The 72,089-nt window shown below is 42.7% G+C and overlaps 2 protein-coding genes and 1 pseudogene across 3 annotated transcripts; all 3 read right to left on the reverse strand.

Moving 5' to 3' along the window:
* Positions 1-1,811: 1,811 nt before the first annotated feature.
* LOC311608067 (protein SET-like) lies at positions 1,812-3,198 on the reverse strand (the record flags this gene model as incomplete). Its single annotated transcript, XM_084800347.1, has 1 exon — positions 1,812-3,198. A coding segment is annotated over one exon (945 nt), but the record flags the coding sequence as incomplete, so codon positions are not given.
* Positions 3,199-9,899: 6,701 nt separating this feature from the next.
* Positions 9,900-26,075, reverse strand: LOC311608311 (E3 ubiquitin-protein ligase pellino homolog 2-like; annotated as a pseudogene). Its single transcript has 4 exons — positions 25,769-26,075; positions 15,858-16,045; positions 10,520-11,025; positions 9,900-9,949 (listed from the first exon to the last, which is right to left on the reverse strand). The product of its transcript is annotated as an E3 ubiquitin-protein ligase pellino homolog 2-like (transcript).
* A 17,005-nt stretch (positions 26,076-43,080) lies between these two features.
* Positions 43,081-59,135, reverse strand: LOC311608254 (uncharacterized protein). Its single transcript, XM_084800631.1, has 6 exons — positions 58,987-59,135; positions 55,193-55,270; positions 47,170-47,200; positions 46,515-46,569; positions 45,816-45,911; positions 43,081-44,803 (listed from the first exon to the last, which is right to left on the reverse strand). Exons 2-6 carry the CDS (start codon positions 55,199-55,201, stop codon positions 44,509-44,511), a joined length of 486 nt encoding a protein of 161 aa, XP_084656757.1. The 5' UTR covers positions 55,202-55,270; positions 58,987-59,135; the 3' UTR covers positions 43,081-44,508.
* Positions 59,136-72,089: the final 12,954 nt, after the last annotated feature.

Below are 72,089 nucleotides of genomic sequence, written 5' to 3' on the forward strand. Positions count from 1 at the left end.
CACAAAACCCTTTATGTTCCCTTAGACTAGTTCAGAAATTGAGCTTTTTAAGTTTCCAAGTGACAGAGCCATAACTCTTACACAGAGAAGTTTAAAAATATTAAAGATCAAGTCAGGCGCGATGGCACACACCTGTAATCCCAGCACTCGGGAAGCAGAGGCAGGTGGATCTCTGTGAGTTTGAGGCCAGCCTGGTCTACAAAGAGTCCAGGACAGGCAAGGCTACACATAGAAATCCTGTCTCAAAACAAACAAATAAACAAACAAACCAAAAAAGCAGCAAACTAACTGAGGCCCATGGGATTATAAGTCAGTGAGCTGAGACTTGAACCTAGGCAGTCTGGCCTGAGTCTGTGCTGTAGTGACTGAGCCAACAACAACAACCATGAAGCAACACAGTGGTGTACAGTGATGGAGGAGAACAAGCCATAACGTCCCCTCTCTTCCCATCTTTGGCCATCCCTAGGTACTGTTTTAGCTTTCCAAGATGACAAAGAGGCCTGGTTCCCCTGGAGATTTTGAGTACCACTGTCCTCTAGACCTAGGGCAGAACACTTTGGAAGAAATGTGACAACCCCCCCCCCCCAGATCCAGCATAAATTCCCACAATTCCCTGGACTTGCCGATCTTTTCCCGAGTCCAGTGAATGATGTTATTTAACCTGTGATGAATCCAACCAAATCCCAGGGTAAATTGCGGTATATGGTATACAATACATTTATCGAGGAAAGCCAGATGTTATGAGAACAAGCACTCCCCCTGCTCAGAGCCTGCCTAAAGTGGAAAGCAGGATGACCTGCCATGCTTCATGGGACAAAGTCACTGGGTTTGCATATCCCATGGATAGCTCCCAAAGATTCTCCCTGAAGCTCCAGTTCTCTCTGCCCTCTGTCTAGTATCCCTAGAATTGCCAAATCCTGAATTTGCACTTAGTTTCTTGATTACCCGCAGAAGCCCTGAAGCAGCTACAGCTGCTGCTGTTTTAGGCCCTGTGCATGTCCCTTGCACTTGCCTGAGCTATGGCTTTTGAAATGAGCAGCGACATGGGGACAACAGTTGCCAGGCACGAGGATGGCAGAACAAAGAAGTAATTCTGAGACTAGAAGGGCAGCAACAGAGGAAGCCTGGCATGCATGATATGCGCGTCTTCCTGAGGATGCCAACTATTTTAAGAAGACAGTTTTGCCTCCTGCCGTGGGATGGAGAGGGTACCTGTGAAGCACAGTGGCATGACATATGAGAAAAGGCATTCTGGGGAGGTGTGTAGAGAGGCTGCTTCTTAAATGGCGTAACCTAGAGAAGACGAAGCACTTTCCAAAGGCCCCTTTCAGCAATAATGCATGGCAGCAGGTTGCAGGGTCTCAGTGAGGTAAGGGTGTAGACACATTTCTGTTTTCTTTCTTTCTTCTCCCTCCTTTTTTTTTGGTTTTGTTTTGTTTTGTTTTTCGAGACAGGGTTTCTTTGTATAGCCTTGGCTGCCCTGGACTTGCTTTGTAGACTAGGATGGCCCAGAACTTAGAGAGATCCACCTGCCTCTGCCTCCCTAAGTGCTGGGATTACAGACGTGCACCACTGAGCCCGGTTCTATTTTCTTTTTTTTTCATTTGGAGAGAATTTTATTTAAAAATGTCACCTTAAACTGCAAGGATGTCTGTTCAACATCACAATTAAACATGCCAAAGGAGAAGCCATGTTTTCAAAATGCCCACTTAATCCCCCCTCAGGCACCTCAAACCCACCCTTTGCTGACCTTCTATATACCTCCTTTTTTCTTTTTCTTTTTATTAAACAAGAGAAAATAGACAGATACATGTTGGTAAATGCTAACTGTCTGTATTCACATAGAGACACAGTGTAATCTCTGAGCCCAATATACAGAGAAAGGAAAAAAAGCTAGAATTCTATTCAGTACTACACAGGGGCCTAACACCCTCCAGCAGAGCCAAGAGAACTGAAGGGCTTCTCTTTTTTCCCCACCAAGCACGGTATTGATATTGAATCCACAGTTTTTGAGACACGAAAGGATAAAATGAATTTAGGACAGAAAAATGGAGATCCTTTTCCTGTTATATTTTGCTCAAGGTATTTTCCCCAAATAAGTTGAGAACCATGGTGTTAAGAGAGACCTCGAAACAGGGCAACTGAGCACAAGAGGGGGAGGGAAATGACTGCAACTTGCTCCCAGGGACTGGAGAAAATTAAAAAAATAAAAAGAAAATAAAAAAGAAGGTTGGAATCCATCGGTCTTCTGTGCTAGTCATCCTCGCCTTCATCCTCCTCTCCTTCCTCCCCTTTGTCCTCCTCTCCTTCCTCCCCTTCATCATTATCTTCATCTTCTTCACCTTCATCCTCATCCCCTTCTTCATCAATATCTTCCAACCCTTCTTCCTCTTCGTCATCATCATCATCTTCTGCCTTTCCTTCTTCATCCTCATCCATATCAGGAACCAAATAGTACTGCAAGGGATTTGGCCAAATGTCGTCTTTGATGACCTCTCCTAACTCTTCGGCACCCGCGTCAGAGTGGTCGGTGAACCAAGTGAAGAAGCTCTCTGGCTCTTCGTGCTGCTGCTTCCTGCTGGCCTTATTCTGCGTTTGACTTGAGCACTTTGTCAAATCCTTTCCAGATTTCCATTTGATTTCAGTGGACTTTGAAGATGGGTCACCACTCTCATTCAGATGAAATTCTTTGGAGAGAACTTTATTTTCAAAGTAATGATTTTCATCAAAATAAAAATCTATTCTGTAACCTGATTTAATGTCTTCAAATTCTGTCACTTCCACTCTGGTCAAATAATGCAGAGCCTCTTCATCCTCCTCCCCAAGCAGTGCGGACATTTGTGGATGGTTGACAAATGTTGTTACCCCAAAATTTGGGACTTTGGCGATCAATTCTGTCCTCTTTTGAAAAAACGGTTGGTGGAGTTTGTTATATTTTTGTTCTACATTCAAAATTTCCTCACTGGCTTGTTCATTAAGTCTGTCTATTTCATTTTGTACTTCATCAATATGTTCAATTGCTTCTTGCTGTTTTTTTTTTTTTTCTCCTTCCGACAGGACAGGAGAGGCCGATGCGTTCTCCAGCTTCGGGGCAGGAGAGCGTTTGAGTTTCTTGGGCGGAGGCTCGTTCGCGGTTTGCCGTTTTGGGGCCCTGGCACGAGGGAGGTGGTCTGAAGCCAGAGGGCAGAGACCCGATGTTCACAGCAGGAAGGAACTCGCAGGACTATTTTCTTTTCTTAATAGAAATCAATACTTTGTTTTCTTCAAGATCTAGATGAAAGTGAGTTCAAACCAAAGAGGAAATCAGGCAGCCAGTTCTCATGAGTTCTCTGCTCATTTGGCTTTGATTTGGGCTAATCGTTCCTCATGTTTGTTTGACCCTCAGACCTGCCATATTGTCAACGTCTCTTAGGAAGATGAAACAAGGCAGACAGCGGAGGAGAGTTGTAGATGGTGAAGGAGAGTTATGGAAGGTGAATTCCACAAGCCCTAAAGGACCAGATTTCTCCACACTTTCAGGTGTTGAGACCTTGTGTCCCCACAACAGCATCTACTGGCTCTTTATGCCCAAAGGCCTAGGCTTGAGACTGCATCTCTCTCTTGGTGCGCAAGCCACCACAGGCTGGCACACATCTCTGTTTGTGTGTACAATAACTCCTTCAGAAGCCAAAGGGAGAGGACACACATCCTCACCCCTGTCAATCCTAATCCAGGCAAGAGATTCCACAGGCCCTGATAACATGAAATTCATTCAACAAATCGTTGCTAAGCCTTCAAAGCAGAGCCACTTGGGTTTAATGTGTATAGTGTATGTGTTTTTACAGAAAACCTTCTTATTTGAAATTAAGAAAAAATAAGAGATGGACTACTGGCACTTACCTTAGTTACCGTTCTATTGCTGTGAAGAGACACTATGACCAAGGCAATTCTTACAAAAGAAAGCATTTAATTGAGGATTTGCTGAGAGTTTTTAACTTGCTTAGCAGTGTGAGAGGGTTACTCTGACCATCCTGGCAGTATGTAGGTAGGCATGGTGCTGGAGCAGTAGCCGAGGACTTTACATCCAGATAAAGACAGAGAGACAAAGACAGAGACTGAGCCTAATGTTCAAACCTCAAAGCCCACTTCAGTGACATGTTTCCTCAAACAGGTCCACACCCCTTAATCCTTCCCAAACACTTTACGAACTGGCAACTAAGTATGCAAACATATGATCCTTTGGGGGCCATTATCATTCAAACCCCCACAGTGCATGTTTGCCAAGGCTTGAGGGACATTAACTTTGATTAGAGAACTCTTGAGAGCCCTAGGTAGCAACTGGGTAAACAAAAGATTCATGGTTAAATGAAACTCCTGAGCAAAGGTTTCACATACAGGGTGACTTTTGCCTCTGCAGAGAATTCTGCTGGTGATGGTCCTACTGTGAAGAACTAAAATAGTCACATCAAATTAAAAACTGTCAGGGGGCATAGGAGGCCTGCCTGTTCCTTGATGCCTAGAAAGTGCATAGAGCTGCAGAGGGGGTGTTCTTGGCTTGACTTGACCTTCTTTGTTACTGGTGTGTGTGTGTGTGTGTGTGTGTGTGTGTGTGTGTGTGTGTGTGTAGGGATGTCCCTGCCAAGGTGAGTGTTTGGAAGTCACAGAACTTACGGAATGTCTATTCTGATTGAATTGAGGTTGTCAGGCTCGGGGACAAGTGCCTTTACCTTCTGAGTCATCTTCCTTGTCCTAGGGTATCCTTTTTAAAAATAAGTTTTGAGATAAAATTCAAGTAGTTGTTATCTGTCTGTTCAAGTGTTCAATTCAGTTTTTTGGTTTTAGCATGTTCAGTTGACTACTAAGTTTAGAATGTTTTCATCACCTCCCTACCCCCAAACCATATACCTATTCATAAGCATTTTTTATTTTTCCTTAATCCCCAGTGGCTATTATTAATTTGCCTTTGTGGATTTTCATTTCTGACATATTTGTGGATATAGTGTCTGGTTTCTTACACTTAATGTATTTTAAAGGTTCAGTATGTATCAACACTTCATTTGTACAGCCCGAATTTCATTGTATATATATTCATTTTGCTTACCCATTTCTCAAGCGATGGACATTTGTGTTGCTTTCAGACACATCCACATGGCTTGGCACAATTGCAAGGGCATGGAATCAGTCTAGATGTCCATGAACAGATGGGCAGATCCCGGTATTGTTGCAAACACATACAGTGTTAACTGTACTCCGTCATAAAGAAAAATGGAATTTGCATGAAAGTGGACAGAACTGACAACCATTATTTCAAGTAGGGTAGGCCAGGCTCAGAAAGAGAAATTGGGGGGAAGGGGGAAAGGGGAAAGGGGGTAAAGGCAATGAAGTAGAAAGGGTGGGTAAGGATGGTGAAGGGGCTAATGGCTTGGAGAGAGGCCTGGGAGCTGAGGAGTGTGCACAGGGATGGACCAAATGCAACCCGTACAGCAAACTCCATATGGAAACCTACTACTTCCTGAGCTAAAGATGGAAGGGACATTCACTAACACTCTTATGTGTTCTCAGTTCTGTGTGCATGTATCTCTCCAGATTAGCTCTCCAGATCTCATAGTGACTACACTTTGGATGGTCTGAGGAATTGCAAACTGCTTGTCCCAAAGCAGCAGCACCGTTTTCCCATCCCAGAAAGGGGACACAGACGCTCACATTCCAACCTCTTACAAAAGTTCTGCGATGGTCTTTTTCTGCTGTTCCAGTGGATATAAAGCTGAACTGTGCAGTTTTAATTTGCAGTCCTCAGTGGTTAATAGCGTTGAACATGTTTTATGTGCTTATTTGACATTTATGTGTCTGAGGGGGACAACCAGCTTTGACCATTTTTAGTGGCATTGTGTTTTTTGTGAGCAAGTTGAAATTCAGATGCTTGATCCAATTTCCTCGTGAGACCTACAACCACTACATTTTGACTCCATTTTGTGAGTTATCTTTTTACTAATTACAGCTTCATTTTGTGCACAAAAGTTTTTAATTTTAATGAAATTCAATTTGTTCATTGGCAAAAGGCTTTTCCCCCCAGTGTAATATTTAAGAAACCACTGACTAACCTAGTCAGAGGGTTTAAGCTCTCTCTTCTGAGAGTTCTACAGTTCTGCTTTGACCCACTGAGTTATTTTTTTAAGACCTCACTGTGTATGGGTCTTAATTTCATTCTTTTGCATGATGATAACCAGTGGTCCTTGATCCCATTGTAGAAAATACCATTTTTCTCCACACTGAGTGGTTTTCAGCACACTTGATGGGTGGGTGATACCTTATAAGTGCAACTGCCTGTTTTACTACAGAAACACATTTTACAATTCATGACATCTTGGATTTGATAAAAACAGAACATCTGCATTCTGTTTTAGAAATTAAAAACCTATTTCCCTCAATAACAGTTATAACTCTTGATATCAATTTGATTAGAAAAAATTCTATCACAAATGCAAGTATTATCTTATGATAGACATGCTAGATTAAGTCTTAAAGGCTTACACATCATCCTTTTGCTATTGAAAAGAAATTAAGACTACCACAAAAGTAATAACACAATTATAATGATCATGAAAAAAATCCATTAATTCTACAAGCCAGGTTAAATTCTCCTACAAGTTAGATTTATTTGACAGTGAGAAGATGTCACAAGAAATAGTAATATAAGCACCAATGGAGTGTCTTTAAAAAAAATATTCAGGGATTTCAGAACACAGATGTAAGTATGTGGTGTGCAGAGCATAAGACAATAATAAATGTCTGTTTGGGATTCATGTGGCAGTTCAAGAGATGTACAAATACCTATTATGTCCTATAGTTCTGTATATGACATATGCCCCCAAATACAGGAAGCACCCCACCTTCAGAGTCTGTGACACCATAAACTCAGCTTCATCGGATGTCCTGATTTGTGTAACAATTATTTTGAAGATTTTTTTCCTGTAAAATGGCTTGTATTTTCACAGGTACAACAGTGAAGAAATAAAATTTTCAATTTGACATGGAATATAAAAGAACAGATTTTACAAAGATAGCCATAAAATTTGACTGCTTATAATACTGTCCACAGTAAATATGACTAGCCCTCTAACTCCTAGATTATTCAATACCGAGAAGCAATATGTGATTTCATCATAAAAGACAGAACAGCCTTTCCAGCATGTCTATTTCTGTTCAGAAAGTTGAGCAGAACTGGAAAATATATTTGTTTCCCTCTACTGCCCACTAGGGAGTCAGGAGGGCATGCATTTGTTGAGGACACATTACAGAACTGGTTTTATTTATTTATTTATTGTTCACTGCTTCAGTAATGCTTAGCTTCCTTTACAAATATTCTGAAGTTATTTCATTGGTTGTAACATGACTGGAGTTTTGTCCCATGTTCACTACCATAGGAGCTTTAGACCTTTAGTCCAAAAGAGGGAGAACTATGGGACCATGAGATTGACAGCCAAGTGAACAGGACCACATCTGCCTTGAAATCAAAACCCTGGGCCTGTCTATCTGAATTTCCACTGTTAGAGGCAAGACTGCATGAAGGCAGCACCAAGAATAGCATGACTGTCCACCTCTAGTGCATATCCAGACAGCAGAACAGCTCTGAGGAGGAAAAGAAGTTGGGTGAAATCGTAGAGCAACCTTTAGTGCATGTAAGTAGAAAATGTGGTTTCTAAGCTCTTCAAAGTGTTCAAATATCAATACGGAGGCTCCTAACTACAGAGACTGGTAAGCAAAAATGAGAGGCATTGATATTTTATGAAGAGCTCTCAACTCTCCTAATACAGTATTTGTAATAACTTAAAAACAATTTCCCTCCTAGTACTGGAAGGCAAATTCTACTACAATCACATTGATGCCAGCCCCGGCACATTTCTGCACCTACGTTAATTAGTCTCCTTAGTAGAGCCCATCATGTTTTCCAATGGCTTTCTCCTTTCTCTATACCCTAATCCCCAAAGTCTATAACCAGTTACATCATGTGGCTTCCCTGAGGCACAAAGGTACCAAACTCTATAATTAACCATGAGGAATGATATAAATATGTTCTCTATTTATATTAAAAGATTTTAATTCTTTTGGGCCACAGAAGTATGGAGGGGGGCCAGAAAGCTTAATACTTACTCTGCAGTGCGAACTGTAGCTCTTTTTGAAAAAAAAAAGCCAAAAAAAAAATCAGAGAAACGTTGACAGCCACAGTCTGCGTAACCCAGCAACACTGTTTAATAATAATAATAATAATAATAATAATAATAATAATAATAATAATAAACAACAACAACAATAATTTTAAAACACTAGAAAAATAATCAGAGCTATACCCCATTCACTCTGAATTTTTTTCAGAAGAAAATGACACAAGCAACTGAAAAACAAATATCACTTATGGAGGCATGACATGAGGTCTTGACTTCTGGTCATGCTGAGATGGGGATGGGCAGTTGGTGATGTACTTATGTACAGGTGGGGGTCGGTTAGCATGCATCCTTTAAAGTGATGACAAGTCAAACCTGAGAACAGACTGACCTTGGAGAAATTTCCTTTCTCAACTGTGTCCTTTTACCTGGATGAACCTGAGTCCTTTACTCTCAAAAATGAAATTGCTTCCTAACTTGAAAAGCTTTCTTCAGTAGAAAGTGACTTATCAGAAGTTGTGCAAGTCAGCATGGCTTCCTTTGCAGTGTGACACCTCTGCTATCCCTCTGGCAGGGCGGGAGGGGACCCTCACCTGGAAACCAAAGGAAAAGATCAAGGCGGCACAACTGCCACTGAAGAGCCTTCAGCTTATTGCCCGAGCTGAGTTTATGGTGTCAGGGACTCTGAAGGTAGAGTGCCTCCTGTATTTGGGGGCATATGTCATATGCAGAACTATAGGACTGGCACAAAGCAGTCCTGGTATCAGAGTGAACTTCACTGAAAAAAAAACCTTTTTTTTTTTTTTGGATAGGTGAAATTCAACTTTATCTTATTAGATTAAGCCTAAGATAGCAAGATTTCTCAAAGTATCTTTCTCCATATGACAAGAGGCTGCGAATACATTCTCTAACCTTTCTCTGAAAACCAGCGCTGGGCGCTCTGGCTGCCTCAGATGACATCCAACAGGATTCTCTAGAAAGTACTTCCCTCCTCCCTCCCTCCTTCCTTCCCTCACTCCCTCCCTTCCTTTTTTGTCTGTAGGTGATCTATGTAGAGCATTAAGAAGACTGCTGTTGGATTTTCACATCATAAATATAATTAAAACAAAACAAAAAAATCCATCTTCCTACACAATGGTCTCCATGGGGAAACAGCTATTTTTAAAATAACAGGAAAGCTCAGCATAGTCAAATTAAGCAGCAGCATTAAACAGTAATTAATATTATCATTTTGCTCTTAAGAAAAAGTACTCAGATAGGTTTAATTTGCTGAAAATAGGCAAACTGTCTGCTAACAGGCAAAATATGGAGAAACCAATTCAAATATGGATGTATCAGGATCATATAATATATGCCTGACACCGGTGCGACACAGCTCTGCAGGCTGGGCACTAAGACATCTGTTGAATACATTTCTTCTACATGTATAAAAAGGATGTAAATCTTGCCCAAGTTTACAAAGGAAAAATAAATCTTGCTCAAAACGTTAAAGTTAAAATAAAAACATGGCAGTTGAAATCCAGTTATTACACAGGTATTAAAGTTTAATCAGGCAGACCTCAATGCTGCTGCTGCTGCTCCGAGCATGCAAAACACAGTTGTATCTGTGGGCTCCTGCCTAGTTTCATTATCAGCCCCGTTTCCCCCAGCCCAGTATGCCTTTCCCTTAACAAACAGCGCTTTGAAAGTAGAATCTACAGTTAATGGCAAAATCTTCACAGTAACATGTTAATAATGTATAGATGGCTGTCCAGGGTGTCAGTCCACTGGACCTTGGAAAGTCAATGTGATGCAGTTCTGTTCGCCAACTGTGGGCCCTTGTCTGCAGGCGGAGGAGACACTCTCTCCCAGTAAACTGTGTTCCGACATAGGTGAGCGGACCCCTGCCAACAACAACCCAACAGACCCAAATGTGTTTAAAAAAAAGATAGTTCCTTGCAGATCCTAACCTGCACAGGAGGTGTCAAAAGCTGGCTCTTTGAAGAAATACATATCAAAAGTACCCAGGAGACACAAGCCCCAGGAAGTGTCCTGGGAGTGTCTCCTGCTATCCTCCATCCCTCCCATATAGAACTGTCCTTGTCCTTTCTTTAAGCTTAATGAATTAAAATCTAGTTGTTTGGCTCTTTTGTCTTTATTTTTATTAAAGTGTAGTCTGGCCTTTTACAAGCCAGAGGCCCCCTTTCCCCCCTGGAAGGGACGCAGATTTTTCTTGCCTCAACCTGGCTGAATGCAACTGCCCTGCGTTCCTCCCTGCCAAAAAGGCCTTCTTCAAGGACTGATTCTCAAAATGGAGCCTTCTTCAGGTAGCCTCCAGAAGGCTGAAGAAAACTCTGGGGCCAGATTCTGAGCCCAGCCTCCGGGAGAAAGGAACCCACAGCCAACCAGCCGCGTGGTGCAGAACGGACCGGCGGCTTGAAATGCGTGGGTTCCGTGGGTCAGTGGAATCTGAAACCAGTACTTTGCAGACTTCTCTGAACACACGTGTCAGCAGGGGGAGAAAGCGTGAGTTGGGGGGTCCTGCGTCAACATAAAAATCCTGCCTCACAGCCCAGACAGAGAGGGCTATAGGGTCCCACAGTCCTGCACATGGGACACTCCCTCTCATTGACCTCTGTGTCGTTCCGATGGCCCCAGTTATGGTAGCCATGCATATGGCCGCAACTCAGGTATGCCCAGGGCGGCTTCTCCTCCACCCCCTCCTTCTGGTTGATCTAGGGAAGGCCAGGGCGTTGAGGCTCATGGGGCACTGGGGTTGGGTTGCATTCCTGCCGTGCTTCTGACTCGGAGTGTGAAAAGGGCCATCTGTAGTTCTCCAAAGAAGAGTGGCCCCACACAGGTCAATGGGGGAGCTGTCTTACAGGACACTGATCTCAGTTTTCACCTACAACAGGTTCAACAGATACACCTTTAAAAGCAAAATCTTCAGACTGTGGGGGCAAAGGCACCTCAACACCCTTTCCTCTGTAAGGGGAAAAACAGAAGACACAGGAAGGTAACATATGCAACTAAAAAGTACATGGGAATTGCCCTCCCCAGCCTCAGGACACATAAACGTTCAGGGTGAAACACTCAGAGCCTTTTAGGTTCGATTAATGCAGCAGTTACTTTAAGAGTCCCACAAACATTACACTTTTATCTTTAACTTTTTATGTGGAGAACACACCCATAGACCTTATACGGGATGAGTGCTGTCTTGCCTTTGAAGACCCACACTCTTCTAGCAGAGCGTCCAACACACTGCAGGTGACCCTTAGCTACGCACACCTTGATCTGTCTTTCACCCATGTTTTTCCTAAGGTCAGAGGCAGAAGTCTTCATGGAAAGCCTTTTGTTTTCAGAGGGCATCTGTCTGTGCCAAGCACCCCGTGCCTGCACAGGTCATTTACAGCTGACAAGCAGCAGGGTCAGGCACTGTCAGCAGGAAGCAGCCCACTGCTAATACTAGATGCATACTAAACCCTGAAGGGATCAAGGCTAAGGAGTCAGAACCACAGTCTGCAGCAGTGGGAGGCAGGCATGCCTGGAACCGGGGGAGGCCACTGTCGCACAATGGCTGACACTACAGTCTGAGGCTTTTGGCCTGTTAAGGACCTGGCTCTGTCCTTTATAGCTGTGTGACCTTGGGGGTGGTTATTGGAGCATACTGCCATACTCTCCCCTTCTTTAGAATGTAGAAGGCGGCCCTGAGGGTTAAACAGATTACAGCAAGCTGAATTCTTGGAAGCGAGGTCTGGCATGTGTGGGTTCCTTTCCCCTAGAGGCTGGGCTGAGAATCTGGTCACAGAGTTTTCTTCAGCCTTCTGGAGGCTAGTTGAAGAAGGCTCTGTCCTGAGAACCTACCATGAAGGCCAGGGAGGGAGCAAGGTGCAGCCACACTCAGCAGGGGTTGAGACAATAAAAATCTGCATCCCTTTCAGAGGGGGAAGGGAGCCTCTGGCTTGTGAAAGGACAGACCGCACTTGATTAAAATAAAAATAGTCAAGGGTCAAAGAACTAGGTTTTATTTCACTAATCTTAATGATAAAAAAAGACAAAAAGAGAGAGCTGGGGGAGGGAGAGAATGGGGAGTGTGCTGCTAAACCTTCCAGCCTCTGGGTTTTTAAACTAAGAGTACTTGACTAGCAGGAGACACTCCCAGGACACTCACCCCCACCCTCCCACCCCACCCCTCACCCCGGGCTTGTCTCCAAGGTACCTTTGATATGTTTTTCTTCAAAGAGCCAGCTTTTGACACTTTTTGTGTGGGTTAGGGTCTGCAAGGAACTATCTTTTTAACACATTTGGGGCTGATGGGTTGTTATCAGCAGGGTGGTTGCTCACCTATAGCTTAACTGGAGGAAGAGGCTCCTTTGCCTGCAGACAAAGGCCCACAGGCATGCAGTAAACATCATTGATGCTAATACTCTGATGAAGATAGGTCAGGATGGGTTCTGCAAGAATTTTTGCCAAGAGCCACCCTGTTAAGGGAGCTCACTAGGCATGTGGGCTGGGTAGGAGGTAATCTGGTGTCTGCAAGGTCTTGTACCATGATGCCCCTCCCCCCAAATGGCTTTCAGCCTCTGACATGCTGTCAGGAGCTATTGGCTTGGAGAAGTCCAGTAGGCATGAGAGATCTCTGGAGGTGATCTGATATTTGCAAGGTCTGTATCATGATGTACCCCAGAATTGCTTCCAACCTCTGACTACCATGTCAATTGTGCTTTGCTGCATCTCTCTAAAATCTAGCATTAGAGCCAGGCATGGTGGCACATGCCTTTAATCCCAGCACCTACAGAGGCAGAGGCAGGTGGATCACTGTGAGTCTAAGGTCAGCTTGGTCTACAAAGTGACTCCAGGACAGCCAGGACTACATTCATGGCCAGCCTGGTCTACAAAGCGAGTCCAGGATAGCCCAAGATTACACAGAGAAACTCTATCTCAAAAACCAAAAGTAAAAACATCTGGTATTGGTGTAAACTGTTATTTTCTGGGTACTGACCAGCTCAGATTGAGCAAACTTCCTACAGGATCTTGTTGAAGATGTACTGTTTGTTGTTTAGATGAATTAATCCCTGATTATGGAATTCCTGATTTGATTCAAATAGTTTTAAAAGTCAAAGTTAGTTTATGCCTGTAATAAATACCTTTGTGGACCTCCAGATGCCTCACTAAGGATAGCCTTGTAGTAGATTTGTGGCTTCAGATAAGCCTCCACTGCAGATGGCACCATGAATCCTGGTATTTCACCATAAATATAGGCAAGTTTATTTAAACTTTGCATGAACCTAAATGGAATGAAGCTACCTTGATATGTCTGAATTTACTCTGTTTCTTAGAATGAAAGACAGATAAAATTATTGTCTTGAGCTCATAATGAACTAAGAGATAGCTAGATAATGTATAATTAGGTCCGTCCTAATTGATAAGTGGTATACTTTTGTAAGTTTCAAACCCTATTAACCTTAGACTCTGCCAACGTTCATCATTCTGACCTTACTATGAGCTTATGTAATGGATACATAGATAAGAAAGGCTTAGCTTTAAAACATGTAACCAGTTTTATTTTAGAATTCATCTGTTTTGTGATTAATTTTAGTCTGTTGACTATGAGGTAATTCTCTTTTCTCAGAAGTATAAGTATGGTCATCAACAATAAATAGGGCTGAAATTGGGAAGCTTAACTTCAGTTGAAGTCGAGATGCCCAAATTCATCCACCCTTTCTCTTAAATGTATGTGTGTGAGTGGTTTATTCTCTCTCTCTCTCTCTCTCTCTCTCTCTCTCTCTCTCTCTCTCTCCCTCTCTCTCTCATTTCTTACTTCCCTGTAGATTTGCAAATGAGCTAGCAGACTCATTTTTATCAGCCTAAGTTTACACCATCTCATTGGAGATCTCCGCAAAGAGGCCTGCCTGCAGATCAAAGAACCTCCTTTTATGACCCCTGTGCAGTTTCTGGCTAGAAGCTGCTTTTACAGCCTCATCCATAGGAAATTTGTGGTCAGTTTAAATTCTCCTCCTTGGCCGCAGTATAGCCAGTCCCTAGAGAAGAAACCTTGGGCTCTTTTTCCCCTTCCCTTCTTTCTCTTTCAATTGGTTGCCTGAGCCATCAGCTCTGGCCACCCAAGAGATGAAGCAAACAAGACAGACATCCGCATGCAGCCCCAAAGACCCTACCCTGGACCTCTTCAGAGCAGCAGCCAAACATTAACAGATTTTTCCTGAATGGAGATTTGGAAATGACGTCAGGATCCAGGAGGAGGGTGATAAGAGCAGCACACCAGAGAGGTGTGATTACCCTAAGCATGGAGTGGACAAGGAACTCACATGGCCTTGGGAACTGAACAGGCTAGGGAACTGTAGGTGACAACATAGCACCAGGCACCAGGCCTGGGCTGGACAGCTGGGTGGAGAGGTCTGGGTGCCGAAAGAGAGTCAATGTGCCTTTCCTTAGCTCCCATCTAGCAGTAGTAGACAAGAGAGTCCCTAGGAAGGCCTTGTCTTGTGGTTATCCTGTTGTCTCCATGTCAACAGGTAAATCAGTTGATCTGGGTCAATCTTGTGTAAAAGTCTTGGATCATCAGAATCATTCTTGTTAGGAAATTGTTTTCACAATACCTTTCCAATTTACAATTTCTTTAAAAGTATTCAAATAAAACAGAGTTTGCCTGACCTTTCACAGAAAATGTTTTTCATGTGTATTTATTGGAGACACTAAGAAAAGGCTATTTTCTGTAAGGTGAAGGGGCCTTGCTTGTCCCTGAAAGGTGTGAAATAGAAATAATGAAAATGACACCCTAGAAGTAGGCCTCAGGTGTAGGACAGCAAACTGTCCACCAGGCCCCGCTTCCTTTCTCCATCCCAGAAACATCTCGTTGCCACTTTCATCTGAGCCCATAGACCACACGCCCTCACTGCTGTGTGTTTTGCCTATGGCTGCTTCGAGAACTGCCTCCCTTTCTATAACCCAGAGCTTCTCTCCTAGCTTCTATGCAACAAAGGAGGAGGGAAAGGTGAATAGGTCTTTTAGGGCTTGTGCCGCACTTATGGTGTGATCAGACCTCAGACTGCCACTTGGCAGTGACACTTCTGAGATGTCACCCTGTCGTAACAGGTCTGGCCTCAAGTAAAATATTCTTTTTCTTTTTTAAAGGATTTATTTATTGTATATGAATGCTTTATCTGCAGAAGAGGGTATCAGATCACATTATAGATGGTTGTGAGCCACCATGTGGTTGCTGGGAATTGAACTCAGGACCTTTGGAAGAGCAGGTGGTGCTCTTAACCACTGAGCCATCTCTCCAGCCCAAGTAAAATATTCGTTTTCCTCTGGTGAACAATACTGAGAATGCTACTAATTGCTAACCATGAACCTAAGGGAGGGTTCATGGCAAGTTGAGTATTTCTTAATTTTAGAAAATCTAGACTTTTGTTTAATTTAAAAATTTCACTCACTGTTTGATACTGCCCAGGATTTTTTCTGGATTAGTAAAGTGTTATGGGGGAAAGATGAATTCTGCAATGATAGTGTAATAAATGACTGTTCTCCTGGAGTGGCCCACCCTGAGGATAGACAGCCACACTTTCCAACTCTCCAGAGCCTGTAGCATTGCTTCTGGACCAGGGAACTGCACACCTGCCTTGCACCAAGGCTCTGAGCTTCAGCAGGGGAGAGTGACAGTTGCCACAAAGTGTCTGTGCTTTGGTCTGTTTTCCAGAATGGAGGCCACTGACTCACTAACTTTCCCCTCTCCTATGCCAACCTGGTCTCTCACAAGATAATCACATCTCCACAGACAGATATCTCTCACCATATTCAGGGCTGTGACTCCTCTGTAAAACCACCCTGGGAGTGCATCACCAGGACACCATTGGTGGTGAGTCTGTCCATGTGCCATCCATGTTCTTCCACTATGCTGCATTTTTCTGGAGAACAATACCACAGAACAGAAAAAGCCTGCTAAAGTGATACTTGAGAAGCAAAACTTCGGAGTATCCTTAAAATACATGGGAAGCCAGTCAGGCCTGGTGGCACACTCTTTTAATACCAGCACTTGGGAGGCAGAGGCAGGCAGATATCTGTGAGTTTGAGACCAGCCCCATCTACACAGTGAGTTCCAGGCCAGCCTGGTGTAGAAAGTGAGTCCAGGACAGCCAAGGCTACACAGAGAGACCCTGTCTTGAAAAAAGAAATACACAGAAAAGGTGGAAAAGAGCAGAGATGTCATTTTCTACTTAAAGCTGGAAAGTGGAGGATAAATGTGCTGCTCTGACAATGGGACAGAAGCTAAGCTGTCAGAAGCTGAACAATTCATCTCTGACCACCCACTGTATGTTCTCCTCAGGAGCTTAGCTAGGGCTGGCACCTGATCTCCTCACTCAGGGACCCCTTCCCCTGTGTCAAACCTGGAATCTAAGCCTTCAGTTCTTTCTTGAGTGTCACTTCCACCTGCTCTTACGCAGGTACCTGAAAAAATAGTCTAAAGAAGTACTTTTTATCAAACATACAAAATTTTAAAAATTAAGCCAACAATTGGGGGGCGAGTGTGTTTCCATGCAAACTGCTGTGTCTATCCTTGAGGCGATGGCAGCAGTGATAGGACAGACACCCTCTCATCCTCGTACATGCACTGCTTTGAAGCCCCTCCCCTTTCCCCTTCTGGCCCTGTGGCACTGCAGGGAGGATCAGAGTCCTGCTTCATGTAAACCCATCAGAGCAGCCCCAGGCTTGGAGGCCTTGTGACCACTGTGAGGTGGCTATGCCCAAGTACACAGCCACTTCTTTCTCAGGGAGCTGCCCCACACAAGCAGATGCTGGGAAACGCAGGAGCAGGTGGCAGACTCAGGAACAGACCTCCTCCTCTTCCCAACCCTCAGGTGGCCACTGCACCAGGGGAGGAGTGGGCAAGACAGAGAGAATCAGGTCCAAGATGTTGCAGGACCACTGCATCACCAGGGCTGAACTGGCTTTCCTCAGTACTTCCTGTCATATTTTCCTTTAGGTCACAATAGACAGTTTTCTCTCCACAACGATGTTCAGATTCAAGAGGTATTTGTATTAAGATAGGTTAGCTACTAAAGCTTTCAGGGTTAGTTTATCAAGTACCCCTTGAAGGCAGGGCTTTCTGTTTTCTGTTATCACATAAAACAGGGGATACAGCAAACGCTCACCTTTCAGTGAACAGCTAACAATTTCCTTTGTACACTAAAGATCTGAATTTGGCCACTTATTTTTCCCTTTGAAATAAACCTCCCAATTTCACCATAAATAATGTTAGCATATACTTTTTAATTAATACAACAAATACAACAACAACAGCTGAGTAATCTACAGAGTGTTTTCTTTTTATTGAGGCAGGGTCTCTCTGCAGTACGACTGGCCTTGAACTTATAACCCTCCTGCTTCTCTCTCCTGAGTGCTGCATACACGTGGCCAGGTTTTTAACACTGCCTTGGGCTGTTCTTAAAACTAAAACATCGGGGAGTTCCAAGATGACAGCGAGCAGCGTGCACCTTGCTTAGACGCCAGAGAAACCAAGGCAGAAAATTGGACTAATTTCATAAGCAGGAACACCAAGTTCCCCACCCAACTACAGGGGGAGAAACCATAGTGCACCAGGAACAAACTAGGGACAACCTTGTGCAACCCCAAACACGGGGGAAAAGCGCAGACCCCCCGAGGAGCAGAGCATCCGCAGCGACAGCAGCAGCAGCGGCAGCCCACAGCTAAAGCAGAGCGACAGGATAGCAGTGGTGGCTGTGGCGCCAACAACACTAGCAGGGCTTGCTGAGGTAGGCCTCCAGGGACAAAACACTCGCAGTGGTGATTGGCGGGGCGGGGATTGGTGAGCTCAGCAGCGGGAAGTGGCAAGCAACAGGGGCTGCAAGGGACTGTGTGCAGTGACCATGGGTGACAGAGAATGGACCAGTGCCTTGTTTCAGTGGAGAGTGGCAACCAGCAGGGAGAAAGGGGAGGTCAGACTGCTGAATGGATCAGTGCTCCAAAGTGGAGTAGCCTGTTTATAGAGCAAAAGATTAACAAAACAAAAGTCACACAGCATCTGACATCTAAATCACAGATTCATTGTGTGGTGAATCCCTTAGAGGAGACAAACAGCCAGAGGAGCCCTATAAAACCACAGAATCTAGGTGGTAGAGCTCAAACAAATAAAGACACGGAAGGCAGAGTCTGAGAACCCAGTATAGAAAACAGCTCCTTATCAAAGGTACTCACCCCCAAGACCACCAGCTTGGAAAGCCCAAGCCTCCTAAGCAGATGCCTAAAGGAAAGAATAAGAGGTCTAATAACAGAAATCAAGACATTTTGGCTCCACCAGAAAGCCCAGAAACCAACAGATATCCTACTATGGCAGAGTCATAGGAAGATGACCTCAAAACCATGCTTATACAGCTTTTTTGAGAACTATAAAGAGGAAATGAATAGAGCCTTCCAGGAATTCCAGGATAGCACAAACAAGTGAATAGAAGCCATCTGGGAGAAACAAGATACCACAAGCATACAGGTGAAGGATTTAAATAAAACAATTCAAGACACGAAAACAGAGTCAGACAATATTAAAATATCACAAATCGAGAAAAAAAGTGAAATGGAACAATTAAAAAAGGAAGCAGGAATCCAACAGACAAGTATAACTAACAGAATCCAACACATGGAAGAGAGAATCTCAGGTGCTGAAGATACAATAGAAGTAATGGATACTTCTCTCAAAGAAAACCTTAAAACAGAAAAATTAGGGACACAAAGCATCCAAGAAATTAAAGACACCATGAGAAGGCGTAACCTCAGAATTATAGGAGTTGATGAAAAGGAAGATGCAAAGTTCCAAGGTTCAGGGAATGTTTTAAAGAAAATTTTACATGAAAACTTCCCCAATCTACAGAAGGAGATACCCTTGAACATACAAGAGGCCTACAGAACACCAAATACACTAGACCAGAAAAGAAATTCATCCCGGCACATAATAATCAAAGCACTAAACCTGCAGTATAAAGAAAAGATACTAAAGGCTGCAAGAGAGAAAGGCAAAATAACATATAATGGTAGATCCATCAGAATTACACCTGACTTTTCAACAGAGACTATGAAGCCAGAAGAGCCTGGTCTGAGATTATGCAGACTCTAAGAGACCACAGATGCAAACCTAGGCTACTATACCCAGCAAAACTTTCAATCAACATAGATGGGGAAGTCAAGATATTCCATGACAAAACCAAATTTAAACAGTATCTAAACACCAACCCTGCTCTACAGAAAATAGTAGAAGGAAAACATCATCACAACGATAGCAGCCACACCCAAGAAAATGCATCATACTGATAAGTGCACACCAGCAAAACCAAAACAGACATGCCACACATAATCACCACTAACTCCACAATAAAAGAATCCAATAACCATTGGTGAATACTATCTGTCAATATCAGTGGTCTCAACTCCCCAGTAAAAAGGCACAGGCTAAAAAAATGGATGCAAAAACAAGACCCTTCAATATGTTGCATTCAAGAAACACATCTCATCAACAAAGACAGACATTACCTGAGAATAAAAGGCTGGAAAAATTTTTGTCAAGCAAATGGTCTCAGGAAGCAAAGCAGGAGTAGCCATTTTAATATCCGACAAAATAGACTTTCACATAAAAGTGATCAAGAAAGATTGAGAAGGACACTTTGTCCTAATCACAGGAAAAATCCACCAAGAGGACATCACCATCCTAAATATCTATGCCCCAAATATTAGGGCACCTGCATTTGTAAAAGGAATACTTTTAAAGTTTAAATCACTCATTGATCCCAACACAAAATAGTGGGAGACCTCAACACACCACTATCACCAATGGACAGATCCTCAAGGAAGAAATTAAGCAGAGAAATAATCATACTAACAGAGGTCATGAATCAAATGGACCTAACTGACATTCACAGAGCTTTCTACCCAAAAAGAAAAGAACATACTTTCTTCTCTGCACCACATGGAACCTTTTCCAAAATAGACCATATAATTGATCACAAAACAAGCCTCAATAGGTACAAAAAATTCAAATAATCCCTTGCATCCTTTCAGACCACCATGCCCTAAAGCTGAGCATCAACAACAATAGAAATAACAAAAAGCCTATGAACACATGGAAATTGAACAATCTTCTACTCAGTGACAACTGGGTTAGGGATGAAATACAGAAAGAAATCAAGACTTCCTAGAGTTTAATGAAAATGAAAGCACAACATATCCAAACCTTTGGGACACAATGAAAGCAGTGCTAAGAGGAAAATTCATAGCACTAGGTGCCTTCACAAAGAAACTGGAGACATCGCATATAAGCAACTTAATGGAACACTTGAAAACTCTAGAAAAAAAGAAGCAGACACACCCAAGAGGAGTAGATGGCTGGAAATATCAAACTCAGGGCTGAAATCAATAAGTTAGAAATGAAGAAAACAATTCAGAGAATCAATGAAACGAAGAGCTGGTTCTTTGAGAAAATCAACAAAATGGACAAACCCTTAGCCAAACTCACTAAAAAGGAAAGGGAGAGTACACAAATTAACAAAATTAGAAATGAGAAGGGAGAAATAACAACAGATACTGAGGAAATCCAAAGAATCCTTAGGTCTTACTTCAAAAGCCTATACGCCACAAAATATGAAAATCTAAAGGATATGGACAATTTCCTTGATAAATTCCCCTTTCCAAAGTTGAATCAAGATCAGGCAAACAAATTAAACAGTCACATATCCACTAAGGAAATAGAAGAAGTCATCAAAAGTCTCCCAACCAAAAGCCCTGGGCCAGATGGATTCTACCAAACCTTCAAAGAAGAACTAATTCCAATACTCCTCAAACTATTCCACAAAATAGAAACAGAAGGAACTCTTCCAAACTCATTCTATGAAGCTACAATCACCTTAGTACCGAAACCACACAAAGACCCAACAAAGAAAGAGAATTTTAGACCAATCTCCCTTATGAACATAGATGCAAAAATACTCAATAAAATTCTTGCAAACTGATACAAGATCACATTAAAAAGCTCATCCATCAGGACCAAGTAGGTTTCATACCAGGCATGCAGGGGTGGTTCAATATAAGGAAATCCATTAATGTAATTAACATATAAACAAATTGAAGGAAAAGAATCACATGATCGTCTCTTTAGACGTGGAAAAAGCATTCAACAAAATCCAACACCTTTTCATGCTAAAAGTCTTAGAGAGATCAGGTATACAAGGCACATATGTAAACATAGTAAAGGCTATATACAGAAAACCTATTGCCAACATCAAGCTAAATGGCAAGAAACTTAAGTCAATCCCACTGAATTCAGGGACACGACAAGGCTGCCCACTCTCTCCATTGCTCTTTAATGTAGTACTCGAAATCCTAGCTAGAGCAATAAGACAGCTAAAGGAAATCAAGGGGATACACGTAGGAAAGGAAGAAGTTAAAGTTTCCCTTTTTGCAGATGCTATGATAATATATATCAGCGATCTCCAGAAGTCAACCAAAGAACTCCTACAGCTGAAAAACAGCTTCAGCAAAGTGGCAGGATACAAAATTAACATGAAAAAGTCAGTAGCCCTCCTGTGTACAGAGGACAAAAAGGCAGAGAAAGAAATTAGGGAAACCACTCCCTTCACAATAGCCTCAAACAACATAAAATATCTGGGAGTGAATCTAACCAAGCAAGACCTATATGAAAAAAACTTCAAGTCTCTACAGAAAGAAATTGAAGAGGATATTAGAAAATGGACAGATCTCCCATGCTCATGGATTGGGAGAATAAACATAGTAAAACTGGCCATCCTACCAAAAGCAATCTACAGATGTAATGCAATCCCTATCAAAATACCAATGCAATATTTTACAGAACTAGAAAGATCCCTCAACTTCATATGGAAAAACAAAAAACCCAGGATAGCTAAATCAATCCTATACAATAAAGATCTACTGGCGAAATCTCCATCCCTGATCTCAAGCTGTATTATAGAGCAACAGTAATAAAAACAGCATGGTACTGGTACAGAAATAGGCCAATCGACCAACGGAATCAAATTGCGGACCCAGATATACACCCACACACATATGGCCATTTGATTTTTGACAAAGAAGCCAAAACGATACAATGGGGGAAAAGGGCGTTTTCAACAAATGGTGCTGGTCCAATTACATGTAAAAAATGCAAATAGATGCATATTTATCACCCTGTACAAAACTAAAGTCCAAGTGCATCAAAGACCTCAACATAAAACCAGACACACTAAATCTGTTAGAAGAAAAAGTGGATAAAACCCTAGAACTCATTGGCACAGGAGACAAATTTCTGAATAGAACACCAACAGCTCAGGCTCTAAGATCAACAATTAATAAATGGGACCTTATGAGGCTGAGAGGTTTCTGCAAGGCAAACGACACTGTTAGCAGAACAAAGCAAAAGCCCACAGATTGGGAAAAAAATTTTACCAACCCTACATCTGACAAAGGGCTGATATCTAAAGTATATAAAGAACTCAAGAAATTAAACACTACCAAACCAAACAACCCAATTAAAAAATGGGGTTCAGATCTAAGCAGAGAATTCTCAAAAGAGGAATGTCCAATGAGAAACACTTAAAGAAATGTTCAACATCCCTACTCATCAGGGAAATACAAATCAAAATGATCTTGAGATTCCATCTTACATTTATCCAATTAGGTGTATCAATAACACAAGTGACGACACATGCTGGAGAAGATGTGGCAAAAGGGGAAATCTTCTCCACTGCTGGTGGGAGTGCAAACTTGTTCAACCACTCTGGAAAGGAATGTGGCGCTTTCTCAGAAAATTGGGAATAGCTCTACCCCAAGACCCAGCTATACCACTCCTGGGCATATATCCGAAAGATGCCCCACCATGCAACAAAAACATTTGTGCAACTATGTTCATAGCAGCCTTATTCATAATAGCCAGGACCTGGAAACAACCGAGATGCCCCTCAATTGAAGAATGGATTAAAAAAACTGTGGTACATCTACACAATGGAATACTATTCAGCTATTAAGAACAAGGAAATCTTGAGTTTTGCTGGCAAATGGATGGAGTTAAAAATGATCATCCTAAGCGAGATAACCCAGACCCAAAAAGACACGCATGGTATATACTCACTCATATGTGGATTTTAAACCAACACCGACATCCTAGGAGAGACTCCACCCAGCAGGACATAGGGACATTTACAGAGACTTAAAGCTGGACAATGGATAGAGTCTTGAGTGTGTAGAGTGGCCCAGTCAGGCCACACAGGAAGAGGTCATATATAGTACAGGGGATATTAGATAAACTAAGATCAGATGGTAGGGGAGGAGAGCTCCCCTATCTAAGGACTAGGGGAAGGAGGGAAAGGGGTTGAGAGAGGGGATGGGATCGGGGGTAGATGAGGGAGGGGGTGGGATCAGGAGGGGAAGAGAGAGGGGTCCACAATTGAGATGTAAAGAACTCAAACTACAGAACAAGCAGGTAATTTATATTCCTAATCACACTACATGGGAATAGGTCTGAGACTGGCAGAGGTATAAATGTATAGGCATAGAGAGGCCTCATGTGGACCACAGAAACTCTGTGAATTACTATTAGAGGCCTTTACTAGTAAGGAAAGAAGGAAGATTTGTAAATGCTTTATGTCGACCCATACACTTTAATTGTTCCGGGCATCCCGCAAACCTCATACAATTATAATGTTAGAACTGGATAATACTTGTAAGAGATTGTGTTTTCAGAACAAAATAACCAGCTGGATCAGACTTGAGAGGAATCAATCCCCCCCAGCACAATGGCACTGATATCCTGCATCCTCCTAGATCCAGCTCTGGATGATTCTGTTCCTTTTACTCATCAGAGTTGGACAGCTTCCTGAACAATATTGTAGAAAACTTCTGATCCAATTAGGACCACCATTGCAATCTCCTACTAAGCCTGGAATCTCTCAACATTTAAAAACTGAATCACAAATGAAATCACTATATTGCTTAAGCATTCTCTCCAATTTTGGGGGGCCCACTCCAAAGTATTATGTGCCCCAATTGAACCTGAAGAAACCTTAAGAGAACGATGCTCCATTCCCTCAAAGGGGGTGGGGAGCACGGTTGTATAGGTTGCGGTATGTTTGCCTGTTCTAATTGGGAGGTGGTCATAAGTCAATATTGGTCTTATACAGAGAAAAAATTAGGGGAAACACAGGAATGTCTCTCTTTGCCTTTATCTTGCATACATAGGCAAGGAGATGGGAGCTGAAAGGAAAGAGAGATTTAGGGACATAAAGGGAGGATAGAACAAAAGCTAGATGATTGAACCTACTCCTTAACTCAAGGCCTTAATTGTTACTTATAGTGAAGGGTATGTTTAAGTCCTTGCGATAGAGTTCAATATATTGATACAAAACATGGGGATGTCAAATAATTGGCAGATTTTAACACAAGAATATATATCCTAAGTCTAACAGATAGATATGACTATATCGATATATGAGGTAAAATAGTTGAATAAGGTCTTCAAAAGCCTCAGAGACACACAGAATATAGCATTTAAAGTTGTTCTCACAATCCTAAACTTCTTTGACAACAAGACAAGTTAACTCCTGACAACAACTAGCCGACCTCAAAGATGATGATGAGCATCAAAGAGCCTTCTTATGGACATGGCTTCAAAGGTGGCAAAATAACAACTGGGCAAATTGTCCTCATTCCACCACTAACAGAATCTGCCTAAAAATGGGCAATTTAGATGCAGGCAGAGTAGACGGCTGCACTCTGCCAAGTCAGGGTAAGCAAGTCCTCTATAGTTCCTGCCCTGGGAACAAGTCTGGCAGAAATATAGGCCAGAAAGCTGAAGATGAGGCTCCAACATTATACAGTGTATTGGGGGACTGGTCAGGAGGTAAACTGTCTTAAGTAAATTTGTACATTTTGGAAACTGCTAACCCACACTGCTGGTTCACTCAGGAATTTAAGTTTTATTCCTTCTCAAGTCTCTGAGGGGCATTGAAAACAAGATCATATAGTTCTTTTTCTGTTTTTGTTTTTGTTTTTGGTTTTTCGAGACAGGGTTTCTCTGTGTAGCCTTGGCCATCCTGGACTCACTTTGTAAACCAGGCTGGCCTCGAACTCACAGCGATCCGCCTGCCTCTGCCTCCTGAGGGCTGGGATTAAAGGCGTGTGCCACCATGCCCGGCTTGATAATAGAGTTCTTTAACCAAGTTTAGCTGGTTGGGGGACAAGATCATTTTAGATCAAGATAAAGAAGTTAGGCTATTAGAGTTGAGATAAAATAGATATTGAATCTCATTCAGAGATCTAGACTCAACAAGACAGGAAAAACACTTACTTCAAAGGAGACAGATGCAGATGGCCAAGTCACTATGAATGTAACATATATAGTACTCAGTATTCTCATGATTGTCACATGGTTCTCCCTGCTGTATGTAGTTTGTTTTACACATGTGTGATAAAATAAAAGTATATATATATATAAAGAAAAAAACCCTAAAACATAAAAAAAAACCTTCTAACTACAGACTTCACACTAAGCATGTTCTCTGCAATTAACTCCATCACAGCAGTGGTGGAGTTCTGAAACCAGAATATATTGTAGAACTTACTCCAAGAAATATATTTCTGGAAGAGTCAAATCCAGCTGAGAATACTAATGCTGTGTATGGCTTGTTCCTGTCACACATGATCCTGCAGGCAAACCTAGAGGTGGTGCTCTGTGTGATCTGGGCATCATAGATCTGACTGCCAAAAATGGTGTTGATGACCATGAAGTTGATAGGCCTCTCTGTTGATCTGCCCACTTGAAGAAACCAAACACTCTCATGACTCATATGAAAACCATCAGGCTCTGTGTTGTACTCACAGGAACAGGGACTTGGGACACTGTCAGCTTCCTTATCTTTGTTTAACTGACTTCATGCTCTTCCTTGTTATCTAAGAGAGAAGTTACAGGGAATAAGGATCAGATCCTTTCTAAAATCTAGTTCATTTTATCAATGGACCAAGACCTAATGGGACTGATATGACCCCTCCCCCACTACACACGTGTGTGCATATGTGCATGCATGCATGCATGCGTGCATGCGTGTATGCACACACAGACCCACAAGCATGTATAAGCCAGAAGACAGTCTTAGATATCATCTTCAGGGATGCCATTCACCTGCTATGAGAAGTCTTTCTTTGTCTGTAGTTGACCAGTTAGGCTGGGCAAGCTGTTCAGCCAAGCTGTAGTGAGCCCCATTTCCACCTCTCCAGTGCTGAAGTTACAAGCACACATCACCACCCTTCGTTTGGGTTCTGGGGCTTAAACTTAGGTCCTCAGGTTTGTGAGCTCCTCTCAGCCTGAGGTGGGTGTGTACAAATGCACAACACTACAGGTATAATGCTGCACAGTAGATTCCTAGATCTTAGTCATTTTGTTTAAGTGCAACTTTAGCAAGAAAGCTCAATTTTCTATTCTGGGAGAATGAATGATATTAGATTTTCTCTCTTGGATCAAGTTGGAAATACTACTTTTACAGCAAACTCCTCTTTGTTTTCTATTTTCAGAGGAAGCAAACTTTTAAAGAAACAAAGGGACTCTGCTTACTAAACTCCCTAAGTCAGTCAGTCCATGAACAAACAAAGTGCTTACCCTGGAGGACAGAGGGAAAACACTGGCTGCCATTGCTCAGTGAACATGAGAACATGGGATGTGGGGCTTACCCAAGTCAGCCCAAAGCTCGGAGTGTAAGTGGAGGGAATATTTAAAAGACTGCTCTTAGCACTTCATGTCTAGATTAAAATGAAACCTCTCTGGAGAGGGCTAAAGTTGCCACCAATGTTATTGTTGCTTCCTTTCCTTGGTAAGATTTCAAAGCTGCCAGGAGATCATATTTCACTACATATTAGAGTCCTAACAGAGCCTTTCCTGTTCAGTAGATTCCACTGAAACAGGTCTTGCCTTCCCCTGTTAACTAGAAGCACGTTTGCTTATGTGTAGGGACATCCTCAGGGTGTGATATTAAACACGTATGTACTGATGCTCCCTATCTGTCTGCCTGAAGGCAGCAACAAACATGGCCTCCAGTCGAAACCATTTACATGAAGGCGAAGAATGCCTCACTGAGTACACCCAAATGTCCTCGCCTGAAAACAGAGGATTCAGGAGCTGCCCGTGGGATGAACATATAGGCCCTGACATGTATGCACATAAGGACATGAAAATCAACTTCCATGGTGTTTTTATTTTGATCATGAATTCTATCTGAAAAGATAAATGATGTAAAATATATGATTTTTTTAAATCCAAAGGAATAAAGTAAAAAGAAGAGCTGCTCCATCCTTTAGCTCCACATGCTTCCCAGCAGGTCATGAATTTCCTTTGTAAACTTCTCCTCTATGTCCCCATGCACAGAGTACCCATACCAAGCCAACAAGCATTACTTCTTTCTTGTTTATTTAATGGCCTTTAATTCCTTGATCCAGTGAAATGTGCCTGGGATAAACGAAGTTACTAGTTTCACTGGAACCCATCAACCCAAGCAGATGTATATTGCTTAGCTATATGCATTTCAGGCTTAGAAAACATGTAACTTGCTTAAAAATGCAACATAAAAATCTAAAGGAGAGATAGCATAAAGCCATACAACATAAGCCATATTTATAAAGCTGGGCAGACTCCCCTCTGCTGGATTAGTTTTCAAGATGTGTAGCGCCCACGCTGCATATACCCCGATGTATCGAGCGAGGGACAACGAGTTGAAGAATCACTTCAGACAGCAGGTCATCCATTCTAAGAGAATGCTGTTTAATAAGGAGGGCCAAGGACTTTTATACAGTACAGAGGCAGGTAGAAAAATACAAGACTATGTAGATGGGAAGTCCCCAGGACAAGAGGAACCATGTAACCAATGTAACCAGGGTGCAAAACAGGAACTTGTGGTCAGCTCAGCAAGGCACAATGTTCACAACAGGAAGCTGCCAGGACAGAATAACAATTACATACCAGCCAGGGCATAGCCCCAGGGGGCCCAAGCCTAACAGTTACCAACAGGTACTACCTTCATATAAATTAAATGAGCTCCTGTCTTAGGTTGCCAGGACATTAGTCATCTGCCTTACCCATCCTTGGTACAGCTTCTCAAAACACAGTCGCCCTGTCTTAGGTTGGCAGGGGCCTCCATCATTGGATACTCATTTATCAAGGCTAAACCAAATTTTGGGCAGTGGGATTATCCAATGCCAGGGATACAAGGACCTGTTCGGTCTAGAACTATTGAATGGCCTGTTGTTTTTTCATGTAGAAGCATTGGTCACCTTAGCTGGGGTAATACAAGCATGATAATACATAGGATAACAAGGAAGGATATGAACATCCCACAAATTATCAATTTGTTCTTGCAACAAGGCTGTCTGCTGATTAAGATTCTGAACAGTCAATTGAATCATGAAGTCCAATGAATTTTGAGTAGATAGGGCACTGGCCACCTCCTCAAAAAGTTTGTCCAAAGTCTAAATTCTGGGGGATGACAATTCTAGTAGCTGTTGCAGCAGTGGCAGCTAAAGCGATGGCTCCGATAATGGCGGCAGTGATGTCAAAGTCTCTCTTTTCTTGAAAGAGGATCAAACTGATCTCTTCTGTATGCTTCACTGGAAATGGAACTACTCCAGGCACTCGTACTCGTGATGCTCCTGCCTCTGCTTCCTTCAGCAAATCCTACCGGTGTGCACCACCACAACTGGCGTCACGATCGGGGGACTTTTCACTGGTGTCCATGCTGCCTCCTGAAGGCTGATGGGCAGATGGATGAGAGACAGGATGCACACAGCACCCAGGAACCCAAATGGGTACCTCATTGTCCTGTGGGAAAACACAAGCAGAGCCTCAGGCCCATACCAAAAGAGGATCCAGACCCTTTCATACACCAGTGGACAGATCCTTCCACTTCACCATTCTTTTATGTCTTGTAGAAGGTCTCCAATGTTTATCTGCAGCAGGAGCATCAATAGTTTAAAATTTTAAAATATATAATATATAGGCTAATTGTGGATGCGGGGTAGTTTTTCCGCTGTATTCACCCTTCTTTATCTTATATAAATAAGCTTTAAGTATACGGTGTGCCCATTCTATAATCGCTTGGCCCTGCGGATTATGGGGAATGCCAGTCTTATGTAAAATATCGTAGGAAGAGAGAAAGGATGCAAGCCCTGCACTAGTATAGGCTGGTCCATTATCAGTTTTTAATTGTTTGGGAGTCCCCATGTATGAGAAGGCCAGCAATAAATGCCTTGACAGCCTTAATTTTTTCTCCTGAATGGGCAGATGAGAAAAGGAGTCCAGAATATGTATCAATGGAAACATGTGCAAACTGCAATTTACCAAAACTAGGAACATGAGTAACATCCATTTGCCAAATGTGATTAGGCATGAGTCCCTTAGGATTGACTTTAGAATGTAAAATAGGAAGGAATTCAGCACATGATGATCAATCCTTTACTATTTGGATAGCTTGATTTCTAGATACTGCAGTATGGTGTCACAAGGATTGAGCATTAAGATGAAACTTGGCATAAAGTTGGGGAGCTTGATCCATACCGGTTGTTTGAAAACAAAGCATGGGCGTTTGAGTTAACTGGTCTGCCTTGTGATTTCCTTCAGCTAAGGGACCAGGTAAGGAAGAGTGAGCTTACAAATGCCCAATGAAGATGGGTGAGATTCGACACCAAATAAGCCCTTGTAATTCCAACAGCAAGGATTGTACATTAGAGAGAGGTGAAATATATGGACAAGTCTTTAGAGGGCTAAAATTTGAGTTACATACTTACTATCAGAAAAAATATTAAGTGGCTGGTCAGGAAAGAGTTGTAAAGCTAATATAACTGTCTATAATTTAGCTAATTGTGCAGACCAAGTAGGTACAGTTACGGACTTGCTTACAGACTCTTATACTATGACGGCAATACTTTTAGAGGTTTCATCAGTATACACCACTCTGGCCTTAGGAATAGGTTGTTGTTTAATTATTTTAGGAAAAGTCACAGGATGTTACTTTAAAAAGTCACTCAACTTATTAGGAGGATAGTGATTATCAAATTGACTAGAAACAGAGGACAAAAATATGGTCCAGTCATCATTATTGTTTTGTAACTCTAATAATTGTGCTTCAGAAAGTAGTGTAATAATATGATCTGGGTTTTTACTGAAGGTTTGCATACTAATTTTACAAGCTTTGAAAAGAAGCAACACCATAGCCTGTGGATATGACAGAACCATTTTTGCAGGCAACACTTTTGACTGAACCCATAAGATGGACCCAGTTTGCCAAAACAGCCCAGTGGAGGCATGGGTTGTACAAAAGATTAGTCACTGTAATGTTTGTTTCTAATCTACATAATTAACATGTGCTTTGGTCAATGCCTCTTGCACTATCTGCTTACATGCACGTCCCTCAGGTGTTAATATTTGGGCAGAGGAGGGATCTGGATTACCCTGCAGGATATCAAAAAGAGGCTTCAACTGACCAGAGGAGATTCCTAGGCTAGGTCAGATCCAATTGATGTCTCCTACGAGCTTTTGAAAATCATTTAAGGTTCTCGAAGAATCTAAATGCAAGGCAATCTTTTGTGGCTTGATGCCATTTTGAAGAAGTTGATGGCCTAAATATTGATAGGGGTGGTGTTGTTGAATTTTCTCTGGGGCTATCTGTAATTTGGCTTGTTTTAATACTCCTTGTAAGGCTGCTAAGGCATCCAAGGCTTCAGATTCCAGTTGGGCCGCTATCAAGATATCATCTATGTAATGAATGAGATATATTTTGGGATACAGCTTTCTAACTGGTTTGATGGCAGCAGAAACGTACATTTGACACATGTTGGGACTATTGGCCATACCCTGAGGTAAGACTACCCATTGGTACCTCTTATAAGGCTCCTTAAAGTTTCCATATGGGACACTAAAAGCAAACCTATGAGAATCCTTAGGATGCAAAGGGCTGGTAAAAAAGCAATCCTTGAGGTCAGTCACTATCATATGCCAGTCCTTTGGAATGGCAACTGGAAGAGGCAATCTGGGTTGAGTACCCCCATTACTATCATGGAGAGATCGACTGCATGGAGGTCTTGCAACAACCTCCACTTACCAGACTTCTTTTTAATAACAAAAATAGGAGTATTCCAAGGTGACATAGAAGGTATTATATGGCCAGCAGCTAGTTGTTCTTGAACTACAGCATTAGCATCCTCCAGCTTTTCTTTAGAAAGGGGCCATTGTTCTACCCAAACAGGGTCATCTTTTCTCCATGTTATAGGAGGCTGCGTTACAATGGCTCCTGTGGAAAATTTCCTAACCCTGTTCTATCATAGGGACAACGAGTCTCTTGAGCTAAATCAGTTATGGGTTAAGCATTACCCTGAAGATGCTTTCCCAGGCTTTGGCCAGGGCAGTATCCCTGTTGCTGTAACATCTTTTGTACAGAGGGTGTAATTAAAACAGCTCCCATTCCCTCCAGAATATCTCTTCCCCATAAATTAACTGGAACATGATGTAAAACATAGGGCTGAAAAACTTCTGTATGCCCTTCAGGATCTCTCCAAGTTAAGAGCTGTACGCTCCGAAGGGGACCAGGATCCATCCCAATACCCTGCAGATGAGTATCACTTTGTTGCAATGACTAAACCTTAAGCCAAAAATTATGTGAAATTACAGAGGTATCAGCTCCAGTATCCAAAAGTCCTTTAAACTCTTTGCCATTGGTTGTGAGTGTCATGGTGGGGCAACTATTCATGGCAGCTACCCAAAAGGCTTCAGATTCTGTGGAACCAAACCATTGTCCTTCTCTTGTGTCTTTTAAGAAGGGGTGGAAGTTTTAAACTGAGGCAACAGGACAAGTTGAGCCACTTGGGAACCCTGAGGTATAACAAGGATACCCTTAGTGGTTTCCATCATTATTTTTATTTCTCCCATCGTATCTGGATTAAGGACTACTGGTATGACCTTGAGGCCTCTCATTAGAACATTACTGGAACCCAGCAGTAAGCCAATTGTTCCTGTGGGTAGGGGGCCTTTGACCCTTGTACCTATGGCTTGGAGACCCATCGGTGGAGTCAGTATGACTCTGGAGGAGGTACAGAGGTCCAGTCCTGCACTTGCTGCTGTACCTCTGATGATGTCTCTGATAGAAAGGGGTTTCTTTGTGGGATAAAATGTGCATGTCTCTGTGCGAGTGTCTGCAAGGCTCCATACACCCACTGTGTTGGGGCCTGGAGCAGACCCTGAGACCCGTTTCCCTGTAAAGGTCTACCTTGCTTGTCCATTTTAGAGTGGCACTCATTTGCCCAGTGATGTCCATGATTTACATCGAGGGCACAACCCAGGTTTGCCTGGCCCTGTGGGAGGCACTCTAGTGCCTTAACAGCCTTGGGTACATTCCTGCTTGAAATGCTCTTCTTGTTGTCATTGGAAACAGGTCTTAGGCCTAGCTCCACCGGAATATGCTTTCCCTTCTACAGTGGAAGCAAAGACTTGTCCCATGATATGTGTGGAGTTAATGTCCCGGGCAAATTTTTAAATAATCACCAACACTCTTGCTTTTATGTGGTCACAAGGCATCTTGACAGTATTTGTTAGCATTTTCAAGGGCCAATTGCTTGATAATAGGCATGGTTTCTTCTACATCCCCAAATATCTGACCAGCTAACTGCATAAGGCGATCTACAAATTCCTGAAATGGTTCAGAGGGCCCTTGAATTACCTTGGACAATTGTTCTCCTGCCCCATTGTTAGGTAAATATTTCCATGCCCGGTGGGCACAAGTAGCAATTTGAGCATACACAGCTGGGTCATAATGAATTTGAGCTTTCAAAGTGGCGTATTGCCCCATGCCTGCAAGCATATCTACATTCCTTTGAGGAAAGCGGGCTGCAGCATTCTGAGTGGCAGTTTGTATGCATTGCTCCTGATAATTGCTGCACCAAAGCAGGTAGTTGCTACTGGCAGAGACGGCCCAACACATTTGTTGCCAATCACTGGGTGTCAGGTATTGAGTATTAAGAGATTCAAAAATTGCTACAGTAAAAGGGGCATGAGGGCTATAAGCCATAACTGCATCTTTCAATTGTTTTATGTCCTTAAATTGAGGAGCCTCATGCTGTCTTTGAGCCTGTCCTGGATTATTGGGGTTAGGCACTTTTATCACAGGAAAAATAACTCCTTTTGGAGGTGCAGAGGCCTCAGGCAAAGAGAATTGACTCTGAAAATCAGGATTATATGGTGCGGGTCAATCCTTGTCTCTTTTACTATCTGTCCCACCCTCTATAGTCACTTTGTGTAAAGGCTGTTTCAAAGTCTTGATATCTGCTCTTAATAAACTTTCCTCACCCTCGGACTCCAAGGAGAAAGTGTCCATTGTATCTAAGCCTGTGACTTCAGAAATTCCTGTTCTTATACCTCATTTAAAGTTTCATTCAAGGCCCCTAACTGTTCTTTTATTTTTTCATTGGTACTATGTAGGGCATCTTGAACGAGGCGCCATAAAGAAAAGGTAGGTATAGGGACCTTTTCTGAGCCCTCCCTCTGTAACATCTGTTGTAAATCACTTTTTACCTGTCCAAGTCTTGTAAGTTTAATCTCCCCAATACCAGAAACCAGGGGCTGCTCTGTTCTATATTTTTAATAAATTCATTAGCTCTCTTATGTTTAATCCTGTTGCCCTGTTCCTTTAATAACTTAGTTAATTGGCCCACCATGATGGCAGCGGATGTAGTGGCATCCATTTTCCAATACACCCGTATCTTACCTTCCTTGGGTGCTGGCCAACTTCCTGGGGCAACCTGTCTGTATCCTCCCTTCTTTCTTGATCTTGGTGAAACCACCATTTGTAGCACCCGTACTGCAAATACCCTGACATATCGAGCGAGGGACAACGGGTTGAAGAATCACTCCAGACAGTGGATCATCCACTCTAAGAGAATGCTGTTTAATGAGGAGGGGCCAAGGACTTTTATAGAGTATAGAGGCAGGTGGAAAAATACAAGACAATGTAGATGGGAAGTCCCCAGGACAAGAGGAACCATGTAACCAACGTAACCAGGGTGCAAAACAGGAACTTGTGGTCAGCTCAGCAAGGCACAATGTTCACAACAGGAAGCTGCCAGGACAGAATAACAATTGCATACTGGCCAGGGCATGGCCCCAGGGGACCCAATCCTAACAGTTCCCAACAAAGATGGATGTGTTAACTTAGCTCTACTGACTAACAGCACTATGAAGTCTTTTTTGTGGTTATTAAGCTTGAGATTACTTATTAATAAATGTAAACGTAAGTTGTATATGTGCACTGTTCAAAATAAAAATTTACAAAAGCATAGGATAAAAGCACCATCTCCTTTGCTTTTAAGGTGATAGTATTTTACATTTGTTATTTGAGACTTCATACATGTACACAATGTGTTTGGATCACACCTGCTCCCTGTCCCCTACTCCGAAGCCCTCTGGGTTCCTCCCCATATCCCCCTCCCAACTTCTTATTTCTTTTCCTTAACCCTGAGCCTATTGATTCCCATATGTGCACTGGCATAGGGCATATTCCACCTACCAGGGTCAGCAACCTCAAAGAAAACCGACTCTCCCCTCCCCAGCATCCGTCATCTCACCAGCTGTCAACAGCCTCTCTCCCACCCATGCACGAATGACTGACCAGTCTGAGCTTGTGCAGATCTTGTGGAGGCAATTTCTACATTTCCTTTCTTTTCCTTTTTAAAAGCTTTTATTTTTTTTTAAAGAAAGGTCACAAATACTGCAAATATTTAATGAATATAGAAACATAAAAAGGAGAATATATGGTTTCTTCAAACTCAGCATCATATCTCACCCTAAACTTTCATTCCAAAAGATGCTTAGGAGTGAGTGCAGTAACTGTGAGAAACCCTGTATGTTCCTGGTCACAACACAAAACCTGAAGCCTGGGTCCTAATGTCCATCAGTCTTAGAGAGAGGTGGGACTTCACACACTGTGGGTTTTAATTTCCATCAATCTTATAGAGAAGCAGGACTTCACACACTGTGGGTCCTAATGTCCAACAGTCTTAGAGAGAGGCGGGACTCCACAAACTGTGGGTCCTAATGTTTATCAGTATTAGAGAAGAGAGATGGGACTTCCACACACTGTGGGTCCTAATGTCCATTGGTATTAGAGAAGAGAGGCGGGATTTCACATACTTTCTAAAAGTGAGCCCTCTTTTAAAATGTCACACACTGCTCTTAGAAGGCTAGGCAGGTGATCTGCCACTGAGGTCCACTTCCAGCCCCACCCCTTCATGCCCACAAGCATTACTTCCCTCTAGAAGTGCCACACTGTGACTTTAAGTCACTGACTTCATGTCTCATGATTCAACTGAAATTGACTTTAAGATCTGAAATTTTATTTCAATTAAAACACCCTGCTAGGATCAATCACTGTGAGCCATGTGCTTATCTGCCTGGCCACACATGATTTATCACCTCACTCCCCTTCACATCTAACCTCTGGAGCGCTAGTAAGATTCTCTCCTTTAAGACACAAGCCTCCTACCATTTTCACCAGCAAAGAAATTTCAGACACCTTCTGACTGAAACCCCAGTTGGTGTGGGAAACCTGCAGTCCATCTTTTCTTCTCTTGGATCAGTTCCACTTTCTCTTACAGGCAGTCATGTAGACAAGATGAGATACCTCTAAAGTTTGTTAGACAACTGAGTGGCACACAGGCCAAGATGCTTCTGAATTTATCTGCTATTCATAGGACACTGGCATTCAGAATAGCCACAGTGAGAACTTGAAAATTTATGTATAATGAGAGCACACTTGTGGAATTCCTGTGCAGCCCAGAAGACTGAGCTGAAGTGGTACAAAAAGTTTCTCTCGTTTCTTCCTTCCCTCCCACATTTATTTTCTGACTCTTTTGTTTCTATGGCATGGAAGTTCCTATCCAGGAGCCCTCTCTCAGCTTTGCTCTTGGTCATCTTCCTTGAATCTTCACTCACTCCTTGATTTTGGATCTTGTACCCATCCAAACACACACTGGAGCACCTTGAACTGTGGTTAAAGGCACAGGTTTGTTCTGGTTTCTGTTAAAGATTCAAGCCTGTCTCTGGTAACCTTTGGAAAATATACAAAAGTGAGTCTTTGAAAAGAACCCTTGGCTTAGATCATGTCAGCCATGTTGAGCTGCTATACAAGTTTCAAGGGCTGCTCTTGGAACCTTATACTGCCACCAAGCATCCTGATCCTAGCACAGCCCCTTGTGACTAGATGCTTACCTTAGGGAAGCTCTCCTGGCTGTCTGCAGCTACCAGCTCACCCACCAGTAGTACACCTTAGAAAACCACATCTATTTCCTTACTCATCTGATCAACTTCCCTTCTCAGCTCAGGCCAGCTGGCTTCCTACCCCTCCCTTCTTTGGGGGCCAGTACACCTCTAATACAAGTCTGAACACATCTGCCCTTTCAGCCCGCCCCCCCTTTCTCATAACCCCATCCAATCTCCTTCAGCTCTGATTCTTCTGGTAGGTACAAGTTCAGCCCACTCTATGGCTAAGTGAACATCTCTGGTATGATATGCTCTGAACAAAACTTTGACCCTCCAGCCCTTTTCTGGATGCTAATGGCTGCCATACAATTTGCTGAATCTAAATATCCCAGGGACCGCTGTACAGCCTTGCCACTGTAGCTCCCAAGCACAAATTAAGTCCTTCCATTTTTTCCTCTTTACTCCTGTTATTGTTACTCTGTACAGGGACTCTCTTTTGCTCATCTAGCTCAAATGAACATTTCTGATAGTCTCAGAAAGGCCCAACCACACATTTATTTTTGTTACTACTTTATAACTGTTAATTTTTCTACTGAGTGGTCTCTCAGCTCCTGAGATCATTGGAAATATGTGTTTTCCAAAAGTTGAGACCCAAAGGTTGAGAACCACTGATTTAGTTCTTTCTTCACAAGTAACAGCATCTCGCTCTTGTTGTTTATCTGCCCCGACTTCCTTCCTGCTGACCTTTGACCCTGTCTTGGAGCTCAAGAAACTTGCTATTTGACCTGGAATGTCTACTGATAGGTGGGTGTTCTATCTACCTCCTTGGTCTTGTATTAGTATATGCAATGTTGGGGATAGAAGAGGACTGTGCCTGTCAGGTAAGCTGAGTCACAGCCCTAGCTCTTTGCCCCTGTAACTGGCTGAGTATCTGATACACCAGACACTCTCTTTCATGTATATGTATATATACATGTGTATATATACATGTATACATACATACATGATATAGATGATGAAGGATTCTAATGGTAAGCCAACCCTGTAAGTGAGCTCGTGAGGACGCACACACACACACACACACACACACACACACACACACACACACACACATGAGGGGGGGTGTAAGACACTTTTCAAAAATGAGAGGGGGGTGGGGAGGTGGGAGAAGGAAAAGGGAAAGAAAGAGGAAGAGGGAGGACACTTTCCAAAAATAATAGTTTTAAATTCAGATATTACTAATGTTTTTTTAAAATTATATTGATGCTGAGTGCGGCAATCTAAAACTATTGTAAATGGACTAAGTTAACGCAGCGTCCTGGCTGAATCACATGTCCTTGGTCCTTTGTCTCATCTGAGTGACACTGTAAGGCATCTGTTCTGACTCCCTCAGATTTTATGTTTTACTTTCTCTATTTTCTTTCCTCATTTACTCCAACCCTAGGAAGCAATTTCTAAGATCTTTCTAGCTTGTATTAGTTCAAACTCCACCATCCTTAAATCCCTTCCTTAACCCAGACCTAGCCCTGACTGTTCGCTCCGATACCCCACCATTGCACATGCAACACTGACATCAAGCTACTGACACCAAGCCAATGGGGATGGCTGGAAAACACAGCCTTCTATGCTGAGGCCCACTGTCATCTCTGACCTGGGTTTCAGTTGCTTTCCCCTTCAAAAACCTGCAGTTTTCAGATTCACAATCTAGCGGCTATAAAAAATAAGTATTCTTCCGTAAAGAGTGTGTATGAGTGCTTGTTTGTGTGTTTGTGTACACTGAGGCCAGAAGTCAATGTCGGTGTTTTTTTCCGTCACATTCAGCACTATTTATCTTTAGATTTTCCCTTTTATTTACTTACTTTATTGTTGTGTGGTTGTGTATATGTGGGGCAGTGGTGTGGTGAGGGGCATGCATGTGGGCGGTCATGTAGAGGTCAGAAGGTAACTTGCCTGAATTGGTCCTCCTCAACCTTGTAGGTCCTGGGAATTAGACTTGGGTCATTAGGCTGGATGACTAATGCCTTTATCAATTGGGCTTCTTTGCTGATTCTTTTTATATTATTTTGGGAATCCCTTGTGATTTACTACTGTGACAAAATGAAGCACTCAGAAGTCAGCTGGGGGAAAATCCAACTACATCTGTAATTCATTCTGAGAAGGGAAAGGCACACACACACAAAAAGACTGCATTCATCATCAAAGGATGTTGCATGGCTGCAGAGAATTACTCAGGATTCTCCTTAAGAGAACACACTGTCTCACACTCAGCAGCATCTGCCTGTCTACTTCCTGTGGGAAAGCAAGCTGTTGATTTAAGGGTGGGACAGTATCAGTGACAACTGTCAGTCACAATTCTCTTCCCTATTGTTGAGGATGCTTCCAGCCCACTCGTAGTAAAAAGGCTTTGCAGCGGGAAGAGTACACATCTTCCAAGCTTTAAGAATCATTATAAAGTCCCATAACAGTATTGACAGGAAGTGCATGCTCATCATTGCCATAACAAAGAAGAGAGCTCTTAGGTGGCACTTGGAGAGTGGAGCTGCTGTTAATACTGTGTGCAAATAGCAGAAACCTTGCTTCTGAGTTTGAGATGTCATTTAAATAACTAAGTGTGTATTTATGGTTATGTCTGTTATTCATCTACAGTGCCCAGCTGTCTAGAACTGTTTAGTTTCACACGGTCCCCAAATCTGCACATCACCTGTCTACTCCTTCCTTCCCAAAGCTAGCTGCCTAGTCAATGTTTTATTTACCCTTTTAGAGACTTTCAGTGCACCGAGGAATTGTTTAAGTCATTCAATAATACCAATTTAACAATACAACACTTAATGTTAATACACCACTTAGTATTATTGTGTGTATTTAATACCATGATTTAATTATTTGACACTTCCTAGTAAGTAACCTTAACTGACCCCAATACTAACAGCAGGACTCACAAATGCCATTGCTATTTGCTCCTTCAGTCTGTTTTGATGAGTTCTTTCTGAGTCTGTATTCAGAGCTTTTCCTTGCTCAGCTCCATGGCCTTGCAGGATACCAGTGCACTATGCACCCCTGCACTGCTGCACTGTGCTCTGTGCACTGTGCACTGCTGCACTGCCACACTGTGCACTGTTGCACTGTACACTGCTGCATTGTGCATTGCTGCACTGCCATGGGCCCATACTCAAGTATTTCTTAAGCAATGCTTTGAGCAAGAACTTTGTACAATGTCACCGTTGTACATGTGTAAGGACATCCCTGGGATAAATCTGTGGGAGGAGGACAACTTTTCCTTAGAAAGATCAGAGCTCATTCAAAGCATGTGAACATCTCTGATTTCTCATAGCCATTTCCAAATTTCTATGCTGGGAAGTTGCATTAATTTATAATGTGTAGGAGATTTATCTGTCTTTCTCACATTTTTGACAAAAGTCTTTGGGTGTCTCTAATTTAGTAAGACAATAGTAGTATTAAAATCATTTTCCTTTGAAGTACAGCATATTTTCTTATTTTAAAGAGCCATTTATTGCTCTTTTAAAATGAATATCTACTAAATTCTTTGGTGTATGTATGTATTTTTCTCAGTTATTTCTAGGAGTATCTTATATTTTGGGACATGCATTGTAAGTATTTCTCCCACTTGTCACTAGCCTTTCCCTTTATTATATTTTGGCTAAAAAGGAACTTACCTAAAATATAAAACTCATTCATAATATTCATAAAAACTTATTTTATGTTCTTTGGGGATGTTTCAGGATTAGGAAGTTTTAACTTGAGCACTTTATACATTAATTATTTAATTTAAAAATCTGACCATTTAGTCATTTAGAATTTCATAGTGTTAGTTTCTGAGGCAGTTTTCTTCCTCAGGCAGCTACTTACACCAATTTTTATCTTAATTTTTAATCTGATAGCTATAGAGACAAATATTTCTCCAAAATTTTGAGGATAGTTTAGATAAAGAAGGTAACTCTGATGTAGGTTGCCTCCTCTTAGCTGGAGCTGTTGAAGCTCACATGTGCTATGGAGCTTTCTGGTCTACCCACTCTACCTATGCTGAAGCGTACATTTACATTTTTTCACTAGAAAATATAACTCTGAACCAAGGATTTTTGTGGTTAAGTCATGTTTCATAGTCCTTAATTATGTATGCATAAACTGGTGGCAGAGTCATTTGGCCAGTAGGTCTGCTGGTTTATGTCATTGTTGTTGCTATAGTGTTGTTCTGTGGAGACACGACTGTCTCACAGCACTGTCCAGAGGCCACTTCCACACCAGGTGCTCAGTGCTGCTCTTCCAATTGGTAACTGTAAAGTGTACTGTGAAGTGAGCTCACCTGTATTTAATGATCTTAAGGTACAGTTACTGGCAGAGTTATGACTCTCTTTCTGACAGCTGTCCCTAGTCTGCTCTTGGTTGTTGTAAAGTCTGGGGAAATGGTCCGTGCAGGATGGAGTCAATCTTTGGCATCCGGATTCGCTGTCTTAAGCCCCCACTTTACCTTTCACATTTCCAGCAGACATAAAGAAGCTACACTGTGAAAATCAAAACGTGCTGCTTTACTTGCTGACCAACCTCCCCAATCTAACGCATGAAATCACGGCTCACTCTGTCCACACTTCTCTCTTATACAGAAGTGCAGGCCTCACTTCTGCCTTTTATCTTTATGAGTCCACATTAAAACTTTCTGCTGTTTCTTAAGTCCTGAGTCTTGGGTGCATTTTCTAATTCTTTTCTTTTCAATTTCATTGATTCATGTTTTTTGCTTTCTTTCCTTCTGCTTTTGTTTGGTTTACTTCTAGGCTCTGTAACATGCCATTAACTCTTCCTACACTCATCTTATACTTTCTTAAGGTCATAGAAGTTTTTTGAGACAAAAGCAGTTAGTAGGATATCAATCTTTGTCTTCTTAAAATATAATTATAAAAGTGCTCACGCTTTGCATTTTCTAGAACATGGTAAGGCACTGACCACATAGCATGAGTATTTCTATACACTGCTGCAATTACCTGCGGAAGCCTCAATATATTTTTGTTTTCTTTGACTTACACTATTTACAAAATGTTTCTATTAGATTTGTTTTAAAAAGTGGTTGCCTTTACTTTTTTGTGTCTACTGTTAATATCTATTTTTATCGCATCAAGAGTGATAAAAAAAAAAAAGAGGCCATGAATTTGAAGGAGAGTAAGAATGGGTATGTGCAAGAGTTTGGAGGTGGAAAAGGGAAAAGAGAAATGCTGTTATTAGAACACAATCTCAAAAACAATCAAAAATATCTGAGGATATCGTTGTATTCTATTACCATTTTAGAATAGGTAATTTTTATAATTATCTCTATCTCTTTCCTCCTGGGGATGACAGAATGGTAGATGTTCTGGTCAAATGTCAAAGCATACAAGGAAGGGGAAATGGGACAGAAGTGTTAGAAAGAAGTGTTAACTGAAACATGTCCGTGTCTGTATCATGCACTCCACCACCACAGTCTGGTTCCTTGACAACGTGTAGGATATGCTGTGCTGCCCTTTGCAGATGATTGCCTAATCATGAGAAGAAAAAAAATAAAAAGGAAAAACTCATTTAACTCTCATCATAGCAACTGGCCACACTTCTGTTACAGTTCTGAGTCACCTCTCTGCCAGGAAAACCCAGCATCTTCTCAGTGGTCATATCCTGTCTCCATTCTCTGCTGTAACATCCAGAGGAGCTAAAAGGGTTAACTTTGAGAAGCTTTATCACATACTCTATGAGGTGTAAAAAAATCAGTTATTTTATTTGCAACACTGGATTTCATTGTCAGAAAAATATATACATCCTTCCTACTACCAAACTTAAGTGACAGAACTTTAAGACTAACTATAGTGATTTTTTAAAAAAAAATTTAAAGCTTTCTTCATACAAGAGGTAGATTAATAAGAATTTGTCACATTGCTTCAGCTGCATTACAGTGATTGTAAGCACAGTAAAAGCTCACTGAAAACACAATTACCACTATTGATATCCCCTTGCAACTCCTGTGGTGCTGCTGAATGAATGTGTTCCATACCTTGAGATTGTGAACCACAAATCAAATTTACTGATTTATTTGTAACTGTGAATCTGGGGCCAACCCATCAGATTGTACATGTTGGGGTTGTGCTCCAATTGTCAGCTGGCCTGACTTCCCATCTTGAAGCTGAGATTCTGGGGCTGATGGAACAGAACCTGACTTCACACCTTGAAGCCAAGGCTCTGGGGCTGATGGCACAGAACCCGACTTCACACCTTGAAGCTGAGACACTGGGGCTGATGGCACAGAACCTGACTTCACACCTTGAAGCCGAGACTCTGGGGCTGATGGAACAGAACCTGACTTCACACCTTGAAGCTGAGACACTGGGGCTGATGGCACAGAACCCAACTTCACACCTTGAAGCTGAGACTCTGAGGCTGATGGCACAGAACCAGATTTCACACCTTGAAGCCGAGACTCTGGGGCTGATGGAACAGAACCCAACTTCACACCTTGAAGCCGAGACTCTGGGACTGATGGCACAGAACCCGACTTCACACCTTGAAGCGGAGACACTGGGGCTGATGGCACAGAACCAGACTTCACACCTTGAAGCGGAGACTCTGAGGCTGATGACACAGAACCCAACTTCACACCTTGAAGCCGAGACTCTGGGACTGATTGCACAGAACGAGACTTCACACTTTGAAGCCGAGGCTCTGGGGCTGATGGCACAGAATGCTACTTCACACCTTGAAGCCGAGGCTCTGGGGCTGATGGCTCAGAACATGACTTCATACTTTGAAGCTGAGACACTGGGGCTGATGGAAAAGAACTCGACTTCACACCTTGAAGCTGAGACTTTGGGGCTGATGGAACAGAACCCGACTTCACACCTTGAAGCTGAGACTCTGGGGCTGATGGCATGAAATCCTTATGTTGTGATTGTGGAACGGGGGTTAATTCCTCAGGGAGTACATTCTGCTGATAAAGTTCTGGGGCCAAATTGGTAGATACCATCATTGAGGTCAACAGTCTATGTTTTGCCCTTTCTGGGACTAAATCTGTGGGTATGTCCACAGATTTCATACTTGGCAATTTTGGATCCAGGACTGGGTTCTCATATTTTATATCCTGTGAGTCCCAGGGCGAGTTCACTGAATCCATGAGCTTAGGTTGTGGGATTGTGTGTCCTCCCAAATATCCCATTTCTTGAAGTGGCAGTGTAGCTGGCACTACTTTGGATTCTGTAACTGGATGCTGCTGGCTCATTCCTATAGGTGCTGCCCCTTTATCTGGTGCCCCTCCGGTTGTTCTCACATCTTCGTGATTTGATGGTGTCATCTTTAGAGTAGTCTTCATTTCTGGCCAGGTCCTGGAGGCCAACACTGCAGTCTTCATCACTTTGTGACTTTGCCTTGAGCTCACCTCTGAATAGCCCAATTCTTTGCACCATGGGGTAAATTTCGAAGGGTCCATGTTCTGATGAGGTTGTCCTGGAGTAGATGGCTTTGGGGAAAATCTCACAGATGTGGTCACCCTCGAGTGTGCTTCTGGGCTGAGTCCCATTAAGTCATAACCTGAAGCAATGGCAGTGGTGTGACCTTTATGCTGGCCTTGGCTGAACATGGCATTTTGGGTGCCAGCTCCATGTTAGGTACTCGTGCCTTTTGTGGCTGTACCCATTTTTCTGGAGGATCTATGACCCTCTGTTCTATACTCTGTTCTGACAGGTGCTTTGGATCCTTTTTCAGTGAATGAAGTGATGAAACACCTGAAGATCTGTATGTATTTTCCTCATCGCTCTGAGGAATGGGTATAGGCAACTGAGTCTTGGGTCTCCTTGTTCAGAGACCCCTGGTACCTCTGCCAGATCATTGAGCATGTCCCAGGATTTCTTTACAGGCAGAGGTACTAGGTGTTTCCGCAAAGCAGAAACCTTCCAAGATATATGCTCTTCCAGGTCTCCTCTGACAGAAGGAGAGAGCTGGAGTGGAGACCATACTAGGGGTCCCCGGCTCTCATTCAAAATAGAATTTGGCCCATGTAAGGGAGGAAGAACTGACAAATCCTGAAAAAAAAACCAACTGATTTTTCAGGATCTGTCATCTTAAAAGTACTCTGAGGTGTGCCTTGGTTCCTGGACATAGAGGGTGTCTTTGGCAGGGAAACAGGTCCACTATTGCTGTGGGATTGCAAAGTTGTTCCTTCAGAAAGGGCAGGGAGATAAGACAGGCTTGAGCTGTTGTTGGAGGATCCAGAGGATGTGCTGTACTCACTATAATGCTTTCCCTTTTTACAGTAGGAGCCAAGTGAGACAGCCTCCTGAGCCACAATTCAGAGACAGAGGAAGAAGACACAATGTGGGACTCATGTAAACTTTGTCCCACAAGTATCACCCTGAAAAACAAGAGAAATGTTTTCATTTTCATAGGAGCCAGTAAAGGAAAATTAGGAAGAAGAAAGGGAATAGTCATTTCAAATCCAAAATATGCTTGGTCTAAGGGAGATGTGATGGGGATAAGGAGTTGCGTTCACAAACATCAATTATGTGCATGAAGAATTCCTCCATCAAGAGCAAGATAGACAAGTCAGTCAGTCAAGTGCATGCCACACAATTAGAAAAGCTGAGGTCCATGCCCATAACCCACATGATAATGAAAGGACAGGGTGCCCTCGTGCTGGGGAAACAGAGACGAGTGCATCCATAGGCTCACGAACTGGCCAGCCATAGCCAATCAGTGAATCCAAGTGGGAGACTCTATCTCAGTAAGCAAGGTGGATGGCACCAAAGAAGTGACACACTCATTTTACACACACACACACACACACACACCTGTGCTTGCCATTAAGCCAGAAGACCTGAGTTTGATCACTAAGACACACATGTTGGAGAAGAAAACTGATTGCCTTGGCTTGCCCTCTGGCTTCCACATGCATGATATGGGACAGATGTGCACACATGCACACACACACACACACACACACACACACACACACACACACACACACAAGAAAAAATATGTGTAATATAAATATACTTTTAATAAACAAACACACAAAACCTCATTGCTGTGGGAGCTGGATAAATGGCTCATCAGTTAAGAGCAATGATTTCTCTTCCAGAGGACCCAAGTTTGATTCCCAACACACACATGTTGGTTCACAAATTTCTGTAACTCCAGTACCAGGAGATACATACAATCTTCTGGATGCTGTGTGCAGCAGGCATGCCTGTGGTACACAGACATACATGCAGGCAAAACATTCATACACATAAAACATAAATACATCTAAAAATTTCTATTATTCAAACTTTTCTCTTTATCTCTCTTTTTTGATTCTGTTTTCTTCTTCCTTCCTTTATTTTAAATCTTTCTCTACCCTCCACCCAGAAACTCTGTTTCCTGACCTTGCATTTTCTAGTTGTCGTAAGATCTGTTCAAGATGCTTGTATATTGCCCATAGTGCGTAATCCTGGGTCCACTTGATATGAAATCCTGTAATACTGGACACAGCAAAGAATGCCAATGGAATTGAAGTGATATTAAAGTACCAGTAAGCTAACCCAGTAGAAATAGTTAATCTAGGAAGAAGATAATTGCTCTTATAGTAAATGAAGTACAAATATTTTACTTATAGCATTTACAATTAAGATGGTACCTTCATTCGGGTTTCTATCACTGTGATTAAACACCGTGACCATAAACAACTAGTGGGGAAACGATATGTTTTATCTTACTATTCTCAGATCATATTCCACTGCTGAGAGAAGCCAGAGTAGAAACTCAGGTCAGGATCTGTGAGGCAGGTGCTGATGCAGAAGCCATGGAGGAACTCTTGTTTACTGGCTTGCTTTCATGGCTTGCTCACCCTGCCTTCTTATACCACCTACAACCACCAGTCCAGGGTGGCACCACCCACAGTGAGCCGGACCTTACCATACCAGTCATCAATTAAGAAAACGCACCCTGTCTTGCCCACTGGGCAATCTGGAAGGGGCAGTCGAGGTGCCCTCTTCAACACAACACTGGCTTATATCAGGTTGGCATGAACCAAGCCAGCACAGGCATTTTGACAGGAGGACAGACCGAAGTCAGACTCTGCTTACCCCGTCACTTCGTCACCACTAATAAAATGTAGCCTGGCTTCTTCCACCTGTGAAGCTGGTAACAGGAGTAAAGAAGATGCTATTTAGCATAGTGCCTGCTGATGTCATTCTAAGAGAACCCCCTTCATTTAACAACCATGAGGGCAAAGGTGAAGTTGTGCTTATCATGGAGCCAATTAGTGGCCCAGCACAGCTATCAAGTCTTTTCAAAGTCCATGCTATGCTCTCTCCATCATGTACTGTAAGCGTCCCATTAGAAGCACGGGACTGGGAAGTACATGGCAGTGGGGGACACAGAGATTCTGATACATTTTTCCCTCAAAGATGTCTACCACAAATCTATGCTAGAGGAATACAGGTAACAGACATCCTTCATCAAACTCTTGGGGATTATCTTCATCCATTCTCCTGACCCACTGAATTTCCTTCCCACACTTTGGGCTTTCATAAAAATACATGGACAGAGAAGCATGAGAAAGGGAGGTAAGGGGGGATATGGGCTGTTCGCATGACTTTGGAAGGTGTTAGAAAGATGGTATACTCTCCAGTCACATCCCCTTTCCCCACTTTCTTCCACATGCTGTTAAAGACTAGAATGTTAAAGCAGATCTGCCATCAGCCTTGAGGTAGCAAAACGGGGTAGAACTGTTCTGACCTGTGAGCTTCTGGGTCTGTTGCTTCGAAGCCTAGAGAAACACAGAAAGAAACACTAAGTCAGGTTTACATTCTAGGTTGGAGATTTTATTGACAATACATCTCATCTCATCTATGGATATTCTTATGTCCCACATCAAGTATCAACTCAGTTGTCTTCCCTAGCCATATCATTAGTTACCATCTCATTTATTTATTTGTGAGTGATTTATTAAATATACTAAGATATCAGCAAGATAATATCTGTGACACCATGTCTGATGACTTGAGTTCCATCTCTGGAGCTCACATAGTAAAAGGAGAGAAGCAATTTCCACATGATGTGCTCTCACCTCCCCATGCATGCCATGGCATCTGTGCATACATGCACACACATACATATAAGTTGTTTTTTAAAACTAAGTTCTATATTATTGTGTGGAGTACTAACTCTAAAGTAAATATGAGCCACGTACTCTAGAGACTTGCATTAACAAGGGAAACAGCCACTTAAACAGTGGTCAGTGGGTTAAGGTGCCTGCTGCCAAGCCTTGGCAGCCTACATTGAATTCCTAAGACCTTCAAGGCAGATGGAAAGAACTGACCCTTGCAGGTTGTCCTCTACTTCTACCTGCCCCATGACATGCACACATGTGTGTACACACACACACACACACACACACACACACACACACACACACACACACATCACACACACATCACACACACACATCATACACAAACACTTTCAGCACACTAGGAGTGCTCTGTGCTTCTTCCCACTTGCCTTTTTTTCTTTCCTCATAGTTAAACAATTTTGATTTTCATCATAAATACTTTTCTTTTATCACTTAGCACATGTGTTATTTTGTGATTTTGAATTTTAAATAATAATCATTTAGTATACATTCCTTCATTCGGTGAAAGTAATGTTTTCAGTGTTATATAATGTTTCTGTTTTTTACTATGTCTTAATTTATCCTTAGCCAATAGACATCATGTGTTATGCTTGAAATAGTGCTTAAATTGCTCAATTTGGGGCTGTTTAAAGAAGAGATAAGACAAAACCTTAAGAGAAAACCTAGGTTTTCTTAATGAATCTTTCGATCCATAAACATGACTCCTCTCTGTTTTATCTTCCTTTTAATACAATAATAGGCTTTTGCATAAATATCTTACACATCTCTTGTGTTATTTATATCTATGCTTGGTCATTTAATATTTCTTTATCTTTATGTTGGGTTGGGGATAGAACCCCACACTCTTGCACACACTAGGTAAAGCGCTTTACCCTATGTGCTGCTATTTTGGGTGGCATCTTCACAGAAGCTTGGTTCTTTAATTGATTGTCGATGGTGTCAAGAAATACAACTGACTTTTCCCTATGCTGTTGTCACTCAAGTTTGCTTAGCTCATATGTTAATTCCAAGATAAAAATTCTACACCCAAATGTTATCTCCAGATAAAGTTTCATTTTTCCTTTCCAGCCTTAGGACTCTCCTTCCCCCATGTTCTTCTGTCCTGGCTAGGGCCCCTAGTACAGAGAATGAAAGACTCTCCTGCCTCTGTCTCCCAAGTGCTGGGATAAAAGGAATGCACTACCATGCTCAGCCTAAAGCTTCTAAAGTGAATTAAGAGAGAGAGAGACATGCTGTCTCAACTCTCCCTTTCCCTCCAGTCATTTCCTCCTATGGCCCAGAGGCTAAGCATTTATACAAACCTACAGGGGTCCAGCATGTGGAGAAGTGAGGTCCAGGATAGAGTGGCTATTACCTACCTTTGTCTTGGGTGCCACCTGCTTCTGGCTCTGGCTCCAAGAAAACAACTCCCAAATTCCACTAACTAACAAAACGAAAATTATAAAGCTGAAACTGGCAGGCAGTGGGATACCCAGCTCCCAAACTAGTACCATTTCTCAAGCCTATTCCTCTCTCAACTGGAGAGATTCTGTCTCCAGGCTGAGATTCCATGACATCACAACTGGCACACAGTCTTTCCTGTGGTTGCCCTCTGTACTGAGATGTCTGATAGCCAAAGATCAGGGAAGAATCCATCCAGGAATCTTCTGGGGCCTAGCTACACAAACTGTTATTAAGGGAGGAGTGATGAGGCAAAGTTTCAAAGGGCATCCAAAATGGCTTGTTCTGACTCCCATTTTCTTTGGAGCCGGCCACTGTCCTAAGTTTGGACTGAGTACACTGCCATAAATTTCACACTGCAGCTTAGCACACAGAGTCATGTAGAATCGGAGAGAGTTAGGACAGCTGAGGTGGGAACCCACATAGACTTCGAGGCGCTTGGTTTTGTAAGACCACGGGTCTCCATGTTCTCTAGTTTCTGTCGCCCTGAGACACATCACTGTGAGTAGTGGCCTTCGAGGAGCACCCTCTCTTAGGACCTACTGTCTCACTGCCGCGTTTATATTTTTTATTTTGGAATAACCAAAAGCTGAAACAATAGTACAGAAAATCCCATTGACCTTTGTTCAAGAATCCTTAACATGGGTATTTTGCCTGCACCTGCGTGCACCACATGCATGCCTGAGAGCCAAAGAGGGCATCAGATCCCCTGGAACTGGAGTTGCAGACAGTTGTAAGCCACTAGGGGGTGCTAGGACAAGGCTCAAGTCCTCTGCAAGAGCAGCCAGTGCTCTTAACCACTGAGACATCTCCCCAGCCCCATTATATAACTCTAGCATACTTGTAAAAACCACAAGACTAACATGGGAGATGGAGGTGGGAGGATCCAGAATTCAAAGTCATCCTTGGCTCCACTGCAAAGCCAAAGCCAGTTTGAGCTAACAAATCCTATGTTTAAAAAAAAAAATCAGTGCCTTTATATTAAGTAAAATCCAGCTGTTATTTGGATTTCTTATTTCTCCACAAATGTTCAGTATCTAATCCATAGTACCATGCTGGTGAACATCAAGCCCAGAGTCCTCTGAGTCCTAGGATTTATAACTTCAAAAAGAAAAGAAATAAAGAAATTAAGAAATTAAGAAAAAGAAAAGAAAAAATAGGCCCTAAATTTGAGTGTGTGTGGTGTTCTCTTTATGTTTAGACTGAGATTATGTGTTTGGGGTGGATGGGGATGTGGAACACACAGCAGTGGTACCCGTCCTTCGCATTCCAGCATACAAAGACTGATAGGCTATCAATTTGTGACCCCAGTGCCAAGTACTTTTTAGGCCAGTGCGTGATGCATTTCTCTACCTGGCGTTACCATTTCCCTTTGTTCATACTTTGTTCCTGGAAGCGGTCTGTAGATCTCCTGTTGGGGGTACAGGGGCTAGCGTGACTGAGTCCCCATGTCCTGGAGGAACAATATAACACACATATTATTTGAAGTTCCTGTGCACAAAACATTAGCCTTCCTTTCTCCTCATTCTTTGTTCGATTATATTTACTGCTTTGAATGTGTGCATATTTCTCTTGTGCTTTGTATTACGGCTCATTATTGTCATTATTCATCTTAGTGCTCCATTTTTTTTTCCAGTTTTTTTCTGTGGTAAGTTCTTCTGCCTGCTTGATTTGGATATATGCCATCACTGTGTAGTTTGGGGACCCTATAAAACAGAGCTCATTTTTGGAGTCAGTCACCAGCTGAAAAGAGACCAGTTCTTCCCTCTCCCATGAGGGGAGTGTTTTATAACTAGTTTCTATATGCCACACTAGATTTAATCCATGTTGACAAACCCTGCCTTGAGTTTAAGTGGGACATTGGGCATTTAGCTGTGTGTGTTGAGACCATATGTGAAATCAGGTTGGTACTTTCATCCCCTACCAGGTTCAAACTCCCTTCTTTGACCTTACACACTCTGTAGAATATTCAAGATCCATGCTAGCTGGCCTAAGTTGTGAAAATAACAATGGATCATGAGTTCCATTTTTAATATATTAGGTTTCAAACATGTTCAGTATCCAACTGTCTCCTACTCTAAGTCCTCTTGGTTTTGATCCAGCAAATGGATATCAGAGAGATGACTTCCTTTATCTTCTTCAGTCCTGGAGTCTTCAGGGTCAGCTCCCTGTCGTCATTGTGTCATCATCACTGCCTATGCTCTTGATGTTTTCATCCCCTCAGATGTTTGGTTTCTCCAGAGAGTGCTAGTATTGAGAAGCATGCTGTAGCCAGTTTGTCTCTGAGGAATTTTTTAACAGGGAGAAAATCTTGCTGGATAGCCTCCAATTCAATCTCCTACCACATCCTTCCATGTGAAGGGATCAGAGGTGCATGCCTCCACACCTTATTCCATTCTAACAAATTTCTGAACTTCTTTAGCTCTTTTATGTAGGGGACGGGCTATAAGGACAATGTTCTTCCATCTTGTTAGAGCCTAGGTTCCTATTTCTCCAGCAGTCTGCCATTTATCAGAAACCTGCTGACCCTGTCGTAGTTTGGCAGGTAGACACCTGTTGTGGTTTATTGTGGGAGCTGGTCATTTTTAGACCCCCGAGCTACTTTCTTGCTATAAACTAGCTTTTCCAGTAAGACTACTGGTAAGATCAGATTAAAGCAGCTGCCTGTGAGCAGCAGTTCCGGGAACTTTTTCCTGACTAACCAGATTTTCACAACTTCTTTTTCTTTCTGGAATTTCTCTCTTCTGCAATTATAGCAGCTGTAAAGGTAGACACCTTCTGGAACATTCCAGAGTTAGGTATTCATAGCAACCCTTGCTTACACAAATACCCATGCCTCTGTGCCTATGAAAACTTCGTGAAATTTTTCAATAAACGGAGTTTGATCAGAATCCAGACTTGCCCCCTTCTTCGTGTCTTGTGTTCTGTCCCTATACAGGAAAATTCTTCTCCCGAGCATTAGTCGAACCCCGGCGGGTCGGGACATTTTTGAATCTCCTGACAAAGACTTAACTCTCTATTATTCACTCTGTATAACCTCTGTAAGTTTTTAAACAGTTCCAAGTTTTATTTGTCTCATTTTTCCTTTGTTGTCCTAGATTCTCGACCTCCCTTTGTAATATTCCAAGATAGTCTTAACCACTAAAAGTTCCTGTAACTCCATGGGGGAGGTCCTGGGGCATCTCTTTGTTGGCTATTTCTCTGCCACTAGGGGGAGCCAGATCTCAACAGTGAGAGCCTTGGTTGTAGACACCTGAAGACTGGATGGGGATGAATTCGGGTGCCTTTGATATATCAAAACTTATGAGAACTTAAGTCTAAGGCTGTTCAGACACCTTCCTAGTGTTTGTTGGGTCCAACCACCAAAGGGTACCCAGCACTGCCAGACTTCCTTATACTCTTTCTTGCAAACACCAGGGGAGGGTGTAACCAAAGCCCTCTGCTCGCTGGTCTCTGAGTGGATGTGGCACTCATTCTAGTCCCAAGGAGGCTGTCTAACTGGCATTGTCTTTCTCTCACGAATACTATCTGGAACACAGCTTCTCTCTTGCCTGGAATACATGAAGCCCCCAATTTCCTTTTTTCCGGGTACTGAGTTTTATTACTGACTTTTTGGAGGTTAGGTTTCAAAACAAGACATTTAGTTTTATTGCTGAAATCAAAAGACACCACTAAAAGTGAAAACAGTCCAGCCCAGACCTTTTTTTTTTTGACAGGGTTTCTCTGTGTAGCTTTGGCTGTCCTGGACTCACTTTTCTGACCCTGCTGGCCTAAAACTCGGAGATCTGCTTGCCTCTGTTTCCCCAAGTGCTGGGTTACAGGAATGTAATATTGTACCCCGCTTCCATTACCCATCCTTAAAAGAGATGTCACAAGTACTTCATGGCTTGCTAACCTCTATGCTATTGGCCAGAGACCACATTAGTTTCTAGGCCTTTTAGCTGTAGAACCACTCTCATAATGCCTGTAAAGGAGTTTCTATGTAGACGCATCTTAAGCTTTAGTGTGCACCTGGAAGTGCAATGATTGTTGCCTGGAAGCCTTTCCTCAGATTGTACTGTGTTTCAAATAGCTGACAACAAACTGCCTGGCACTGGACTCCCCATGTCCGATCCATGCTCATGAAGTAGATCTGCATCAGCATTTCATTCTTATCTCTTCACCTGGTTCACTTCCTGTGTGACACCTGCTGGGACCCCCTCAATGTACCTGTGTGTGCATGCATGCAGACCAGAGGATATTTCCAAGAAAGATACACCCATGGAGAAAAAAGCCGTTAACTCTACACCCCTTCCTGACTTTGTAAAAATACTTTCTGTGACAGTCTAGGTTTTGGAGCCTCCTATCACGCTCCCACCTGCAACATGGCCAATGCCCTTCAAAAGAGCTTGGAGTTGGCAATGCGGAGGTCCAGCATGTGGTTCTGTGGGATCTTCCCCAGCAGCACGTGGGCTCCATTGCTCACTGTATTCAAAACCCATTTGGTACTTAGCCTACCCTGGAACTACACATCAGGAGTTAGTGGCTGCGAGAGCACCAGGGTAAAGGAGCCATACTATAAAACAGAAAACATGATAGGAAACCAGACACCAAAAAGCAGACCATCTGATGACAACCCTTTCAACTTTATTCTATTCCCGTGAGGGCTGAAGCCTATGCCATAAATCCTCTGTAATTAAGCTCACGACATCAGCATATCAACAGACCAACCAGTGGAACAAAATAGAAAATCCAGAATGTACCCAAAAGTGGTGGTGCACGCCTTTATTCCCATCACTCAGGAGGCAGGCAAATCTCTGAGTTCAAGGCTAGTTGGTCTATGGAGTGAGTTCCAGGAAAGTCAAAGCTATGCAGAGATACCTTGTCATGAAAAACAAAACAAAACAAAACAAAACAAAACGAAACAAAAGAAGAGGGGCCTAGAGAGATGGCTCAGAGGTTAGGAGCACTGTCTTCTCTTCCAGAGGTCTTGAGTTCAATTCCTAGCAACCATATGGTGGCTCACAACCATTGATAATGAGATCTGGTGCCCTCTTCTGGCATGCCGGTGTACATGCAGGCAGAACAGTGTATAAATAATTAGTAAATGGATCTTTAAAAAGAAACTGCAAGTTTAAGGTGTTCAAGAATGACGATAGAGGGATGAAGATGCAGCTGCAGGAGTAGAAATTACAGGGAAGATTGAAAAGTAGGCTCTGCAGAAGATCTAGAAATTGAGTCAAATATCCTGCAACAAGGTGTCGTGTAGCCTGGTAGGTTTCTGGTTAGACTTCCCCTCCTTATAAGAACATGTTCAGCAAGCATGTGGAATTCCTCTCCATGCAGATGAGCATTCCCAGCACCTCCACCCCAGTCAATGATGTGCATTCACCCTGTGAACCCCTACCCACTCCCCAAGGTTTGTTTGTTTATTTTGGGTGTTTGAGACAATGTTTAGCCCTGGCTGTCCTGGAACTCACACTGTAGACTTGGCTGGCCTCAAACTCACAGAGATTTGCTTGCCTCTGCCACAGGAGTGCTAAGATTAAAGAGTTGTGCCACCACTGCTTGGCCTCCCCTTGGTTTAAACAGTCCTTATTCACCCCTCAATAAAGAGAGCTATTTCACTGAAAAAAAGACCTCAGAGAAGGCACCACCACCACCAACTAGCCCATCTGCCCCAGCTAAGCTTCGTTCTCTCCAGCCCAGTCCAGCCCAGCCCAGTGCACAACAGTACCTGGATACCCTGAGGGGAGAGACTGAACAGGGGTGCCAAAGGACTGAAATGCCATGTTTAAGAAATGTGCTGTTTACCTAACTCAACCTTTTTGTGGTGATTTTCTTGCTGCTTTAATCCTTTCTCCAACCATTCCCAGTTTACCTCCAAATAAATCCCCACTTATCTCCAACTTGACCCTTCTCAGATCTATTTGCTGGAATGCAAAACAACTGTCAAGATCATAAGCCAACAAAAGACCAAACAGTCTAAGAACACACTTGCTGGTCAGACCTGCTTACACAGACATCTGTCCCAGGTGCCCCGTCTGCCAGTTAGGATTTGTGTTGTCCCTTAGCCCCATCTTTTCCAGTTTATCTCCCAAGCCTCTCTCTCAGCTTAACCCCCACACACACTCTGATGTAGATGCAGACTATCTAAGGACACACTGAGTATCTGTGTCATGTACAGGCCAGAGGAACAATACTTACTGACTCCATGGTCAATCCGATTGTTGCCAGGTATTTAGGCACAAATCTCTTCTCACAGAAGTGCTTTATAATACAGCTCTAGGAAGACAAAAATGCACATATTTAGCAATATATACTGGAGAGATGTGGGAAATGAACAATTTCTTCATCAGAGTTTCATTGGTCAACTCAATGAAAAGTAAAGTGTTTTCAAATGCATGTAAATGGATGCTTGAAACTCTAGCCCTTGAGAAGGAGAAACAGAAGCATCAAGAGATCAAGGCCAGCCTCAGCCACATGAGACCCTATCCCAGAAATAAAACAACTCTCCAAAAGACAAAAGGAAACCAAACCTCTGATGTACCTAAAACAAGTATAAAAAGTGAGGATTGGTTTGTTTTGAGAGAGACTTGCTCCTAACTGTCTTTGAATTCACTATGGAGATCAGGCTGGCCTCAGACTCACAGAGAGTGGCATGCCTCTGCCTCCCTAGTACTGGGATTAAAGGTGTGTACCAGCAACCAGGTCATGGGTGAAAATTTTAAAGAAAAAATTTCACTTGTTACCTTCATACTAAATGTGGATGTATTTTCAATTTTATTGTCAGTCCCTGAGCTCTTGTCTTCCAGAGACATGTCCCAGCCTTACACATTCACACCACTAAAACCTCCACATCTAGCCTTGCCTCCAGCCCAGGACCAGATCTACATGTCTAAGCATCTGCCAGATGGACTGTACTCCAATATCCGCCATCATCTCATTCAACATGTCCCAAATGAGCTAATATGACTGTCCGGCTGACATCTGGCTCTGTGCATCTCACCATCATTTTCCCAGGGCAGTGACAAAGAACCAAAATATTAAAGCCATATTTCATTCAGGGCCTAACTCTTCAAGTCTACATTATCATTATCTTTAGTACCAATATCCAAAAACCCAGATGGATGAATAAGATGTATTACATCCATAGAAAGGAATATATTTCTACAATATGAAAAATATGCTGATACATGCCACAATGAGATGAAATAACCAGAATTGGTTAAGTCCCTAGAGGCAGGAAGTGGATAATGGTTTGGGGAAACAGGGCAAGCCTGGTAATTGCCATGTTTTTGTTGTTGTTGTTGTTGTTGTTGTTGTTGTTGTTTTGTTTTGCTTTGGGGGATGATGAAAATGTCCCATAACTGATAACAATAATGGTTTCATAGCTCTGTGCATGACCTGGAAATCAGTGAATTGTATGTTTTAAATAAGTAAACTCCACATGAGTGGTCTTGTTTTTAAATTTCTACTTTCTCTTTAGTTATGTGTATATGTGTATGTCTATGGATATATGCACATGTGTGTGCAGGTGCCGACAGAATACAGAAGAGCATATCAAATCCCCTGGAGCTGAGACACAGACAGCTGTGAGCTGCACAATCTGGTGTTGGTGTAAGGCTGAATGCCGGTCTTCTGCAAGAGTCGCAAGTGCTTTTAATTGCTGAGCTATCTCTTCGGCCCTTATTAAGCCTTTTTCAACTTGAGAGGTTTTTAGTCTTTGGAGGAAGAAAGAGATTATTTCCAGTATTTCTTTTCTTTTAGTCCATCTCCCATTGACTGTGTATATGTATGTGTGTGTGTGTGTATGTGTGTGTGTGTGTGCCCTGTATCAGCTGATAACTTTTGGAAATTTGTTCTCTCTTTCTACCATAAGCTCTGGGGACTGAACTCAGGTCACCCATGCTTACACAATAAGGACTTTTACACCAGCTCATCCCTAACCCCTTCCTATATGGGAAACTTTAGATTTCTCAATGACCCCTGTTTATATTCAATTCAACTACTTGCAGTGACAGTCACTGTATTGCAAAGCCCCATGCCAGTCTTCAAGGTCTCCTAGGATCTGAAATTACCTAATATGCTCATTCATCATTTTCCTCATGTCTCTTTCTACATAATATGTTAACTTTGATAGCATAATTTTAAAAATAGTAAATAAAAGTGGTTAGTTTTATTTAAAATATTAAGCAAATTTCAAAACTGTCTTACATTTATCATCATAGAAAGCCAAAAATTACATAGAAAAGGAATTTCAATTAAGCATGTGGGTGTCATTCTTCAGTGGCCACCCATCTTTCTTTCTGAGATAAAATCTCTCTCGGGACCTGGGGTTTGCTGATTAATCAGGCTACTTGGTCAGTGAGCCCCAAGGATCCTCCTGTCACAGCTTGCCCATCATTGGGATTAAAAGCCTGTGCCACCAGGCTCAGCTTTTTAAAAAAAATAGTGTTTTATTAATTTATTCATATTACATCTAAATTGTTAGCCCATCCCTTGTATCCTCCCATTCCTCCCTCCTTCCTTCTTCCCCCCTACTCCCCTCCCCTATGTCTGTGACTGAGGGGGCCCTCCCCCCTATATGCTCTTAAGGTATCAAGTCTCTTCTTGGTAACTTACTATCCTGCCTCTGAGTGCCACCATGCCTCCCTATCCAGGAGATGTGGTCAGAGATGGGGCACCAGAGTTTGTGTGAAAGTCAGATCTCCTTCTCCACTCAATGGTGGAGAATGTCTGGTCCATTGGCTAGTCTGGGTCAGGGTTCCAAGTTTACTGCCTATATTTTCCTTGGCTGGTGCCATAGTTTGAGGAGGACCCCAGGACCCAGATCCGCCTGTCATAAAGTTCCTCTTGTAGGTTTCCAGGACCCTCGGGATCCTTCTATTTCCTCATTCTCTCAGGCTTCTCTCACCTAAAGTCTCAATAGGATGTCCTCTCCTCTGACCCACTTTCCTGGTAAGTAAAGTTTTTCATGGTGCCTGCCCCTTGGGCTAGTGTCTTGATATAAATGAGTATATACCATTTAACTCTTTTTACTTCTGGGTGAACTCAGGCTCAGCTTTTTGCAGGGGTTCTGGGAATAGAGCTGTTTTCTATAGCACCAGCTGAGCTATATTTCCATGTCTCTTTGCTGTTTAAAACAGAGTTGGAACATAGTCAACAAATGTTAATTTTCATCAAAAGCTCTGTTAACACATACACTAAGGTACATAAAAGTACAGGACCATGCTACATATTAAAACACTAATAAATATTTACTGAGATCTGCTAAGTGCATGGCACTGGTTAGCATGCCTTCTGCACTTGGGAGAATAGAAGTCCGCGCTTCTAATCCCTTCCCTGTCAATGTTACCTGAACTTGGAGATTCTTAACCAACAGCTTCCACTTGTTAAAAGAAGAAAACAAGAAAGAATAGGCATCTAAATTCATCTGGGAAAAGCCTCAAGTCACTGCTTCCTTTCCCTTCCCATCTGAGGGGAAGTTTTATAGTTAACATGCAGCAGATAGAACACATGGAAAGGTACTATTAAAAAAAAAAAGACAAGAAAAATAGGCTTCTCTAAGAAAATGGACATGACATTAACAGAAATTTAAAACAAAAACAACATAGGATCCAGGGCAGCCAGTACAAGTCCCCTTACAACCCACCAGGTTACTATGCTCTAGTGATGGAAATACAGACTTCCAGGCTATACCCAGCAACATTTTTCTGAATCTAACCCTCCATGGGCATCCCCTTAAACAGTGCAGCTAGGAGGCAACACTCTCCTCCCCTGCAGGTTCTGGATCCCTGTCAGGGGAAGCAGATTTGGTATCCAAGCTAACCATCCTTCATTGGGACCCACGCTTCCTTACTACTTTCAAAATACAATCAAAGGTCAGAGGCCTCCATCACCCTCACTCTGCCAGGGCTGCTGATTCCAGTGTCCTTAGCACCTAGCCAGCCTGTCTCTCAGATCTGCAAGCCCAATAGCAGAACCACAGCGCTCCTCACCACTCTGGCTCTGCGGCTCGCCCTGCCCACCGCTGCCTGGCCAGGGACTGATGTGGGCAGTTGAGAAGCCTTGGGCTGTTGGGAAACCGTTGGCAGTTGGGATTCCTCAAGTGGAATCTGGAGATGACAATGCACACTGATGTCATTACAGGGGCCAGGAGGACTGAGTCTTAGGGTCCTGATGGTCAGGTGTAAACTGGGTGCCTGCAGGAGTTTGGGGTGTTTTTGACAGGCCCCAGCGTTGGTCTGCACTTAGTGTACTAAGTGTACTAGAGTCTCTGTTCTAGGGAGTTTCTGAATCTGAGTATAAGGACCAGTCATGCCAAAACTGTAAGCAAACCATGGCCTTTGATGGAATCTTTCCCGGTGGGTGCCTCTGCTGCCCCACATCAATACAGTGACCACTCAGTTTCTGCAGAGGGCTGATCCCAGGATCAGAGTACATTCTGCAGATGTTCCAGACACATAAAGATGATGTCCAGCCAAATGCTTTAATTCTGGCAGAGGCAAGCAGTTCTCAGAGTTCAAGGCCAGGTGGGGATATATTGTGCAGTCCTGTTTCAAATCAATATATAAAAACTGTATAATCTTTACGTAACATATGCACACCCTCTGCCTATCTTAAAGTCACCTCTCTGTTACTTACACTGTCTTAGGGTATCTATTGCTGTGAAGAAACACCATGACCAAAGCAACCAGAGGAAAGAGTTTAACTTGGCTTATGCTTCCATATCACTGTTCACCATCAAAAGAAATTAGGACAGGAACTCAAGCAAAACAGGAACCTGGAGGCAGGAGCTGATGCAGAAGCCATGAAAAGTGCTACTTAGCGGCTTCCTCATGGCTTGCTCAGCCTACTTTCATAGAGAACACAGGGGCAGCCCCACCCACTATGGGCTGAGCCCTCCCCTATCAATCACTAATTGAGAAAATGCCTTACAGGCTTGCTTACAATCTGATCTTATGGAGGCCTTTATTCCTCCTCAAGACAGGGTCTCCCTGTGTAGCTGTGCCTGTCCTGGACTCACTTTGTAGATCAGGCTGGCCTTGAACTTACAGTGATCTGCCTGCCTCTGCCTCCCAAGGGTTGGGATTAAAGGCATGTGTTATGATGCCTGGCTTTTTTTTGTTTGTTTGTTTTGTTTTAAGATTTCTGCCTCAGATGACTTTAGTGAGTATCAAGTTAACATAAAACTAGCTATCAGATTTTGCTGTTATCTTCATTTTCTTAATTGTAGGGGGAGATTGGTCTAGATTAGAGATTAAACATTCAAGTGTCTTGAAACTAAAAGGGGGATCAGGAGAAGGGAGGCAGAGATCTTTATGGAGGAGGAGGAAGAGGTGATGACTTACAAGTGATAAGTAGAATGCGCATTGTCTTGGGAAAGGAAAGAAAGCAGGTAGCAAGGGGTGGGGCCACAGGGGGGAACAGTGGGACAGCAACCACGGAGTATAAAGTTTGATTTTATGTGTGTTTGGAAACATTCTGGTGAAACCAATTATTTTTGTTAACCTAAAAATTTATTATTTTTTAATGAAAATAAAAGTCAAATGCCCTCCATAGGATTCTCTTGAAACAGCACCCCTGGTACAAAGGTCACAGGATGCTCCCCTTGCTTTTTTGGTTCAAGTTTCAAACTCATGGCATTTGCATCTTGAGCCTGTATATCCCCAAACAAACCCACAGTTTTCAAGTCTTGAATCCTTGAACCTGGAGTCAACTTCATAGATTTTATATCTATGGCCTGGAAAGTTCTTGGGAATACCACTTTAGATTTTTTTTCCTCTCTAGACATTGTCCTGGGGTTAAGGTCACAGATCCCCAATCTTCTAACTTTTGCCTTGAAGGTAGAAGCTCAGGTTTTATGTCTTCTGACCTGGAGCATGGAGGCAGCTCCTCAAGTTTCCTATCACGTGCTTGCATCCCTAGTTGTCCCGCCCAGCAGGACCAGTAATTACGGGGTCGCGAGGGGAGCCATACCTGAAAAGATGGGACGAGAAAGAAGGAGACGAGACCAAGTAGAACTCCTATCAAGGTCTGTTTATTGAATCAAAAGCAAAAGCTTATATGGGGTGGAAGCAGGAGCCAAGCAGTAGGGGGTCTGAGAATGCCTCCAGGTGATCTCAGCAGGGGAACATCCTGTGGTTCATCTTGAAACAATTCCTATCTTACTTTAGCTAACTATCTCTTGGAAAGTCCCGAGCCAACCCGGCTAAACAACATCTGCAGAGGTCGAAAGGAGGAGGTTATGCAGAGGTCGAAAGGAGGAGGTTATGCAGAGGCTGAAATGAGGAAGTTATGCAGAGGCTGAAATAAGGAAGTTATGCAGAGGCTGAAATAAGGAAGTTATGCAGAGGCTGAAATAAGGAAGTTATGCAGAGGCTGAAATGAGGAAGTTTAGCTTTGGAATGTGGCATCAGAATTTTGCCTCAGCCAGTAGATTCTTTTAGCCTTGAATGACCCTGGGCTGGCTCCGGACATCTGCCCCTTCTTTATTAAATAGAAGCAGAGAGAGAGGGGGGGGGAGTAGAGGCCTGACCCTCCTGAAGATGGGCGTTGCGTTAAGAGGTCACTGCATGGCCATTTTTTCAGGTCACACATGTCCCCAACCTCCCAGACGCGTTTGCGGAGGACAGGAAAAGGATAGTAACATCCTTTATGCACGTCAGCCTGTATGCAGTCAGGCGTGCTCCTCAGGAACCTACCGAGGTGTCTGGCATGGTTCCCTGCAGTGCTTAGCCTCGCACCCTCTCAAGCGAACAATCGACTCAAGCCCTTAGGTCTCAGCTTGTTGAAGTCGAGGCCACTTTTAGCTGCATTATCAAGGACGGCACAGTCTTCTGCCTCGGGGTCAGGTGGTTCGAGCCTGTGGTAATGAACTTCCACATGGGTGGGTCTCTGTATGGCAGAGTCTATTTGGCGTTTGACAAAGTCAGTAATCTTTCTGAAAGCCCACGGTCCAAAAGATATTAGTAACAAGAACCCTATAAGAGGTCCCAGCAATGAAGGAAGGAGGGTAGTCAGAAGAGGGGAAGCAGAAAACCAGTTTTTATACCAGGATTCAGCTCTATCTCGCTCCCGCTTGCGATTTGCTAGACTTTCTCTGACCTTCCTCATGCTATCTTCTACGATCCCAGTTTTATCGGTATAGAAACAGCATTCTTCTTTGAGTGCTGCGCATAATCCCCCTTGTTGTAAAAACAGCAAATCTAGCCCTTTCCTATTCTGCAGTACCACTTCTGCAAGGGAGGAAAGCGAATCCTTTAAAGCTGCCATAGCAACCTGTATTTCAGCAATATCCTTATCTATGGCTGCACTAAGCTGGTGATAGTTTTGATTGGAGATCACTAAAGATGAAATGCCCATCCCGGCTCCGACAGCCCCGAGCCCCAGTAGAACCGCGATGGTTGCGGCTGTAATGGGCTCGCGTTTGACTCTGGATGGTATACCCGGAGGAGTCCAGAAGTTGAGAAATTCATCTGTAGAATAAACTGTTAATCGAGGAAGTAGCTGAACAAGCACACAGTAATCATATTGTTGTAGGAAAGGCTGTACCACGATAAACGGGGTTAAGCCAGTGGAACATGCCAAATGTGTATCATTTGGGGCTACCAGGTAGGTGGAGCCACCACTGACCTCAAGGGTCTGATTACACAGAGGAGAAATAACGGAGGGTAAACGCATCCTGGGTCCCCTGATGCAGAGCCCCAGGCCTGAGACTTGGGCCAGGGTCATGCCTTCCCTGGCCTCTGGGTTCCAGCGAACCAGGGAGGAGTCATTAGTAGCAGTAAGATTGTCAAGGATAGCAACACCCTCATAAAAGGGTGGGGAAGCATGATAACATAACCAACAATCATCTGCAAGGTTGGGACGAACAGCGTGCAGGGCAGACCAGGATTCATTAACCATGGTCAGGATAATATTAACAGAAGGTGAGGGGCCGGGAGGTACGGTAGGTTGAAACAGGGTGGTATGGGGTGTACCAGTGGCTGTTGGGTGGCGTAAATCAGACCACAGGTTCTGTAAGACCTGATTTGGACCAATGGCCACCAGTTTTGAATTGGGAATGGTCTTGGGTAGTTTAATTTTAAAAGTAAGGCCAGGATCATATCCAATTGTATATAACCTAAGTCCCCACTCTAGGCCTCGATTCTCCCATGTGGCTTTCTTTCCTTTGTCAGTGAAGGTAATCACAAGGGGGTTGCACCAATTACTACAGTCACGTGTGCCAGAGGGGTCAACTGTCTCTGGGAGATCCTTTCTTTTAACAGTTATATAATCCCAAGAAGATGAAGGTTTCCAATAGGTATCTCCCGTAGTCTCACATCCCCAAGCGGCACAGTAAAAGTCACTAGAGAAGCCGCATTTGTGACCAAGGGAGCGATCTCTGTGTCCCCCGGGACACACATAAATGGGTTTTTCTCCCAAAAAGTACCTGGGCACTTGTCCATCACATCCTGCTTGGACACCCTCAGGCCGAATATCCAGTGGCTTATCTTGGGGCATATAATGGGAGGGGGTTCCCCAGGCCTCGCTGGCTCCCAAGGCCAGCATACATAAGTCCACTTCCTAAGTAAGCCAGGGTGTTTGATGAGTGATAGAGGAAGGAGTTAACTATGTCCCTTTCCCCAAATAAGAATAGGGTCAGGACCCTGCCACCGGGAGGTGAATGGATCTTTCCATAAGGCTTGAGCATAAGTCTGAGAGGTCGTAGCGTGCCATAAGTGATCCGCTGCTGATCTGTGATTTTTGTCTAGGGTAAGGAAATTTAAGACAAAAAGTGCATGGCACAGAAGGGTTTTGTTATTGCCCAATGTGGGGAAGAGTGTTCCCCCTGTACCTTGTAATTTCAGCAGCATATTTTTAAGCGTTTGGTGAGCTCGCTCGACAATTCCCTGTCCCTGCGGGTTGTAGGGAATGCCAGTAATATGTTTGATGTTTAATTGGGCACAAAATTGTTTAAAACTGGCGCTGGTTTAGAAATCTATCAGCCTCCTAGTTCCGCCTCTCCAAATAGCCACGTGTCTGTAGCCATCTCTGCTCTGTAGGAGTCAAGCCCACAGATAACTAGGAGCAGTGTCTGTAAAATTATCTGGCCCAAGGAAATATTAGCCCTGGACTTATTTAGTTAGTTGGATCTAAGCTGGAAACTCTCAGCTGTAAATGTTTGTTTCCAAGGACGAAACTTCTTTATATCTCTTATTTGAGAATCTAAAAATTTTTTAGAAATATTTCAAGTAAACATTAAGCAAATAAACAAGAAAATTATAAACACCTTGTAGCTAAGGAATTTGGAATTAACTCTATTTGCTAGACCAATTTGAAAAACTGTTAGTCACTTACAAGCAAAAAAATTAAGCAAGAAAATTCTAAGGTTTAGGCAATAAACTCTATTTCTTAGATTGTGCTTTTTCAACTTGTCACATGTTTGCAGCCATGCCTGTTCTGTAAGAGGCAAGCCCCACAGGCAGCCACTGTGCCTGGGTTCAGGCCCTGGAAAGGGCAGGCCTGCTCCTGCCTCAGAGGCAATACTCTTACTGTCTCATAGGCTGTGTGTGCCATGTTGTGCTGCACTGTTTTAGAAAATTGGCCAGCAAGTAAAGCTTAGCCCTCTATCAAGACATAGAAAAATGAAACAGTATTTTAAAAGTAAACAAATTTACAGACATAGACATAAAATTTGACATGACAATTATAAAGCAATACCCGAGTTCCCTGTGTCCTGAAGGACTGTTTGAATCTCTGTAAGAAAAGCTAATGCTTACAAGGGCTTTTTTAACTCTAACTCCTCTTTCCCTGAGGAAAATGTTAAGGTGGCAAATAAATTACGCCTCCTTTGAGAGACTTTAACCCATCTTATTGACAGAGATGAACACTTACCTAAGTGCGGAGAGGTCCTGTGAGCAGCAGGGCCGCACCCGAGACGATCGGAGGTACTTTTGACCTCGGCGAGAGACTTGACCGCGGTGTTTCTGAATTATTTCCCATGAAGGGTCTCTGTCGTGGTAGAGGGCTCGTACCTCGTGGCCACGTTGGGCGCCACTTGTCCCGCCCAGCAGGACCAGTAATTACGGGGTCGCGAGGGGAGCCATACCTGAAAAGATGGGACGAGAAAGAAGGAGACGAGACCAAGTAGAACTCCTATCAAGGTCTGTTTATTGAATCAAAAGCAAAAGCTTATATGGGGTGGAAGCAGGAGCCAAGCAGTAGGGGGTCTGAGAATGCCTCCAGGTGATCTCAGCAGGGGAACATCCTGTGGTTCATCTTGAAACAATTCCTATCTTACTTTAGCTAACTATCTCTTGGAAAGTCCCGAGCCAACCCGGCTAAACAACATCTGCAGAGGTCGAAAGGAGGAGGTTATGCAGAGGTCGAAAGGAGGAGGTTATGCAGAGGCTGAAATGAGGAAGTTATGCAGAGGCTGAAATAAGGAAGTTATGCAGAGGCTGAAATAAGGAAGTTATGCAGAGGCTGAAATGAGGAAGTTTAGCTTTGGAATGGGGCATCAGAATTTTGCCTCAGCCAGTAGATTCTTTTAGCCTTGAATGACCCTGGGCTGGCTCCGGACACCTAGTTTTGACAGCATAGGCTGGACATGTCCCAGCTTTGACCTTGACCTTAACTGCATGGATTTCACAGCTCCCAAATGTGGCCCTGATGTTATCTCCACAGCTGTCAGCTCTTCATGCTTTGAGACCTTCTCCACAGCTTTTATATATCCCAAATGCTGTCCTTGGATCAATTCAGAAGATCCTATACCTTGGGCCTGTGGTCTCTTCTGATCAACTCAGAATGATCTGTGTGTTCTAAGTATATTCCAGAAGCCAATCTCATTGATTCTGCATTTGCTATCTGTGTCCTTGATTCCCTGTAACATGTTTTATACCTTGAAACTGAGACTCTTGTACTATCAACTCTGGCTTCATCCCTTGCCTCTCTGGCTATGTGGTCAACTCAAAAAAATTTATACATTCTGATGGTGGCCCTGCATTTAGCTCTGAAGTTTTCATATGAGGTTGAGTTCTTGGTACATCTTGGTACACTCCCAGGATTGTTCTAGTCTCTGACACAATGTCAAGAGCCATTGATTTGTGGAAGTTCAGTAGGCATGAGATCTCTGGAAAGGATCAGGAATTTTGCAAGGTCTGTGCCGTGATGCACCCCAAAAGTGCTTCCAACCTCTGACAAACCCATCAATTGTGCACTGCTGCATGTCTCTAAAATCTGGCATTAAAGCCAGGCATCATGGCACATGCCTTTAGTCCCAACATTCAGGGAAGCAGAGGCAGGTAGATCTCTGTGAGTCTAAGGCCAGCCTAGTCTACAAAGCGAGTCCAGGATAGCCAAGGCTACATTCAAGGCCAGTCTGGTCTACAAAGTTAGTCCAAGAAATGCAAAGTTACAGAGAGAAATCCTGTCTCAAAAAAACCAAAAAGGAAAACTTTCTGGAGTTGGTGTGAAATGTCACCTTCTGGGTATTGAGCAGCTCAGATTGAGCAAACTTCCTACAGGAACTTCTTGAGTATTTACTATTGTTCAGGTGACTTAATGCCCAACTCTGGAATTCCTGATTTGATTCAAATCATTTTAAAGGCCCAGATGTCTCATTAGGGGATGACTTTGAAGCCGACTTGTGCCCTCAGATAAGACTTCATTCCAGATGGCACCATGACTCCTGGTATTCACAGTAAATATAGACAAGTTAGTTTAAACTTCCCATGAATCCAAGATATAATGGGGCTACCTAGAAATGTCTAAATTAGACATGAACCTTAATGTCTAAATATACAAACTTTTCTCTTATAGTTCCTTATACCTTGTCAATTTGTGGCATCATATATAGTCATTTTAAATTTACTCTGTGTCTTAGAATGAAAGACAGATAAACTTGTCATGAATTCATTATGAACTAATATAGCTGGAAAATGTTTAGCTGTGTCAGTCCTTTGAAAATCATATATCCTTGTAAGTTTTAGACGCTGTTAACCTTTAGGCCTCGTCAATCTTCCTCACTCTGAACTTACTATGAACTTATGTAATGGATACATAGATAAGAAATGTTTACTTTTAAAACATGTATTTTAGAATTCATCTTTTTTTAAATTAATTGCCCCTTTTTGGACTGTAAGGTAATTAATTCCCTTTTCTCAGAAATATAAATACAGTTACCAACAATAATCGGTGTTGAAATTAGGAAGTTTAACTTCATCCAGTTGAAGTTAAGATACCTAACTTTATCCATGTTTTCTCTTGAATGTATGTGTATATGGGTGGGTCATTTTTCTATCTTTCTCTTGTTTCTTATCTCCCTGTAGATTTGCAAATAGGTTATCAGACTCAGGGCTTTACCATTAGCCTTCTAGGGCTGTCAGGCCCAAGTTTACACTAGCTTACTGGAGATCACTGCAAAGAGACCAATCTAGGTATCAAAGAGCCTCCTTTTAAGACCCCTGTGAGGTTTCTGGCTAGAAGCTGCTTTTACAGCCTCAGCTGTAGAAAAAATTGTAGTCAGTTTAAGTTTTCCTCCTTGGCCACAGTACAGCCAGTCTCTAGAGAAGGAACCCTGGGTTTCTTTCCCTCTTTCTTCTTTCAATCCTGAGCAGTTGCCTGAGCCATCAGATAGGCAACCTGCTAGCATTCTGCTTCAGTCTGCCTACCTGTGATGTCACTGCTTACCTGCCATGGGGGCATGGCCCTACCTAGGGCCATATAAAAGAATAAACTCTCCTCATGGTCTCTTCTTACTTTTCCTCTCTCTTTTTCCTCTCTACTACTTTTCCTCTCTCTACTTCTTCTCTGTTCTTACTCTTCCTCTCTCTCTCTCTGTCTCTGTCTCTTTCTGGGGTAACCCTTTCTCCCTTTCCTTCTCCCCCCATGTTCATCTACTAAACCCCTCTACAACATAGTATTTGTTGCCTGGCTTCTTATTACCTTACTATCTAATTATTAAATATAACATTGGTGCCCATGACTCAGTTACTAAACTGGAGGTCCATTCTATTGTCTTCACAATGGAAGCCCATCTCCCTTTACTGTCCATAACAAATTTCTGAGTACTCTCTTATTTCCTGGCTGTCTCATACTAACCTAGCCACTTACCCCAGGCCACTTGTGGAGAAGTCTTTCTGACCAGCTTTCAAGACTACCACTGAGGTAAACAGATACTCTCTTGGTTTGCCCCCACCCCCCAAAAGCCCTAAACTTGGCCCTTAGAGCAGTCAGGCACTAGGCTTCCTGTCCTTTCTGCCTGCACATGGGGAAGGTCTTAGATCTAAGCCCAGCCAGGTTAAAAAAAATGCTGCAGCACTGCTACATTGCATGGTTCATTTGAGGCTGGTGGGAAAAGAGATTGTACCCCATAGGGTGGGCTTGGGGCAACCAGATGGTGCCTGCTACCACCAATCCCCACTTCATGAACAACTTGTGCAACCGTGCTGTTCCAGAGTGACCCCAAACCATTTCTGGGGTGCTTGAGGACTGTCTGTTCTCTTCCATTAAAGAAATTATTACACATGGTCTGTCCACGTGACCGCTAGCTTCCTGCCACAGCCCTAGCCCCTCCCCCTTCTCACCACAGATATGCCAGAGATTCACTGAAGATGCTCATGCACAGCCCCTGAGCACAGCCTGGCAAAGGTGCACTAAGGAAGGCTAGGGGCAGGGTCAATCACCTGCACACAGTGACTGGCTCCAAGCCTCTGGACCTCAGACAGGGCAGCTTTGCTTTCTCTAAGACTATATTTTCCAACTCTTTAATAAAGATTGTTTATTGGGTATATGATTGTTTCTGGGGTGTGATGTTTAGATTATTTAAAACTTAAACTGTAAATTTCCTTTTATATTAAAAAAACATTTTATTGTACCCTGGTTCTAAATGTTTCTTATTTCAGAGTTATAGAAAGTCTATTCAAATTAACAAGATAAATGCTGTTCCTCCTGTCATCAGCTAACCTGGATTCAACTACAGGCTTCCTGGCTAATGGGTTTGATAAGGTTTTTATAATGTTCTACTGTATTCACATTCATTTATTTACAATGTTAAAATTTAAATCACTGCCTTAAACCATGGTTAGCCTAAAATTCTACATGTAGGGTTATGGATCATACAAAACTGTTCTGCTCCCTTTGGACTGTACTTTTGTTTTTAATGTTCCAACTTAACAGAGATAAAACCTAAAGTCTTAGTCTTTAAGTATTAAGATAAGCTATACTCAGAGTTTGCCTATTTAAATATTCTTAAGATAAACGAAACTGCCATCTCATTGCCTTCTTAATTAAAAGGCTAAGGATGTTTCCTGATCCCCCATTATAGGAACTGGTAAAATCTTTAAAACCCAAGAGGAGCCTTCCCAACTGGTTCAGTTACAGCCAACTATACTCCAGGCCCCTCAGGAAAAATATAGGTCTACAATGCCCCTTCCCGCTGGGGTCCAGCCTGAGTCAGCTCTGCCAGGGACTTGTTTCAGAGGCAGCCAAAAGGAGACAGCTGCAAGCAGAATGAGACACTGGTCCCACAGCCTAGCCTGTTGGCAAATTTGTCCTATGGATGTCACTGCTCTCACACAGGCTTGTTCTCTGTGCCAAGCCACTGCAGGTTCAAGCAGCACAAGAGCTTTACACACTTCCAGCCTTGAAGCTTCTTGACCTGGTGGAGTACAAATGGCTCTTAGATTCAGCAGCCTTGCCAAACAGGGAGGGTAATGCTACAGATCTGTTTTAAACTCATACTCAGGCTAAGTAGTCACATGGCCAGCTTCTATCATGGGAGACTTCAGGTACCTTCCCAGCCCTCTTTATATGCAGGAGACCAAACTTTAACTGTCAGGTCTGGATACAGTCTACCTTGTTACCATTCTTTTAGCTAAAGGGCAGTGACTCCTTACAGCAATCTCATCTATGTTTTAGAGCTTCCAGAAAGACATTTTATGAATGTTAGAAGGTCTATGAATGTGTTTTAAGTTGGTAAATGTGAGTTATGGAGGTCAACATGTCTAAAAGATGCTTTATTTCTTCCTGTTGCTATGCTATTGCTGTATTAACTGTTCAGAGGGTTGACACTGATCAATGGAGCTCTAATTCCTTAATCTAATTATGGTAAAACTTTCCACTATACCATCCTATCATAGTTCCAAGATTTTAAATTCCCTTTTGTTTGTCTCTTTCTTTTTCTAAATTTTTTAAAATGTATTTTATTAATTTATTCATATTACATCTCAGTTGTTTTCCCATCCCTGTATCCTTCCATTCCTCCCTCCCTCCCATTTTCCCCTTACTCCCCTCCCCTATGACTCTGACTGAGGGGGATTACCTCCTCCTTTATATGCTCATAGAGTATCAAGTCTCTTCTTGGTAGCCTGTTATCCTTCCTCTGAGTGCCACCAGGTCTCCCTCTCTAGGGGACTTGGTCAAATATGAGGCACCAGAGTTCCTGTGAAAGTCATACCCCACTCTCCACTCAACTGTGGAGAATGTCCTGCCCATTGGCTAGATCTGGGTAGGGGTTTGAAGTTTACGGCCTGTATTGTCCTTGGCTGGTGCCTTAGTTTGAGTGGGACCCCTAGGCCCAAATCTGCCTATCATAATGTTCTACTTGTAGGTTTCTAGGACCCTCTGGATCCTTCTACTTTGCTATTCTCCCATGCTTCTCTCATCCAGAGTCCCAATACAATGTCCTCCCCTCTGTTCCAGTTTCATGGTAAGTGAAGACTTTCATTGGACATGCCCCTTGAGCTAGTATGCACATTAAGTGAGTACATACCATTTGTCTTTTTCTGCTTCTGGGTTAACTCACTCCTTATGATCATTTCTAGCTCAATCCATTTGTCCACAAATTTTGGGAATTCCTTGTTTTTAATAGCTGAGTAGTATTTCATGTTGTAAATGTACCACAGTTTCTTTATCCATTCTTCTACTGAGGGACACTTAGGCTGTTTCCATGATCTGGCTATTATGAATAAGGCTGCTATGAACATGGTTGAGCAAATTTTCTTGTTGTGTTCTGGAGCATCTTCTGGGTATATTCCAAGGAGTGGAATAGCTGGGTCTTAAGGAAGCCCTATTCCCATTTTTCTGAGATAGCACCAGACAGATTTCCAAAGTGGCTATACTAGTTTGCATTCCCACCAGCAATGAAGGAGTGTTCCTCTCTCTCCACATCCTGGCCAGCATGTGGTGCCTCTTGAATTTTTGATCTTAGCCATTCTGATGGGTGTAAGATGGAGTCTCAGAGTTGTTTTGATTTGCATTTCCCTAATGACTAAGGAGGTTGAGCATTTCTTTAAGTGTTTCTCAGCCATTTGATATTCCTCTGTTGAGAATTATCTGTTTAGTTCTGAGCCCCATTTCTCAATTGGGTTATTTGGTTTGGTGCTGTTTAATTTCTTGAGTTCTTTATATATTTTGGATATTAGACCTTTGTCAGATATAGGGTTGGTGAAGATCTTTTCTCAGTCTGTAGGCTGTTGTTTTGTTCTCTTGACAGTGTCTTCTGCCTTACAGAAGCTTCTCAGCCTCATGAGGTCCCATTTATTAATTGTTGACCTTAAGGTCTGGGCTGTTGGTGTTCTGTTCAGGAAGTTGTCTCCTGTGCCAATGTGTTCCAGGCTCTTCCCCAATTTTTCTTCTAAGTGACTTAGTGTCTCTGGTTTTATGTTGAGGTCTTTGATCCACTTAGATTTGAGTTTTGTACAAGGTAACAAATATGGATCCAGTTGCATTTTTTTACACATAGACATCCAGTTAGACCAGCACCATTTGTTGAAGATGCTATCCTTTTTCCATCGAATGGATTTGGCTTCTTTGTCAAAAATCAAGTGACTATATGTGTGTAGATTCATATCTGGGTCTTCAATTCAATTCCACTGATAAACCAGCCTGTTGCTGTGCCAGTATTGTGCTGTTTTAATTACTGCTGATTTATAGTACAGCCCGAGATCAGGTATGGAGATTCCTCTGGATGATCTTTTATTGTTTTAGCTATTCTGGGTTTTTTGTTTTTCCATTTGAAGTTCAGAATTGAACTTTCAATGTTTTTTTAAAAATTGTGTAGGTATTTTGATGGAGCTCCCTATATCCAGACCTTTTCTTTGCTCTCCCAAAATTT

The sequence above is a fragment of the Acomys minous genome (assembly GCF_964271855.1).
Source record: "Acomys minous genome assembly, chromosome: 11".
NCBI classification, from domain to species: Eukaryota; Metazoa; Chordata; class Mammalia; order Rodentia; family Muridae; genus Acomys; species Acomys minous.

What these genes read in the sequence shown, in the direction of transcription:
- LOC311608254 (XM_084800631.1), bottom strand. An exon ending in AGTGGTGACGAAGTGACGGG is followed by an intron (nt 45,912 to 46,514) that starts GTAAGCAGAGTC and finishes TGCTGTGTCCAG; the next exon opens with TATTACAGGATTTCATATCA. An exon ending in CGACAACTAGAAAATGCAAG is followed by an intron (nt 44,804 to 45,815) that starts GTCAGGAAACAG and finishes CTTGTTTTTCAG; the next exon opens with GGTGATACTTGTGGGACAAA.